This window comes from Cornus florida, unplaced genomic scaffold, assembly GCF_030987335.1.
Source record: "Cornus florida cultivar Cherokee Brave unplaced genomic scaffold, ASM3098733v1 CherokeeBrave_3.0.0_Hap2_Chr01, whole genome shotgun sequence".
Lineage (NCBI taxonomy): Eukaryota > Viridiplantae > Streptophyta > Magnoliopsida > Cornales > Cornaceae > Cornus > Cornus florida.
The window spans coordinates 100,201,019-100,273,107 of record NW_026775571.1 but is presented as its reverse complement, the minus strand read 5'-3'; the positions used below and the strand labels follow the sequence as shown (position 1 = coordinate 100,273,107).

At 34.1% G+C, this 72,089-nt stretch overlaps 6 protein-coding genes across 7 annotated transcripts; all 6 read left to right on the top strand.

The window, feature by feature from the left end:
• Positions 1-9,029: 9,029 nt before the first annotated feature.
• Positions 9,030-10,271, top strand: LOC132278798 (uncharacterized). Its single transcript, XM_059780689.1, has 2 exons — positions 9,030-9,745; positions 9,887-10,271. The coding sequence occupies exons 1-2, from the start codon at positions 9,030-9,032 to the stop codon at positions 10,269-10,271; spliced, it is 1,101 nt and encodes a 366-aa protein (XP_059636672.1).
• Positions 10,272-19,917: 9,646 nt separating this feature from the next.
• On the top strand, positions 19,918-20,310 carry LOC132278788 (cysteine proteinase inhibitor 1-like). The gene has a single exon (XM_059780677.1). It carries the CDS (start codon positions 19,918-19,920, stop codon positions 20,308-20,310), a length of 393 nt encoding a protein of 130 aa, XP_059636660.1.
• Positions 20,311-21,420: 1,110 nt separating this feature from the next.
• On the top strand, positions 21,421-21,987 carry LOC132310400 (cysteine proteinase inhibitor 1-like). The gene has a single exon (XM_059808602.1). The coding sequence runs from the start codon at positions 21,467-21,469 to the stop codon at positions 21,821-21,823; it is 357 nt and encodes a 118-aa protein (XP_059664585.1). The 5' UTR covers positions 21,421-21,466; the 3' UTR covers positions 21,824-21,987.
• A 13,633-nt stretch (positions 21,988-35,620) lies between these two features.
• On the top strand, positions 35,621-40,419 carry LOC132309049 (inositol-phosphate phosphatase-like). Its single transcript, XM_059807405.1, has 12 exons — positions 35,621-35,724; positions 35,962-36,026; positions 36,125-36,175; positions 37,119-37,199; positions 37,341-37,444; positions 37,543-37,627; positions 38,158-38,212; positions 38,318-38,361; positions 39,280-39,348; positions 39,441-39,541; positions 39,619-39,675; positions 40,051-40,419. Exons 1-12 carry the CDS (start codon positions 35,712-35,714, stop codon positions 40,145-40,147), a joined length of 822 nt encoding a protein of 273 aa, XP_059663388.1. The 5' UTR covers positions 35,621-35,711; the 3' UTR covers positions 40,148-40,419.
• A 4,570-nt stretch (positions 40,420-44,989) lies between these two features.
• Positions 44,990-49,739, top strand: LOC132309037 (inositol-phosphate phosphatase-like). 2 transcript variants are annotated; one of them, XM_059807394.1, is made up of 12 exons: positions 44,990-45,172; positions 45,320-45,375; positions 45,474-45,524; positions 46,502-46,582; positions 46,704-46,807; positions 46,913-46,997; positions 47,484-47,538; positions 47,641-47,684; positions 48,556-48,624; positions 48,717-48,817; positions 48,904-48,949; positions 49,319-49,739. In XM_059807394.1, exons 1-11 carry the CDS (start codon positions 45,160-45,162, stop codon positions 48,920-48,922), a joined length of 678 nt encoding a protein of 225 aa, XP_059663377.1. In that variant the 5' UTR covers positions 44,990-45,159; the 3' UTR covers positions 48,923-48,949; positions 49,319-49,739. The 2 variants fall into 2 exon arrangements, with proteins under 2 accessions (XP_059663377.1, XP_059663373.1); XM_059807390.1 differs by having other exon boundaries at positions 45,029-45,172; positions 48,893-48,949.
• Positions 49,740-54,173: 4,434 nt separating this feature from the next.
• On the top strand, positions 54,174-70,350 carry LOC132309027 (inositol-phosphate phosphatase-like). Its single transcript, XM_059807383.1, has 12 exons — positions 54,174-54,323; positions 54,473-54,528; positions 54,627-54,677; positions 61,792-61,872; positions 61,994-62,097; positions 62,203-62,287; positions 68,090-68,144; positions 68,247-68,290; positions 69,202-69,270; positions 69,363-69,463; positions 69,540-69,596; positions 69,982-70,350. Exons 1-12 carry the CDS (start codon positions 54,311-54,313, stop codon positions 70,076-70,078), a joined length of 813 nt encoding a protein of 270 aa, XP_059663366.1. The 5' UTR covers positions 54,174-54,310; the 3' UTR covers positions 70,079-70,350.
• The last annotated feature ends 1,739 nt before the right edge of the window (positions 70,351-72,089 follow it).

Below are 72,089 nucleotides of genomic sequence, written 5' to 3'. Positions count from 1 at the left end.
GTTATATATCTCCTTAAAAAATTATAAAACCAAAGATGAACAACTAATAAATGACGTAAGTAGTATAATCTTTCTTACCTAGCATTTGATTCAGACCTGTTTGAGAAAACCATTGCCAAGAAGCAATAAGTTTGTCTTTTAAAAAACTTGCTATTATTAAGATAGATTTAGAGTGGCATTAAATTCTAGTGTTTCATTTAAATTTAAATTTTTTAAATTCAGTCCTCAATTATGTCTGAACCTTATTTGATTCACATGCAATCTTCTTCATGTATTGTTAAAGAACCTCACTAAATAATGATACACGTCTAAAAATATGTAGCTTACAATCCCAAACAAAAGCTTAAATACACCATATTTTAATTGGAGTGGACCACCAAATAAAGATCTTTGATTAGAGTGAACCACCAAATAACAGATCTTTGACTGTTTAATACTTATCACGTTAAGGTCCTTACTAACTTGTTGCCACTTGTACATCCTAATCTGACAACCAAGCATCCTCGTCTCACTAATGGGAAAAAAATTATCTCTCACAACATTAAGCGAGTATCTAATGGTAGTAATTAACCCATCTTTTTAACATAGTTTTGTCATCTCAAATCTATGTCACCCACCTTTCGCTCTAGTTGGCAAATTCTTCCTTCTAAACCAAATTTACCATATTGAGTTTATACAAGTTCTTTTATAAACTCCTTGGTAATCATCCTATCCCAACCCAATGTAGTGAATAATCAAGCATATTAACATAAAGATGCAAAAATCAACTAAAGAGAATTGTGAGATAAAATTAAAACAAACATAAACATCATTTCTTTCTAAGAAGTTAAGAAAAAGTCCTGAGACTGTATAAGTAACAATGCAACTTCAATGAGATTACTCCAGTGCAATGCAGCATCCTGAACATACGTATCTATATTGAATACAGCACGCCGGAAACTCAATTGTGAGGCATGTAACCTGATTTACCTTGACCATGACTCAATTGCTTTGAATTGATGACCCTAATGAATGGATATCTTTGGCATTGATCTCTAAGACACCAATGTGACCCTCAATGAGGTCACGGAACCCAAAAGAAAACAAATGCGGAAGTGTCGTTTCAAAAACGGACAAAAAAGAACCTAGGGGCAAAATGGTCATTTTGCTTTGTCATCTCAAGTCTATGTCACCCACCTTTCCAACATAACTTTGTCATCCCAAGCCAAAAATTTACTCATTATATTTAGGAAAAATTAGAATTACTGTAATTTTAAAACCCGTTGAGGATAATTAACAAATCCTCAAGAAATGAATAATAACACCAATACTAAGAAAATCATCTATTAAAAGTTCAATTCTAACAAAAATCACTCATGCCCAAGGCCGGCCCTGATCAAGGCGACCAAGGCAGTCGCCTAGGGCCTCCAAATTGGAGTGCCTCGAATTTTGGCCCATCTCAGACTACAAGTGGACAACAAAATGCTGAAATGGACCTCAAATTTAAAATAGATAAGACCTAAAGATCTAAAAATAAATGGGACAACTACAAGCCTAATTAAGGCCCACACACAGTTAATACAATGAATATAACAAAGATCCCTTGTGTTGAGTGATGATGGAATTGATCATTTTCCACTTATTTTAAGTATACATTGTTTTGTATATTGAATTTCATTATTTTAAATGTTGAATAGTAAAAGGTACCATTTTAATTGTAAAATTTTATCACAGTAGTTAAATTTCATAGCGAAGTGATCCTTGAAAAAATGTGTATGGGACCATTTCGACATGGTAATTCCAGGAGAAAATGATTATGAACATTATTACAAGTAACAAAACGGGGACTAAAACACTAAAAGCATTGGATCAAACTGCCATGGACAGGTTGAATGCCTCCACATTTATACAAGTGAGTTTTGGAAGTGGTAGATGCACATATATTTAAGTTTAAATTCATAAACTCTTGTTGCTACATTTCATACTTGGTGTGTTGTTGAGGATACCAAAACGACCCGGGCTTGGAGTGATCCACATCGCATAAGATGGGTCGGATGTGGATAAACGGGATCAAGCCAGTTCGCGCCGTATGGGCCCAGGTCCATTGGGCCCAGGTCCATAAAGCCATTTCAGAAGCCCATGATGAAATGAGAGGAATCGAGTCCAGCCAAAGGAGAATAGGATAGGATCAGCTTAGTGGGGGTTGTAACTGTCTATAAATAGAAGGGATTGAGAGGGAAAAGGTGTTGAGAAATCATTGGGAGTGTAAAGTTTCTCTCTCTACAATTAGGGAAAAATTCTTTGTACTTTCAATTGGCGCCGTCTGTGGGAAGAACAAGAAGGATTGATTGATATCATTCTAGATCGGATCGATTTAACGCATTCTGTGAGGAAGACGACTACTCTGCGAAAGCTGAACCAACATTGATGATGATACGATCTGTCTTGACGAGTCAAGGCTCCGGTTGATTTCGGAAAATTGGCGTCCGATCCAAGCAGATCAGATCCGTGCTTGATCCGACGAACTGTGCAATTGCGATCTGTTATGATTACTGAATCCGGCCAGTAGCGGACTGAATTCAGCAAGTGTAGGTTCAGATCTGGTGTACGCGCGTTAGCGAAGCTCCGATTTGGTCAAGAAGTCTGCAGTTGATGACTTTGTTCCGATCTGGAATGATGATCGGAGAGGCGAACTCTAATCCTTTGGAGAACGGCCAGCAGACAAAGCTCGACGAGCTGATGAACATGATCGATGCTTTGAGGAAAGAAAATGCAGAGCTACGAGCTGGAATGGAGCATCGTGAGGCTCTTGTAATTCCAAGGCCACCTCCTGAAGGAGAGGGAGCTTTACCGTCCGCAGCTGATCGTCAAAGTGATCCAGAAGACGTCAATCGTGGTGGTCTACGTCGTGATGAAGATATAATCGGTAATCTGCCTCCGAATGCCGGCAGAGTAGAAGATCGGGAAGGATCTGTTCGTCTGGAACCGCATCACAAACAGATTATGAGGGAGAAAGCACCAGCGTATGAACATCGGGTTGCGTCACCATGGCGGAGTGAATTTGCGGAGGATAGGTCGTTCAATTCGCCATACCGACCTTCATCAGCGATGGTTGATTACAATAGCTCAGAAAGGAGATCTGTCGATCGAGGATTTATGTCACGATTTTCAAGAGAAAACGAAGCATTGCGTTCCTCAGCAAGGACGGTCGCATCGCCGTTCACTGATGAAATTCTGAACGCACCGAATCCGAAGAAGTTTTCCATGCCGATCTTCATTCTGTTCGACGGAACAACTGATCCGGTCAATCACATATACCATATTCAGTTAAAAATGGCTTTGAATACTAAAAATGATCCTTTGATGTGCAAGTGTTTCCCTATAAGCCTGGCTGGACCAGCTCTCAATTGGTTCAAGAATCTGGCTCAAGGCTCAATCGCCAGTTTCCAGGACTTATGCGATAAGTTCATAAGCCAGTATTATGGGAATAAGCGTCCGGCTAAGGATGTATCGAGCCTTTTTACAATGAAGCAGCATGAGGATGAGCGGCTCCAAGCTTTTCTCACCTGGTTCAACCTCGTTAAGAGCATGGTAATGGAGTGCCACTCGTCCACAGCAGTCCAAGCATTTAAACTCGCAATGAACCGGGGGACGCCGTTCCACACCAGTTTGATGGTTAATACGCCAAAGACAATGGACGAGCTGAACGAGAGAGCTGACGGTTTTGTTCGCCTTGAGGAGGAAGAAGCAGCTAATTCAAGGAAGACGTCAATTATTTCGACGGAGGAGAAGTCCAAAGCCAAGATCCGGCAAAAACAAGCTCAACCACAACGTCACTGTAATACCCCTAATTTTAAAAAGGATATTCCTAGTATTTAATAGTATTTAATTTATTATTTAAGTGTATTTTATTTGATTATGTGTCATTATTTTTTTTTATTAGGTGCTTAATTGTTTTCTTTTGTGGTGATTTAATTTATTTAAATGATATTTATTTTTAGTTATTTGATTGGAATTACTTGTTAGTGTTTTAATTATTTAATTGGCATTAATGGTTTAAGTGTAATTGGTTTAGTTATTTGATTGGAATTACTTGTTAGTGTTTTAATTATTTAATTGGCATTAATGGTTTAAGTGTAATTGGTTTAATTATTCTATGTGTGTCTTATTTTATGTGTGTCTTATTTTGTTTAATTGGGTTTACTAATTATTATTTTGTTCAATTAGATTATTTGTTAAATATTTAATGGTGAATAGGGTAATTAGGTAAATACATCTAATTAGGGTTTTAATTACAGTATAAATTAGGGTTTTATATTATAGCCGTCGTAGGTTTCTACGTTAATTGGATGGGCCGGTTAGGATTGTGAGTTGGAATTAAATGAACCTAGGGTTGAGGAAAACTCTAGAAGTATAAGGTAGACGTCTGTGTAGGGTTTTTTTAAACAAAGCACACGTTTTGTGGAAGTGGAGAAGGAAAAACGCAGTTTTTCACATTCTGCCAAGGTTTGATCAAAGCTCCGATCCTGCTTCGTCCGTAGTCCGATCGAGCTGAATTTTGGAGGAGAGGTTCATGACTCAGTGACGCAAAATCTGAACGGTGGAGATCAGAGTTTGACCTCGGGAACAGTGATTCGTACTCGTGAACAGTAACTGGGTCGCGCAGGTTTTTTTCCATTCTGCCCAAATTTCATCAAACATCCGATCCCACTTCGTCCGTGGTCCGATCGAGCTGAAATTTTGAGGATAGGTTCATGACTCAGTGTAGCACAATCTGAATGGTGGAGATCAGATTTTGAGTTCGGGAATAGTGTTTCGTACCCATGAACAGTAACCGGGTTTTGGAACTCCCCGGGATTTTTTAAGAAGACGACGTTGAAACTTTGAACAAAAGTTTCTGAGGCAAGATTCTATCCTTACTCGTTCCCTTAGGCTTCATACTCTTTGCACTCTTAAATGATTCCAGGATTAATGAAGATTAAACCAAACTAAAATGATATCTGTTTTGCTATGAAACTGGTAGTTACAGTAGTGTTGTATGCTCGTTCAACCTAGACTAAGCATGTTTGTGGATGCATTGTGGTTCTGTGGTTCACGTTTTTTCTTACCACTGCTAGTATAAATTATTAGAAGGATGGGTCTAGATGATAGCTATCTTAACTTCTGTAATAGCAACTGTTAGAACTTAAATACTAGGAGGATTTGAGTTTAACACTAGATCGGTTTTGTGGAACACTATAATTTGAGCATGTTTACATACATACTGTGAATATTGTTTTGATGCTTACATTATCACAATTAGTATCAACTGTGGAGGTTAGGATTTTGTGATACATACCCTACATATCTGTATGTCATTTGTAAGGTGTTAAATGGAAGTTTTAATTAATTCTGTCTTTATATCAGACTAAAGGGAACAACTTAAATTGGGCATGTATATGTTGTTGTTGTGACCCTGTTTATCAATGCTTATTTTATCACTGCTAATATTGAATGTTGGATGTTGGAATTTAGTTGATATATACTTGATTTATTGGTATTATTGACTACTGGAGGATTGGAAAGTAGGCACCGGTATGGGACGGTGGCATACTAAGGATGGGTTTGGTTTTTAAAACAATACCATTACCCACCTACTTGGAATAAGGATGGGATTAACTAAAAGTTAAGTCCCGTGGATTTGTATTGTCATGGCAACTACTTGTTGAGCGGCAATACCAGGGATTTTAGATGGATTTTATATATGTACTGTTATGGTGCCTCGGTATGAGCTTGAGCCTCAAGACCGATGGCTAAGGAGCGTATATGCATCGGGATGTGTAGCTGGCTACGATGGTTGGAGGTGTACCCTGTTTAGGTATAGGTACATATGCCCACTTCGTGTGCGTTTTAGCATGTTACCTCTATTCAGGTTGAGACCGGCCTGTAGTCCAGTGAGAGTCCTTTAGTGTAACTATATATATATTTACGGACTATCAGCTATTGTTGAATTGTTTATGATGGACATGCGTATCGGGCCTCTGTTTGGATTGTAGTAGTATAGAACTTGCGCGTGGGCCAGACCCACTTCTATTTTTTTCAGGTACACGACAGTTCCAGGCTTAGACGTGTTCGTGCTGAGCAGAGGTCTCTATTCACTCTTCCGACGATGTAGGGCTCTCTCTATAGTTTTATTTCTGGACGTTTATTACAGTTGTTACATCTTCCGTTTGGATGTTTAATAGGGGTCCACTAGAGATGGATTCCCAAGTTGTAAACTGATGGAGTTTTGGAGTTTGGGTTTGATGGATTTTAATAATTATAATATTTTGCGGATTCTATTTTTAGTTCCTTCCAGCTTTAATTTCATTTCTTAATTTATTTTATATTCCGTGTTCATTATAAAATATTAATTGTTTGATATTCCCTCGGGTTTGGGCCTGGGCCTGATCAACCCGTGTCTCGGATCCGAGGGGTATCACAGTCACCCCTCATGGAAGGCGGAAAAGAGGCCCAGGGAGGAGGAATCAGTCACTCCACTCAGAGTCGCTTTAGCAAGGCTATACCAGGAGAACAAAGATAAGTTTCGTCCTCCTCTGCCAATCAGGCAACCTCTTGAACAGAGAGATCAGACTAAACATTGTGCTTTCCATAGTGATTTTGGGCACCAGACTAACGAATGCAGGAACCTAAGGAGGCAGGTAGAGATGCTGATCGCAAAGGGGGAGTTTGCAAGCTATGTCTAGCGTCCGGCGCAAGAGCATAATCGCCCGGCTGAGCAAATTAAGCGAAACCAGAGGCCAAACCAACACAACTCCCAACCCGTCAGGATTATAAACGCAATTCATGGCCGACCTGAGCAAACGACGGAGTCAGAGGAGTTGCTCAGGACAAGGTTACGCCAGGCCCAAATGAAAAGAATAATTGGCAGTGTGCATGCTTTACACCACCAGAACGCGTCCACATCGATAAAGTTTGATAAAACAGACCTGCTACGCGTTCAGATTCCTCATGAAGATCCACTAGTCGTCAGTCTGACGATTGCAGAATGCCTGGTTCGGAGAGTCCTGATTGATCCAGGAAGTAGTGCGAATGTCATGCCCTGGGTGACGTTCGACCGACTGGAGATCGCACCCGAAAAGCTCAAACCCATAGGGAATCCGCTGCTCAGATTTGATGGGAAGCGAGTGGAACCCATTGGAATAGTAGAATTGACAGTACAAGCCGCTGAGCGAGTTCTGACTGAAAGTTTCGTGGTAGTGAAAATTTATCCATCATACAACCTCTTGATGGGCAGAGAATGGATTCACAGAATTCAGGGCGTTCCGTTAACCTTACATCAAGTGATGCGATGTTTAGGTCCGGATGGGACCAAGGTGATAGATATACATGGGGACCAGGTTGCGGCTAAAGAGTGTTATTCGGTAACTTTAAAATCTGCTGGAAAAGGAAAAAATCACATCCGTTCTGCCATTCCAAAATAGCAATTACAGAACCCTCCTCCCAGCAAGGATGGGGGGGAGGAGCCGCCAGTTCTGACCACAGAACCCCTTCATGAAGCAAAGATTGATCGTGGAAAACCAGACCGAACAACAAGGGTGGGCACCAAACTCACTGATGAAGAGAGACTAGAGTTGACTAATTTCCTGATTCAGAATGCGGATGTATTCGCATGGAGCCATTCAGATATGCCAGGGATAGATCCTGCTGTATCCTGCCATTCCCTCAATGTGGATCCGAATGCAAAGCCAGTAAAGCAGAAGCAGAGAAGATTTGATCCAGAACGAAACCAGATTATAGCTGAGGAGGTTGATCGGCTGCTTGAAGCCGGATTCATCAGAGAAGTTCAGTACCCGACCTGGCTCTCTAACGTTGTTGTGGTGCAGAAGAAGAATGAAAAATGGAGAGTGTGTATCGACTTCACCAACCTAAACAAAGCCTGCCCAAAGGATAGTTTCCCATTGCCCAGGATTGATCAAATGGTAGATGCCACCACAGGATATGAGCGGTTAACTTTCCTGGATGCTTATTCCGGTTATAACCAAATTCTTATGGATCCAGTTGATGAAAAGAAGACTTCATTTATTACTGAACGAGGGACTTATTGCTATAAAGTCATGCCATTCAGATTGAAAAACGCTGGAGCCACTTATCAAAGGCAAATCAGCAAGATTTTTAAGGACCAGATGGGCAGCACTGTCGAGGCTTATATTGATGATATGGTGGTCAAGAGTAAGAAGAAGAGCGATCATTTAGCGCACCTGTAAGATGTGTTCAATGTGTTGCGCCAGTATGGGATGAAGCTTAATCCGGCCAAGTGCTCATTCGGTGTAAGCTCCGGTCAATTCCTGGGACATGTGGTCAATCATAGAGGAATTGAGGTCAGCCTAGCATAGGCAGAAGCCTTGATCAGGAATGCAGAGCCGAAGACAATTAAAGAGGTGCAGGCACTCACAGGCAGGATAGCCGCACTTAGCCGATTTATTTCCAAGCTTTCGGACCGCTGTAAACCTTTCTTTGATACAATACGAGGGCATGGAAGGCAAACCTAGGGGGATGAACAACGGCTGGCACTAACCAGTCTAAAGGAGTACATGTGTAATCCCCTGGTTCTGTCTGCTCCAGAACCGAATGAGAGACTTTTTCTATATCTTGGGGTGTCCAGCATAGCAACCAGTGCCGTTCTGATCCGTTGCAAAGAAGGCAAGCAGTTCCCGGTGTTTTATGTTAGCAAGACAATGTCTGAACCAGAGAGAAGATACTCTAGGGCTGAACGAATGATCTTGTCGCTGGTCAACGCGAAAAGGAAGCTTAGACACTATTTTGAATCTCACCCAATCGTCGTTTTAACAACTTTCCCTTTGAGAATGATCCTGCACAAACCGGACCTATCGGGGAGAATGACCAAGTGGGCCATTGAATTGAGTTCATTTGATATCACATACGAGGCAAGGACAGCAATCAAAGGTCAAGCGGTGGCGGATTTCCTACTTGACTGTGATGATGAAGATACGATAGAGGATTGTAATTGTTCTTGGTAGAAGCTTTTCGTGGATGGCTCCTCGAATCAAATGGGGGCCGGGATTGGAATTCAATTGCAAACACTAGAAGGAACTACACTGAGCCAAGCAATAAGACTAGAGTTCAGCGCGACCAACAATGAGGTAGAATACGAGGCGCTGATAGCCGGGTTGAAGTTGGCTAAGGAATTGAAGATCAAGAATCTGATGGCTTATAGTGACTCGCAACTAGTCATTCAACAAGTCAATGGGGACTATGGAGCCAAGGATGAGACTATGGAAGTATACCGTACTGCGGTTCTGCGTAAGGCGAAAGCCTTTAATCAGATCAGGTTTATCCAGTTGCCGAGAGAGTATAACGAAGATGCCATTCGCTTGGCTTGTAGCGCATCTAGTTCTGGAGATACTTTAGCTAGGGTCATCCCGGTCGACATACTGATCCAACCTTCCATTTTTGAGGAACTGCCTGATCCGAGCACTCAACATGTTAATGTCATACCATATGAGCCAAGCTGGATTGATCCAGTCATGGACTACATACGCAGTGATACTCTCCCCGAGAGTAAGGACGAGGCAAGACGAATCAGGTCCAGCGCAGCAAAGTATGCCATTGTGCGCGGTCAGTTATATAGACGCTCCTTCTCGGGTCCATATTTGAAGTGTGCTACCCCTACAAAAGCTAGACAGATTATACGAACCATTCACGAGGGAGTATGCGGAAATCACTCCGGAGGAAGATCTTTAGCACACAAAGCAATGACACAGGGGTACTTCTGGCCAAACATGGCACGAGATGCAGAAGAATTCTCTAGAAGATGCGATAAATGCCAGAGGTTCGGGCCATTGATACATCAACCACCTGAAGACCTGCACGTAATGGCCACACCATGGCCTTTCGCGCAGTGAAGGATGGACGTGGTTGGCCCTTTGCCGACTGCAAGATCGCAGAATAAGTACGTTCTGCTAGCTACTGATTACTTCACCAAATGGGTAGAAGCGGAGCCATACCCTAGTGTCACCCAAACTCAAGTAAGACGCTTCATCTGGAATAATATTATCTGCCGTTTTGGCATACCAAGGTCAATCGTGATGGACAATGGAACCGACCTCGATAGCAAGCAAGTGAGAGAGCTGCTAGAGGAATATGGAATCAATCAAAAGTTAGCAGCAGTCAGTCATCCTCAGGCTAATGGTCAAGCCGAAATCACAAATAGGACAATATTTGCTTGTATCAAGAAGAAGCTGGAGAATGAAAAAGGCAAATGGTTGGATGAGCTACCGAACGTCTTGTAGGCTTACAGAACAACCCCAAGATGGCCAACTGGAGAGAGCCCATTCGCTATGGCCTATGGCACCGAGGCGGTGATACTAGTCGAGCATTTGTTCCAACTGTAAGGAGCCTGGCATGGGATCAAGAGCAGAATGATAGAATGCTGAGGTTCAATCTTGATTTATTGGAAAAAAAAAAAGGGATGCGGCTGCAGTGAGGCTCTCCTCTTATCAACAGACTCTCGTGAATAGCCATAACAAGAAGGTGAGGCACAGGGGTTTCGCTCCTGGCGATCTGAAAAGGAAGGTGGGAATAGTCAAAAAGATGTTCTCCCCATGGGAAGGTCCGTACAGAATAGCAGAGGTCATTGGGAAGGGGGCGTACGTCCTAGAAACTATGACAGGAAGGGTAGTCAATAAGCCATGGAATGCTATGTCTCTGAAAAGGTACTACCAGTAAAAGTAGAGTTTAATTCCAAGCATATTGTACGTTCTGAATTGCATGCTTGAAAATGTACGAAATTTCCATGCTTTATAAAAAGCCTCTTCTTTGTTAAAAATCTACACCCTTCCCATTCAGCAAGTTAGTGGCAGCTGACACTTAAAGCCGAACGCCAAACACTTGCTCAGAAAATGAAAAAGCCAAGTGGCAAGAGGCGTTCAGGCCGAGCGCTAGGTTTTCAGCAAGTTAGTGGCAGCTGGCACTTAAAGCCGAACGCCAAACACTTGCTCAGAAAATGAAAAAGCCAAGTGGCAAGAGGCGTTCAGGCCGAGCGCTAGGTTTTCAGCAAGTTAGTGGCAGCTGGCACTTAAAGCCGAACGCCAAACACTTGCTCAGAAAATGAAAAAGCCAAGTGGCAAGAGGCGTTCAGGCCGAGCGTCAGGTTTTCAGCAAGTTAGTGGCAGCTGGCACTTAAAGCCGAACGCCAAACACTTGCTCAGAAAATGAAAAAGCCAAGTGGCAAGAGGCGTTCAAGCCGAGAGCCACGTTTTCAGCAAGTTTGTGGCAGCTGGCACTTAAAGCCGAACGCCAAACACTTGCTCAGAAAATGAAAAACCAAGTGGCAAGAGGCGTTCAGGTCGAGCGCCAGGTTTTCAGCAAGTTAGTGGCAGCTGGCACTTAAAGCCGAACGCCAAACACTTGTAAAAAAAAAAACAACACTGTAAAGCTGAAAATAGAAAACTCAATGGAGGAAAGTGATACTGAACAAAGATTAATATCATTCATAGCCAAAAAGGCCCCAAGGTATATAGTACTATACATACAGATTCAAAAATAAAATAAAATAAAATAAAATAAATACTATTGGCTCTCAATTCTGATCTTCTCCAGACTGTGGCTTGTCGCCACCATCTCCCTCTGGACCATCGAGATCTCCATCTGCCCTATCATCCTTAGAAGGGGAGTCGAGATGAATCACCCACTCAGCAGGCATAGGTCTTTCGGCAGTGACGGAGGAAGATGGCGCGATGGTAGAAAGGGGAACAATGTTCAGAGGGTGAAAGGGTGAGATAATTCCTGAAGATGTGACCTCTATGCATTCAATAAAAATGTTCTCGGCTGGGTCGCATGGTGGGTCTTGATAGTTGTTTGGGGGGTGGATGTCCAGAGAAGCGTCCAGTTCATCAGGACCAGCACAAGAGCTTGATTCACCTTCGGGGGGAGAACGGTCAACAAAACCGTCTCTATACCCTTCAGCATACCGGATGGCACTGGTCCTGGTAAAGCGAGCAAGGAGAGCCCTCATTCCCCCTTCGACTCTGCTGACCATGTTCATCAGGGAAGACCGTTCATTCAGAAGTTTTTCTTTGGAATTCGAATATGATAACCGTTCAGCAATGAATAAACGCTGAAGGTCCCCCTTTTCGGTTTGAGAGAGTCCCTTTCTGTCAGAGCTACACTCTTCTCGGTTTTTAAGACATCAACCTCATCATGAAGAGAGTCCCGTTCGGTCTTAAAGGAATCCCGTTCAGCTCTGAGGGAATCCCTCTCGTTGGCCAGACCGTCTTTCTCTGCCCTTAGGTCAGCAACTTCCTTTTCAGAGTCCCTAAGCTTTGACTCCAGCTCAGCAACTCTAGCCTCAAGAAGAGTCTCTGCTTCAACAGACCTTTTAATGCCCACAGAGAGACTTAAGTTTTTTATTCAGTGTTTCAACTATTTTCTGAAAGGTGAACATCCCGAACAGAGTCTGCATGAAGAAAACGAAATTCAGATCAGACTAAGTACAAAGGAAATATAACTGAAAAGGAACACACTTCAGTAGAAGAAGGGTCACCTCCATAGCAGCGGCCGGAAACCGTTGGAACATCTCACCAAAGGACAGTTTGTTCTGGATTTCAAGGTCTTTGGAGGTCTAGAGGCCCTTGTAGAAAGCAAACGAGGTTAGGGGGTCTTTGTATATTGAGTCAATGGGGCAAATGGTTGATCCATCTTCACGGCTGAGCAAAGGTCGCCATGGAAGAACGGATGGAATTGAACCAGAGGTTCTGGCCGACTCACCTTCAGGAATAAAGAACCTGGCAGGGGGCGATGGTTCAGTAACCCTGAAGGAAGCCGTCCTTATCCTTCGGGTCGGGGGGATGTCACTCTGATCATGACCGCCCTCAGGCATTGGCCTTTTTCCCAAACTCTTCTCCAACAGAGCAGCATTAGCTGGCCCCCCATTGTCCTCAGAATTTCCAGCATCCTGAGTGCTCTCTGAAGAAGTGTCGGACAAAATGTTTGATGGCATAATGACGGGGGCAGCAGGACGGACTTCAGCAGCATGGCCCGCGACAGGGTTCTCAACATGGGTGAGTTCTAAAGGCGCATCAGCAGAACGGGTTGAGACTTGAGTTGCAGCTGGGGCAACCACAACTTGCTCTGGGGCAGAGACAACAGGAAGAGAGGATGTGGAAGCAGGTGTAGGTGATGGAATAACGGCAGGAGCGTTAGAAGGGGTGGGAGCAAGACGCCTCCTCCTGCTGAACGATGGGATCTGAATATTCTCCATTGTAGACCCTAAAAGAGAGATGTCAGAAAGATTATCAGATGTAAGCAAATCAGTAGCTGAAGGAACATCGTTCAGCACGTTTTCTTGCAAGGTATCTAGCCTAGCCCTGCAGACGCTATAAACTAGTTCATCATGGGGAATTTCAAGGCATCTACAAAGAAAAGTGCAAAAGTGGGGAAGACAACTTTCACAGTGGCATTCAGAAGGATGTTTTTTCAGCTTCTTGTAGCCAGAGACAGAACAAGTTCCAAAGGAAGAGGGGATAGGGAAGGAACGGCCGAGCGGAGTCCGCCAATTCCCACCAACCACAATTAAATTCCGCCTCCAACCTTTTTCAAATGAGCTTTTATCAGTGTAGATTGACCGTTTGTCAATAGGAAAGAAGTGATAGTACAAGTCGTTTTGTGAGATCTTGTTAATCCGATAGCAGAGGAGAAGGTCAATAATGTCAAGATTGAGACTCCTGTCACGATTCAAGAGCAGGAGAACTGAAATGACCCTAAGAAAGTTTGGGTTAACTTGCAGGGGGCAGAGCCCCAATTTGTAGAAAATGTAGCAAAAGAATGGGTGTACGGGGAACCTAATGACGTTCAGGTGAATGGCAGAAAACAAAACTTCCCTAGGAAGAAAACCCTCACCGGATCTCTCGTCTAAGTTCGTTGGGTAGATTCTAAGAGAAACGTCGCGAGGGATACAGTTCTTGGATCGAATGGTGTTCAAGTTAGGGGAAGCCATGAAAAGGGAAAGAGTCCTAGGCAATAAAGGCGCCTTTAAGAAGAGGATGTTTAAAAAAGAAAAGAGAAACTAACCTCGAAGGTTTGAGATGAACTCAGCAACGGCACAGTAGCTAAAAATCGAAAAGGAAGGACTCGCCGGAAGAACTTGCCGGAGAAAGTAAAAAGGATCGCCGGAATGTGCAGGAAAGCAACAGGGAGTAAAAGCAAAAGGGTAAGAGAGAGGACGAAGGAGAGAAAGATCAGAATTTATAAAGAGGAGAAGTAAAAGCGACATGGAACTCTAAAGGTCAAGGCAAAAAGTGGCGCTGTAGATCTTGAAACCTGGGTTCTTGTACCAACCGTTCGATTCCTCGAGTTATTGCTCCAAGCCGTCAGACCAAGATCGTGTCCTTTCAATAATCTCATCCTCATTAATGAGGAAAGAGATTATTGGGGGCAAATGATGATACCAAAACGACCCGGGTTTGGAGTGATCCACATCGCATAAGATGGGTCGGATGTGGATAAACGGGATGAAGCTAGTTCGCGCCATATGGGCCCAGGTCCATAAAGCCATTTCAGAAGCCCATGATGAAATGAGAGGAATCGAGTCCAGCCAAAGGAGAATAGGATAGGATCAGCTCAGTGGGGGTTATAACTGTCTATAAATAGAAGGGATTGATAGGGAAAAGGTGTTGAGAAATTATTGGGAGTGTAAAGTTTCTCTCTCTACAATTAGGGAAAAATTCTTTGTACTTTCAGTTGTTGATGACCTTGAATTGGTGTCAGGACTAAGAGGCTGCCATAAGCACCTTGGACTTGTGGCAAGTTTGAAAGAAAGAAAAAAATTAACAAATATAAAATATAGTAATAATGAAACAAAAAATCAAAACAAAATGAGTTTTGAAGGGTACCAAGACAAGCATGGTAAAAATTAGACCAGGCTTGTTTAAAACATGTTTAAGGTGGATAATCTTCTCGAGCTCAAATCTTTAGTAGCGCCTTTGGTAATGTAGTTGTTGCGTTTTTCAACGTCACTACAACTCGTTTTCAACACGTCTCATCTACATTTCCATACAGTTGAAAATAGTTTCAACACAGTTATATCTATTTTTAACATACTATTTTGTGTTTTTACTCAAATTTGTGTGTGTGTGTTAAACTGTAGAAAAAACTTGTTAAAAACAAGTGAAATGATGTTGAAAAATGAGTACCAGAAGCACTACAATAGAGGATCCAAGTTCAATCTTCTCAGTATCTTACAACCGTAACAACCCTACTGGAATATGGTATCGCATCACAAGTTTTTTTTACTTGTTTTTAAAGTATGAGGAACAACATTAGATTAACCCTTAACAAATCAAGAATTGCCAAAACTAACAGATGTGGTTCGCAACTGAAACTAGGCCAAATCAAGTCTCCGGTGGCGCAATAGAAGCTCCATTAGAGTTTGTTTTGGTGCTCTGTTTAGGCCAAATTTTAGGACATGAGCCAATTCGGAAAAGCCTCAAAATTAGGTCACTCATCAGCTACTCTCTCTGCTTTTCTCTCTCTTCGTTCCTTCCACAATATTGGGGCTAAATTTACAAACCCTAGCTTTCTCTACTCGATCAATTGGTTTCACAATGCTTCCAGGCTTTGAAGTTGGTATGTCATTCAGCATGTATCGTTGGCGTCAATTTTATCTTCGATTCAAGGGTTTAAGCTTCACAAAGGTTTCAAAAACTTTCTCAGGTAAAGATCTCACAAAGGTTTCAAAAACTTTCTCAGGTAAAGATCTATTGCTAACCCTATTAATTTTTCTTTTGCATGTTATGTATTTATTTGAAAATTCGCCTAGCGCCTCTCAAAAATTTGGAAGGACCTCGCATTTGAAAGTTCGCCTAGAACCTCTCAAAATTTTTGGAATCTCAAGATCGGCCCTGTTCATGGCTATTATTAATTGATTACGTTCTACTCATAGCTCTGAGTCAAAATTTCATTCCACGGAAATGAGACATAAGATTATGATTTTGTTTCTAGGTTTAATTTGTCCTTGTTAGAGGGTTGTGCACAAAGTTTTATTTTATGCAGTTCACTGTGTTTTCTTATACTGAAATTTGTTTTAACTTAAAAATAAAATAAAAACTGTATACAATAAAATCCAAACAAACATAGGTCACAACAAATAAACATAATAGGAGATAATCATCACACTTTCAATCATTTGAAGATAATATGCAAATATATATATATATGCACACACACCCCTTTTATACATATGCTAAGTATTGTATAATTAGAAAATTTCACAAACCCTGATTCTATGTTCAAAATTCACAAACCCTGATTCTATGTTCAAACTAAGACGTCATTGGTCCATTTGAAGGTGAAATTGTGAGAAGGGTAATTTAGGAAATAAATCACAACGATCATTTCTGTACAATTAAGTTTTAAGTTTAGTCACTATTCATCTTTTCTTTACTCTATGGTAATTTTACATCAATTTTATTTATGGCTGGTCAATAAAATCTATTTTTTCCTATATAATATTAGAATAATAATATTCTATCCGATCAAATAGGCCTAGTCCTAGTCCGAATTTTACGTATAATTGCTATATAATTACCTACATCGTTAATATTTATTTGCACGCTAAAGATACCAAAAATAAATAAATAAATAAAAATGGAAAGAAGCTGAAGAGGCTTTAACGATCCCTCTTTGATTTCTCCAAAGTGGTATCTTCGTTTTCATTTTTTCTCTTTCCGACTCACTATTCTCTTTTCCACTTTGCAAAATTGAAGGGAAAATAAAGAATTGAGACGTCTCTATTGGTTCATAAAATCAAAGGGGAAAGATATATATTGGTAAATACTATGTATAATGGAAATAGAATTAATGAATGATTCGGGAATGTTAACAATTATATCCTCTGATAAATGTGAGTTGTGTTAATCTATGTGATTCTATTTCAACATTACTTTTTGCTTATATATGATCTGCTAAAAGAGTAGTGCATATATGATACAATATACTGTAGCCAAAATATATATTGAAAAAAAAAAAAAAAAAAACATGAATACATACTTCCAATCTTATTAGGATTTATTTTTTTTCTCTTCAAGCAAACATATACGTTTATATGTATTTTTCCCTTTTATTTTATGAACCAATAAAGATTTCTTAATCCTTTGTTTTCTCTTCAACTTTGCAAAGTGGAAAAGAAAATCGTGAGTCAGAAAGAGAAAGAATAAAAACGAAAATATCACTGTGGAGAAATCAAAGAGGGATCGTCAAAACCTCTTCAACTTTTTTCCATTTTTATTTTTTTAATTTATTTTTAATATCTTTAGCGTGCAAAGAAATATTAACGATTTAGGTACTTATGTGGCAATTACACGTAAGATTCGGACTAAAAATAGGCCTATTTGATGAGTATCATTACTCATCTTATTATATACTATATGGAAGGTGTATGTATAAATTGAAAACTTAATAAATTCGAATTTAACTCAACTGTTAAATCAGTTTTTTTATCCCTTCACTAGACCAATTCAGTGAGAGGGTAATTGTAGGATATTTTTTCCCTCAACCATATAATCTAAATTCACAAGGATCATTTAATAATTCCTTAGGTCACTAACCAAAAATACTTTATATTTAAATGGCATGAAATGTGAAACATAATATAACCCATAAATGAAATTATGTTAGAAACTGTTTTAAAAACCCTTTTATATTAATTAATATTTTTTGACTAATAAATTTATATTATAAATAATATTAATTAAGAAAATAAAAAAAAAACTCAAAATAATTAGGTAATTAAAAGAGCTTTAAAAAAAAGGGCATTGTAGGGTTGAAAAAAATTCAAAAGATGGAGGCTATTTAAATTTTTTATATTCTCTTATATATTAAAAAAAACGCTTAATGAAAACACTTTAATAAACTTTTAATGAAAGGATAACCTTATTACTTTCATTTTGTTTACAAAAAAATGTATTTAAATTCTCAATAGTGTGAAAATGATTCATAACTTAAGTAACATAATTCTTTTCAATAGGTGTCGCTCTCATGTTTCGAACATATTTTCGCTTTCACGTCTCGTGCGCGCCTTCTCACTGTTTATGACTTTATTCTTCTGCTCTCATTATCGTTCTCAAATTCTCTCTTGCTCTTATTCCCGCTTTATATGATTTAGTTGGTAACTATTGAAAAATCCAAAAGAAAAATTCAAAAAATGCAAACTATTTATTTTTTTATTAAATATTTAAAATATTAATTGGTAAAATATATAAACATCCCTAAATTCGAAGGGGAAAGATGTACTTACTATTATTTTATTTGTCGATTTAGACCATTTTATTAGCTACTCACTAGATCCACACTTCACTCACCTTTTATAGAGCCCATGCTTGGAGACAATATTAAATATTTAAAACTTTAATGAATAAAATATATAAATATCAAACAATATTATAGAAGTAGTTGTAACTGTTCGGAATTTTCAAAACGAAAATTCAGTGCAAGTTATTTAAACTCTTAATATTATGAAAATGTTACATAACTTTTGAAATTTTTCAAAAGGAAAATTCTAAAGAAAGAAGATATTTAAATTCTTCTATTAAATACTTAAAATGTTATTTGATTAAAAAAAAAAATCAACCAATATTATAAAAGTGGTTTGCAACATTTGAAAAAATTCAAAACGTGTAAGCTATATAAATTCTCATTATTGCCCATAAAATAAATATAAGAAATAACAAATTTTATAAAAACATTTTTATGACTTTATTTTGTATTTAAAACAATGTTAGAAATAATAAAAATAATATTGCACTTTTAAAAGAAGTCCATATATAGATATATATTTAAATATTAAAAAGTAAACAATAATAAATATCAGCTTTACTTGGTTATGAAGTCCACCTAATAAATATGATTGTACACTACATTTATTTCATGCAAGAGTACATGTACAATAAATAGATCCATATTAATTATTTATTTATTTATTGTCAAATATAGATGTCTCGTATTTAAAAATTATTTATTTTTGTATTTAGAAAAAGTATAGAAATAAAAAAAAAATCCTTACACTTTTAAAAACAGTATAAATATATATAAATATCAATATAGATATATTATAAGATAGAATAATAAAATGTGATTTTATTAAACTTGCTTACCAAAAAAAATGTAATTTTATTTATTGCCAAGACAACAAAAAAATTTCAAAGTAGATGCATCCAACAATTAAAAGTTGTTCCAATGTGGAACCCAATCTTACAACCAAACACTATTGGCCTCACTTATGATCTGACATGTCACTTGTCTGCAGCATACATCTAAAAACACCTTCCAAATCCAACATTTCTATAACTAATTAAAAATACCAAATGGATAAATTAATAAATTATAATGAAAAAAATCATCTGTTCAATCTAATAATTTCTCATTTTTTCTTATTTATTGAAATACTATCATGACAGAGTGTTTATAATTTAAAAAATTAAGAAATTAATGATCAAATAAATAATTTTTACTTGATGGTCCACTTTAATAAAAATCATTGGATTCTAATAATTTCCATAAATATTTCTTTCAAATTTATCTTCTTTTATATATTAAAATATTAGTAGTAATGATTTTTAAAAACTTAAAAATTAAGAAATTAACAATCCAATATTAGAAGTAATGTTTTATTCGGTGAGAAAGTTGAAACATAAAAGTTATGTTATGAAGGGCCACCTAATAAATATGATTATTTTCAAGACGCATAACAAAATAACAGAGCCCAATAAATGCTTATTGTTACATGTTCATGCAGCAAATGTAATGAAATAGGAAGGGTATTTTCATAATTTTACTACACCCGAGTGGACAGGTCTCCGCGTGCTACTCTGCTATAAATTCAAACCAACCCTCCCTCTCTTTTCACGAATCACCGGCCTATACAAAATCAAATACCTTCCAAAGATGGCTTTGAAATCTGTATCCCTTTTCCTTTCTCTCTTGCTTACCTTCCTTTTATCAAATGTCTCCGCCGTGTCAGGCCGGGTGGCGCAGGTCGATGTCTGGCATATTAAGGACCCAAAATTCTCGGCCGGTCCTTGGCAGCCGATTAAGGACCCAAAATCCTCACAAGTGCAAGAGATTGGAGCGTTCGCGGTCACTGAACACAACAAACAGACCAAAGAGGACTTGAAGTTCGAGAGCGTTGATTCGGGCGAGACCGAAGTAGTTGACGGTATAAATTACCGGCTGATTCTCTCGGCCAATGACGGTGACGCTTCCAACGAGTATGAGGCAGTTGTTTGGGATAAGCCTTGGGCGCATTTTAGGAACCTAACGTCCTTCAAACTTATTTGAAAGGCTAAAATGTGAGAATGCCGGTGGGTTAAGAGTTGCAATATTAAATCTGTTACTGATGTTCTCTGCCTACTTGAAATTAATAATATTATTATTATAAAAAGAGTATTGTTTTCTTCTCTTTTTTCTGTTTATACTAGGTTTTAAATATGTGATTTAACTTTAAAATTTTCTTTTGGGAATTGGGATTTATCCCGATTAATCCATAAGACACCTTGAACTAACCTTTAAATTGGCTTCAAATGATCTTAAGATAAAATAGGTGTCCTATGGGATTTAGGTCTTTTATTTCATTTCTAATATTATTATCAGAGTAGAAAACCACTATCAATAATAACTTCTTCTTTTTTCCCCTTTTTCAAATCAACCTTAATTTAAAATGATTACATATTTTAATTTTTAAAAATTGAAATTTGTGATGGGATAAAATTTTATAATATTATTCTTATTGGTACATACATATTGAGGAAAATACAACCCAAAGAATAAGAAATAGTCAACCAAAATAAGTACTGATGAAAATTGACATGAATGAGGGAAAAAATAGAGAAAACGAAGAAACAAGTTAATGGTAAAAAGAGAAGCAAGAAAAAATATTATTAAGAAATTAAATTTTATTCAACAATTGTTTAATTTTTTCAGCAATTCCATTTTTTTTAAATAAAAAATTAATTAGTAATTGATTACTCTGATTCCACTTTGAAAAAGTATGTCATTATTGTCTTCAAGAAAGATTAAAATTAGAAATTATACTATTTTAAATTTTCAAATCCAATTATGAATCATCACATTCTATGTTATTTCTGTATATATAGTTAAAGAACCTCATTATATATATATATATATATACATATATATATATAGTAATGAGCTTTTATATTTATATTTAAATATAAATGTATTTTAAGGAATATATATTTATATATTTAGTTAGGTAAATAAACACACACAAAAATAATAATAATAATAACAATTAATAATGCTTATCGTTACTGGTTCACGGAGCAAATATAATGAAATAGGAAGGCTATTTACATAATTTACTTCGACACGAGTGACAGGTCTCCGCGTGCTACTACTGCTATAAATAGTCAAACTAAGCATCTCTCACTCTTCACGAATCCCCATCTCTCTCTACTCTATATACCCTTCCAACATGACTTTAAAATCTCTACCCCTTTTCCTTTCTCTCTTCGTTACCTTCCTGTTGTTAGATGTCTCCGCCGTTTACGGCCGGGTTGGGGTGGTCGGCGGTTGGGAGCCGATTAAGGATCCAAAAGCCCCTGAAGTGCAAGAGATCGGAGAGTTCGCGGTGACCCAACACAACAAACAGGCCAAAACCGACTTGAAATTCGAGAGCGTGGATTCGGGCGAGACCCAAGTAGTGTCGGGTATGAATTACCGGCTGGTTCTGTCGGCCAAAGACGGCGCCGGTTCGAACAAGTATGAGGCAGTTATTTGGGATAAGCCTTGGGCCCATTTCAGGAACCTCACGTCCTTCAAACGTATCTGATCCAAGGGCTAAATTGTGAGACTGGTGATGGATGAAGAAGCTTTTAATGTCAAATCTGTGTTATTAATTATGTCTGCCTATTTGAAACTAATATAATAATATTATGAAAAGAGTTTCGTTTGATATGTGATTATTGATTAATGTCAATGTGTTTCTTTAGTTTATATGTTTATGATAGATCTTTAATCTTGATGATTAGCTCCTAAGATATCATAGTTGCCCTTTGAATTTAGGCATTTTATTTCACTCGTAATATCAATTATCGAGTAGGAAATCTCTTGACGATAAATCATAAACTCTTTTTTTGCTTGAATCAATCATAATTTAAAAAGATAACATCTCATTTGTCACCTAGTGAGAGTACAGTTGGATTGTGTTTATGGTGGTCCACTTAATGAGGGTGCAAGCTGTTATTCATTAAAGAAAAGTACTTTTCTTTTAATTTTGTAAATTTAGAGTGACATTAAATTCGGTTTACATCGGTTTTAAATTTAGAGTGACATTAAAATTTTCTGTTTAATTTAAATTTTAAATTTTCAGATTCAGTCCTTAATCTTATGTGTACGGTTGCAAATGAACCGAGTCACGCTTAGTGTTAGGTTGTTTGGGTTCGGGTTCAATGGTTTATAGTTTGGCTTTGTTCGTAATGAGCTCAAAAAATTGAACTCAAATTCATTATGGTGTTAAAAAGTTCGGGCTTGGCTCGGGTACATTTAAGAAAATAAATTGAATTTTTAGTCAAATTTTGTTTGGGCTCGTTTTCGAACTTGCCAACTCGTTTAGTAAATTATTGTATATTTATCTTATAATTTCAAAAATTAAAAATAAATGTAAATGAGCCCTGTAACGAGCCTACGTTTAACGAACATAAATGACCTTAGGTTGTTCGATTTCGAGCTCGTTTGTTTATAGTTTGGCTCAAGCTCGTGATGAGCTCAAAAAATTAAACTCGGGCTCGTCATGGTGTTAAAAAGTTCGAGGACGGCTCATTTAAGAAAACAAATTGAATTCATAGTCAAAATTTCTTTAGGCTCGTTTTCGAGCTCACCAGTTCGTTTAGTAAATTATTATATATTTATTTTATAATTTCAAAAATTAAAGAATTTCATTAAAAATAAAAAAAAAAATGTAAATGAGCCCTATAACGAGCCTACATTTAACGAACATAAATGAACTTACACGAGCTCATGTTTATGAACATAAATAAACCTATACGAGCCTAGAAATTAAGTTCAAGCTTGACTAATTTGTTTAATGAAAACGAACCCGAACCGAGTTCTTAACGAGTCAAGCCCGAACTATTCATGAATAACTCGAGTCATTTGCAGCCCTACTTTTGTGTGACCGTATTTGATTCACATTCTATCATTTTTGTATTGTTAAAGAACCTTGTAGGTGCAAGAAACTGTACTAAGAACTTTGTTACTTAGACAAAAGCGTTCAGAGCTCAAAAATTCATGGTACAAAATGTATTTTCCTCTCCATTTTTCTTGTCTTTCTACTTCTTTATATAGAAGGCTTGTGGGCGGTTGTAATTGGGCTGCTGCTGGTTATTGCTCGTAGATTAACATTAATTTTATGGGGACTTGCATTTTGCCGGTATGCTGATTTGGTTTTACCGCCAATGTTCCATTCTTTTACTGGGATGGACCATGCCCCATGTCAAGTTACTTATTCAGGTGTATCGTCAAGTTACTTATTCAGGTGTATCGTCAAGTTACTTATTCAGGTGTATGTTTTTATTGGCGGGGATTTTTTTTCTCCACAAACCTAATTATAAATGTTAACAAGACGTCAAATATGTACATATTTGACGTCTTGTTGACATACATATTTGACGTCTTGTTGACATATTAGTTCAAGTTCAGCGGACTTCATATTTGATGTCTTATTGACATATTGGTCCAGGTTCAGCGGACTTGTGATATTTAGAAATAAAGATATTATGTTATATGTGTGTAATTTGGAGTAATTCTACTTCTAACTAGCTTCAATGGAATTCAATATGAGGCGACCAACAGATAAGAAATAAAACGCCGATCTTATAGAATTCAGATAATGGGGACCTAATAAATCAAGCATTATACGACAATAATACACCAAAATTGAGTGGCCCATACTTCTTCATAATTGGACTCCACATTCATTCATATGCCCATTTCTTATATGAACTAACAGAGTAATGGTACACATTCATATATATTTGTATAAACGAAAGCAATCAAGATTAGTTTCCATTATTTAGATTATGATAGACAAACATTAAATTATAACTTGTAATTGTGTGTGTGTGTGTGTGTGTGTGTGTGGGGGGGGGGGGGGGGGGGGGGGTGGGGAATCCAAATAATCTTAATAGTAGTAATGTACAAAGCATATATTGATAATAAATAATCTATGCAGAAAAGAACATTGGACTAGCCCACGTCACCGAGTTCTAGAAGTGTATTGGACTAGCCCAAACACAAAGCTGGACTCAATTTGAAAAAAAAAAATTATTTATTTGAGAAGCCCAAGACCAGGACTAGAACTGGCCGAGCTGAGCGGGTGGCCCACATGTGTGTCAGATGGTGCAAGCCCAACCTTCACTGGTATAAGAGTATTTACTATGGATCCAATTTCTCATTCATCCATAAACGAATTTGAAAGACAAACACATTTCAACATAAATCCACCCGGAGGTAAGTGTAATTGGGCGAGAATACTGTTAGGATGAGTGACACCTTCTAGAGTTTTTGTCTCACTACTTTTGATGTTGAGAGGTCTTTCAATTCAATACGAAAAATTATTATATGGTTCCTTAATAATTTCTTATTTAATACCTCCTGTTGTAATCAAATAAAAATACAAATAAAAGTAATTATTGAAGTGTGAATAATGCATTACTCGAAATTGATCATTCACAAAAACTTATAGTGTGATGTCATCCATAGCTAAAAGCAAAAGTGATTAAATAAAAGGGTTATTTTTGTCATATTCACTTATGCATATATATTTATAAAACTAAAAGGCAAAATTATATCAAACTGTTATTATAAAATGTATACCAAAGTTTATGAAAGGGTAATTAGATCTGTCGTACTTAAGGTTGTAAATGAATCAAACGGTTTATGAACAGTTCGGATTCGTTCGTTTAGTAAATGAGTCCAGTCTGAGCCTAATTTTCAGGCTCATTTAACAAATGAGCCGAGCACAAACAATATTGGGCTCGGCTCGTATAGGCTTGACTACATGGGCTTCTTAAGGCTCAGGCTCGTTATGCCTTATTTGGACTGAAAGCATCACTGGGGTGCCTTATTTGGGCTGTATCATCTAATTTTGGCTTGTCTATGTTATGAGCTTGATGTACATTATTCTTATATTTATAATATAAGTTTACCTTCCAAATTTTTTATTTTTATATTTTTTTGTGAAATACTAATTAATTTTGAGAACAAGTTTTTATTATTTATAAAATATATATATATATTACTCGTATTTTTATTAAACGAGTCGAACCCGAGCTTTGAAAATCAAGACGAGCTTGAGGCCAATCTCAAATTTTTGAGCTTGTCACGAGTTGAGGCCGAACCTAAGCAGAGTCAGTAAATAAATGAGTCAAGCTTGAGAAGCCCAAGCTCGACTTGACTAGATTATTTTGTAGTCTTAGTCGTACTTTATGAAGTAGAATAATTGTATAGCATTGCGAAGAAACAATATCTTCATAAATTGAGTAGTCCCCACGTGTCTTGTCATTTCTTGAACAATTGAAGTAGCGCCCAATGAACAAACATATCATGGAAGAAATCTGAATAAATGGACCATAAGAATGACATATTCAAAATTTCGTAAAAACTAGAATTAAAATCATCTGGGCAATAATAATTGGGGTTAGACCTTGTTGATGAGTTGGATAGTGTTTTAACACCGGATGCTAGTCATCTTATGACCAAATATTTTGAGAACGTAGAAGATGAGTTAATTAATTTATTAGTACATAATTTATTGATGGATTTCCTGCTTTTGCAGAAGTTAGCAAAAGCATTTACAAAAGAACCATTTCATGCTTTTTAGGGTACCTTTTCTAAGTTTTGACCCTCATTCCTACAATATATATCCTTATTCTTATTTTTATTTATTTTTTATAACATTGATCTTTTATGAGATTTTGTTAATATACACGGATCTTTCATTTTATTTGTCAAATTACACTGTATTTCATTGTAAGACTTGTCGAATTTGTAATTATATGTGTATATATATATATATATATATATATAAAGGTAGAATTAAAATTTGAAAGTTACAAAATCAATATTTTTTTTTGTTGTTGTTGAGCCTTAACGGATGAAAGAATGTGTTATTTAAATACATTTATTAAAGAAGATAAGTGTAATTTAGTAAATAAAAGAAATGTCAATGTATATCAATAAAATTTTTAGAAAACCCAGTATAATTTACCTTATTTATTTTGACAAATTACCTGCTGAGTCTACAGTGTCTAGTCATTACTCATTAGGAAGATGGTTGAAATGTGTGTGTGTGTGAGAGAGAGAGAGGAATTTCACTTTGATTTGGGTTGGCTTAAGCACGTGCAGAATTTGTCCTCGACTTGTAGAATGGAAATTGATGTTGAAGTTGGAAAGTTCCGGGAAGGTGAAGCACCGCAAATATAGGGCTCGCGACAGGCAAACTGGCAAAGTGCATGTTCCACTTCCCCTGCTAAGTGGACCCCATACAAGTTATTATTAACCTCTGAACTATTCCTATTCAGCCAACAGCCAATGTTGTCCTTATACTAGTATACAGTAAGAGACATTTGTCAAACAAACAGTAGAAAAAAAAAAAAAAAAAAAGGACTTTTATAATAAAGTAGTCTTAGTGTAGGTATATTACCCATAGCCAAACGTAATTTACATATTTACAAGTACATAAATTAATTTCTATTTTATCTCTTTATTAAACAAAATTTATATTTTCACCCCTAGGAGTTTAATCTATGCACAATTTACCCAAAGAACAACTTATTCAAGTATTAGAATTTTGTCAAACAGCACTTAGGAACTGCCACATATCTCTAGAATTAAGAGACACAACACGTAGTTTACAAAGAAGAATTGAAGAACTTAGATATAGAATTATATTAATACAAAATATTTTAGAAACTAGACGACAACGATTTTAGTTTATGAATAGACTTGACTTTAATAATTTAGATACTTCTATAAAACGATTAGGAGAAAATTTAGATTATATTAAAGAACAAGTAGTATAGAATTCTAGTCCAAATAATTTAGATAACAAGATAATATTAGTCGCAATTAAAGATATCAATAGTGATATTAAGAATATTGCTGAAAATCAGAAAATAATCCTAGACTCTTTAAAATCCCTTAAAACCAATATCCAAAAATTATTACAATAGTTTTATGAGCACCACTAATCCTGAATATTTAACCGCGTTAGCTGAACTTTACAAAATTGATAAAGAACCTATAGGATTTACTAGCTTTAAAACAGACGTGCAGTCAACTAATATACATATTAGACAAAATAACTTTTTAATTCAGTTATTATTTCAATTATCTGATAAAGTTAATAAACTTGAAGAGAAATTAGAAGTAATACAAGAAAGTATTCCCAAAGAATCTTCAAAAGAATTATCTGAATTATTAGATAAAATAAAAGAAATAAAATTGTCAGTCAATAACCAGTCCTTTCCTACAACAGCCAAGCGTGTAAATTTATTACAACTTCAACCTCATAAGCAAATACCACAATGGCCATTATCCTTAGAAAAGCCAAAGAAATAATGAGAGTAGAAGATTTATATGATAATGAACATAATGCTAAAAAATATATAGAACAAGGAATGAAGAAGGTAAAAAATAAAATTAATCTTTATTCTAATAATTTATTAAATTTTCAGAGCAAGATGTATAATCATTTTAGTCAAAGAAAAATAAGTGCAGTTAACAATCAACTAATTTTAGACCTTATAACACTCGAAGCATGCCAAGAACTAAATAATAATAATTTTGAACTTATGCATTTAGGCATCATAATGATAGGATTAGTAAGATTAAACAGAGCAGAAATCGGAACTAGAGCACATGCTTATATTTATGATGACTGATGGAATAACCATCAACAAGCACAAATAGCCAGCGTCGAAATAGACTTAGCCGACAATGCTGCAATAGTAGGATGTATTCTCAATTATACGATGACTACTAGAGAATTCAGTAAACATATTAAGATAGCTATATCTACAAAAGGATATAATATGACAGGATAATTTGAAAATTTATTAGTTAATACCTTATTTATGGGAAAGGCAGTTAATCAGTATAACTTAAAGTTTAAAGCCCAATTTAGTAAAATAGTTAAACCTTTTAGTAGCAAATATGTCTAGATGATAGAAGCCAGAAAAATAAGCAGTATTACCCATGAAGGAACAGAATGGAAATTACCTAAACTTACTACTACACCTAAAAAGATTTCCGAAAATAATATGATATATATTTCAAATAGCGGAGATGCTAGCATACAGTTTAGTAATTATAAAAGACAAGACAATTTAGTTGATGATACTCAAGAAGACTTTTTAACCACACTAATAGAGATTGAATCTCCAGAAGAAATAAATGTCCTTTATAATAGATTAGAAGATGAAATTCTAGATAAAATAATGTACGATTTTGATAATTTAGAATTAGAAGCATTGTAAGACAAGTATCCAGAACCTAAATACCAACTTATCGAGAGTATTTATTTAGGATAAGGAAATAATGATGATATTAAGAAAAATATTATAAGTGTCGGATTTGAATCCTTCTATACAGCATTAGAATTAAACACAGTAAAAGAAGAGTTAAATGTAATAGAGCATAGAGAAGGAAAAGCACCAGAAGTATCAGAATCTCACTCAATCAACCAAGAAATGAGTGACCAAAGAAAGATTAACACCTCAGGTAGTAATACCTTAAGTGATGACTTTACTACTGGACAATTAAATCCCTTACGAAAAACTTATGTAGAAAATAGAAATATATCAGATATGTACACCTTAACACAATATTGTAGACAATATGAAAATATACTAGCGCAATCATCAAGAACAATATTAGACATAGCAAGGCACGATCCCCAAGACTGGGCAAAGGTAATTGAAAACTGTGAACAAGATTGTATTAGGCAAATCTATTTTGACCAATTTTGACAATAGAACTCAAGCCTTAACCTATTGTGAAACCTTATTAAGAGGAACCATTCATGACTGGTGGCAAGCTTATAAAGTAATTTATCCAAATGATAATGCCATCTTACGTGATAAGTTTACCATTCAAGGCTTTACAAGCCTCATTAAAAAAGTATTAATTGGTGAAGACAGATTATTAGATAACACCTTAATAAAACAAAACGAAGCTTTACGTAATTTAGAATTACTACAGATTTGTGATTTTAGATACATAAAAAACTATACCAATAAGTTTTTTGAGTATTTTGCAGCCACTGATAAAACAGGTGATAAAACATTACTTGATCGATATCTTCAGAAGTTACCTGGAAGCGTATGAACTAAAATATGAGAAAAATGGTTAGAAAACCCTAGACGCGATACGCTAACCATAGGAGATAGAGTTAATCATGTGTATAACATGTTAAAAGCAGAATGTCGACAACGTAAAGAGTCTAAACAAATCAAAAAATAATTTTATTATACGTGTAGACAAATAGATTTTCCACCCTAGTATGGGTGTTTGCCTCAGAAGAATTACAATTATAAGCATAATAAACCTAAAAAATATAATCTGTGAAAAAGCAAGACCTATAAGAATTTTTGTAATAAAAATCATATGTCAGAACTAACCCTAGGCAATTCAGAAAGCGACCTTGGTATAAAAAGTAAAAGATAAATAAAGATAAAAAGGACAACAAAGACAAGGATAATAAGGTAAATACTTTACCCACAAAAGAAAGACATTGTAAATGTTTTATTTGTGGAGATCCAGCACACATTAGACCAAATTGCCCTCATAGATACAAACAGAATCCTATTAAAAGGATACAAGAAAATATCAACATACTTGAAGATATTGAAGAGCAGATAGAGGAATTATATGAACTAGAAAGTATTTATGACTCTGACGATGATAATGAAAGTATATATAGTATCGAGAACTTAGATATCAACTTTAATAATGATGAAGACTTTGAACAAGGGCTTCATTCAATAGAAGAGTTCGTTCACACTATAAGTAATCCCTCATGTCAGTATAACTTAGTTAGTTTTCAATTTTTTTCTTATAATTGTAAACAGTACAATACATCTATTAAAAAAGGTTATTACTGTGAAAACCATTATAAAACCTTATTATGTCATAATTTTTATACAAAATATGAAGATAAATAAGAAAATATTTTAGTCGAATCTATAAATTCAATATATAAACCATCTAATCTAATTTAATTCCTAGTAACATTAGAATTTAGAGAAAATTAGTTCAAACCTCAGCTATGCTTGATACTGGAGTATCGAAAAGTATAATTCAAAAACATTTAGTCCTAGACGAAGTCTTAGTAAAGTTAAATTATAATGTTAACATGAGCCTGTATAATAATGAAAAACTTCCAACAACCCATTGTGTTCAAAACATTCCTATATTAATTAATAATGAAAAATTTGTTTTACCCCAGACTTACGTAGTTAATAATATTCCTAGCACCTATAATTTTATCTTAGGATTAAATTTTATAAACTCATTTATTGGAGGATTTATGTATACTCCTACAGGTTTACAATTTTTTAAGAAATGAACCTTTATTCCATCTAGAGATCCTTATATTTTTCAAAAAGATAAAAGAGCCATTACATATGTTAATACCTTATCTATGACAGAAGAAACAACAGAAAATTTATTTGATGTATCCGAATTTTTAGAAGACGTTTCTGAAGCTTTGATATTTCTTAGTCATCTTGAAGAACCAAAGATTTTCCTTAATAATAAAGCTATATTAAAAAACCCCAAACTAAACATTGATAATCTTATACGATTAGCTGAAACCACAGAAATTTTAGGTGAAGACCCCCAGAAACACTGGTATAAAAATAAAATTGAAGCAAAATTAAATATAATAATCCTTTTATAACTATAAAGACACAAGATAATCTTTATACATTAGACGATCAAGAAGAATTCCAAAAACAAATTAAGGAACTGTTATCACTAAAAGTAATAGTCGACATAGGAGTCCAGCTTTTATAGTCCGAAATCATGCTGAAATAAAAAGAGGAAAGGCTCGTATGGTTATAAATTATAAAAGATTAAATAATAATACCTATGATGATAGTTATAAAATCCCTAATAAAGATGTTTTAATAAATCGAATCCAAGATAGAAAATGGTTTTCTAAATTTGACTGTAAATCAGGATTTTGGCAAATCCGAATGGCCGATGAATCCATTGAATGGACAGCGTTCACATGTCCTCAAAGACATTATGAGTGGTTTGTTATTCCTTTTGGATTAAAAAATGCGCCACAAGAATTTCAGCGTAAAATGGATACTATATTTAATAAACACTCAAAATTCTGTTGTGTTTACATCAACGATATCTTAGTCTTCAGTCAAACTAAAGAAGAACATAGAAAATATCTTGAACTTATATTCAACGAGTTTATAACACAAGGACTCATTACAAGTAGTAAAAAGATGATATTAGAAAAATAAGATATTGAATTCTTAGGTTTATACATAAAAGATGGAAAAATAGAATTGCAATCCCATATTGTCAAAAAGATTATAGACTTTCCTGATAAATTAGAAGAAACTAAGTTGTTACAAGTATTTTTAGGATTATTAAACTATGGTCGCAATTTTATTCCAAAATTAGGACAACTAGTAGGACCTTTATATTCAAAACTAGGAAAATATGGTCAAAAATATTTCAATACCCAAGATATAGAGTTAATTAAGAAAATTAAATCTTTAGTCTCTTAGTTAGAACCTTTACAACTCCCACTTGAAAACAGTTATAAAATTATTCAAACAGATGCATCAGCTCAAGGATGGGCAGGATTACTTCTTCAAAAACCAACAAAAGAATCTTCTCGAGATGAAGAACAAATTTGTCACCATGCTAGTGTAACTTTTAATAAAGCACAATCTATTTGACCCTCAACAGATCTAGAAATTCTAAGGGTAACCAACTCTATTGAAAAATTTCAGATATTCCTTGATATAGAATTTCCTATACGAACAGATTGTGATAATATAGTTAAATTTGCAAATAAAGTAAAACAACAGCGGACGTCTGCTAAGAGATGGATTTCCTTTATTGACTGTATTACTGTAAGAGGTTTTAAACCTATATTTGAACATATCAGTGGAAAAGATAATTATTTAGCGGATATTCTATCTCGTTTACTAATCGATTGTTAAATTTTGTAGGAATGGAGATCAAGAGTAACAATAGTTATAGTCTTATACCAGGCACTTCTAATCCTCTTTTAATTATCCAAAACCCAGCTCAACAGTTCCGCGCTAGACATAATCTTTTTTTTTACCAAAAACTTATTTTAGATAATATTTAGTTTTCTAGAAACAACCCCGATAGAACCCTCGTTAGAAATCTAAACACTTTAAGTGAATATTTCGTATCATATAATAAAGCTTATCAGAATTTACAACAAGAACATGAGACGTTTATATCTCATTATAAAAAGTTAAATTTAGCTTATCAAAAGACGACAGCAAATCCCACAGAACTAACTATTTATGAGCAACGGACTGATGAAGATGAAAATCTTCAGAAGGTTCAATTTCTGCAGGTACAAACCAAGTATGCCAAGTTACTACCCATGTTTTCTCCCACCTACAGAGAAATCCTGAGACAACAAGTTGAGCTCTTTCCAAACGACATCAAATAACTTATTCTTGAAGAAATTAAGTCAGATGGGCTCAAGGAATGGGTTGATATCCAAAATTACCTCAGAACCAACAGTCCACCCAAAGGCACCCGTTATAACTATACTTTCATACGATTAATACAAACAGGCACCGACATACCAATAGCCATTATCTTGTTAGATATAGACTCTATTTTCTTTATTCTTTTTGAAGTACCCAGAAAAACCCTTTTCTCTACCAAATCAACTATTTGTTATTTAAGCAAGCTATTAGAACTAGGAATGATCTATAGTATCATCATACCCAAGGATATTCCCTTAGAATATCTAAATTCTTTATGTAATTTTCCCAACCGTTTAAACCAAGCCATTGCCTTCGAACAAAAACTAACTCAAAATTTTATGCCAGAAAGTCCAATTCTCCTTCAAATCCACAATACTCCCCCAGAATGGGTAAAGGATGGAGCTATAATTTTGGGATAACATCAAATTTACATTCATTCTGATCCAACTGAAGTCAAAATTCTTACCCAACATGTTGATTTTGTAAATAACTTTCGTAATGAGATAGAACCAGCTACCTTTAACCATTTGGTGTACTATAAAGCCTATCGGCAAATTAATCCAAGTTACAATCCTGGTTTCAGACTCTATGATCATAATATCAACATGGAAATATTTGTTAAAGTAAGAATTCCTCATGTCATTAAGTCCCTCCAGAAATTGAAATATCCCCAGAAGTTAAAGAAATAATAAATGAAGAAAAGATGTTGTTAGAACAGTTTTATCTTGCCTATAGAAATGAAGAAACTAGCTCACCAGACAGTACTGATGAATACCTGGCCCGCAGGCATGCCAGAGCAAGAATTGACAGTCCAACAGATAGCACTACCGACAGAAATTTGTCCAATATGCAAAAATTTTAGCAAAAAGCAGATTCTCAACAGTGTACGGTTAAAAGCAGATCCATATAAAGCAGATTCTCAACAGCAAAAGTAGATATAATTCTCCAGAATAAGACATCAACAGTTCAGCAATAATTCATGTCATCTTATCTCTAAAGCATCTTGAATCTCAACCATCCATGCAGCATTTTCAAGCTCGACCGCCAATTTATCACTCTCTTCTGCTATAAAAGGAGCCTCTCTGCTCAAATAAAGATCATCGAGTTTTAGAGCAAACAAGTCTCGAACCATCAAGCATCCCAGTCTTCAGTTTCCAGTGTGTTTTCTTTTGTGACTTCCTTTAGTATATTTGCTTTGTAACATATAATGTGAGAGTGTATTCATGTATAAACAGTGTGTATCTATGTATATATTTTTCATGAAATAAATCATCCAGTTTGCTCCTGTTCAACAAATTTCTTTTCCTTATTTAGTATTTTCAGTACTTTTGGGCAAAAGACTTCTGTCGACAAATAGATCAAATATATAGATTTTATTTAGCCAGACAGTGTAGATCCTAGAATTTTCTTGAATCCAACCAGTACAAGTAGCCTTAGTTTTAATTTATCAATTTCTTCTGTGAGTTGACTCAAACTGTTGGCTTGTTGGCCTGTTCTTTGTCGGTGTTCAGGCGTTTCTACAGGGCGTTATCAGAACGTTATCAGGTTCGGTAGTCATTTCTGTGATTTAATTGTTAAATTGATTCTATGTTATTTTGCATGCTTCTATCCGATTAGATCCATCTCAATTTTGGTATCAGAGCTATACTGTTTCGTTAAATTTAATTTATATATGCGATCTTTTGTCTAAAGAAGTCTACAAGTAAAAAAAAAAAAAAAGAAAAAAAAAAGAAAAGGAAAAATATTAAATATTTTGAAGACATTGCTGTAATTTTACGATCTAAGGCTTTTTGTTATATTAAAATATTACTTTGGGCTATTTTAGTAATATAAGTTCTTTTGTGGTATAAGTATAAAGTAAAATTCATTTTAGAGAAATATTCTCTAAGTCAATCTTTTTAGTGAAAATTAAGACTTTATTTCTATTTTAGAGTAACAATTGGGCCCTAGGGCCACGTATTAGTAATAATTCGAAAAAAAAAAACAAAGACCACAATAATGCCCTCTCTAACTTATTCGAGGGTCTTCATCAGAATAAATTAGGCATGTCATCATAAATCCATGTGATACGTACCTATATCTATAATTCCGACTCACAAGTGTCGGAGTGTGTAGAAGCGAATAATGAAAATAGCATATTGGCATATTCCTTGCATCTCTTATTCCCGCTGACTGGACCAATATGCCCTCAACTATATGAATCGTGTTCTTATTTGATACCACTTCAGCCCAGAAATATCCTATTCAAAACAGCATCTCATTCCGCTTTTATTTATTATTATATTTTTACCAGAGGGTTAATGTACAACCGTACAAGTATAGTTCTTAACAAACCGCTGGCTGCAATTTGGTAGGGTTGAACTTGAACCCAACCAAATCAAAACCCGAGTCTAGCTCTGTTGCATTATTAATTAAAATGTCTAATCAAAATTAAAATTTCATGTTGTCTTGTAAAAATTTATAATTGCACTCAACTTATGAGTTTACACTACAATTATTTTAAAAAATATAAGTGCACTCAATTTACGAGTTTAATGGGATAATTTTTGTCATTTCAGTTACCGAATAATTCCAAGTTTTAAAAAATATAAATTTTAAAAAATAGAGTATGAATATTAACTCCTCCATTCTCATTCTTATGTAAAAATTTTATAATCTATTTTTAAAACTCCAGAATTTTTTCATATAATGATTATTTAGGCTACAACCTTATGGTCAATAATTGGATGTGAATTGGTGATTTTATTTTATTTTTTTTCTGAAGAAAAATATAGGACCTTTGTGATTCTGAGTAAATCTAGGGGTATTTTGGTAACATAACTTTGCCTATAAATACTTGTTTGGCCATTCTATTGTTCCATCGTGTTGCGACCTCAGCAACCAGCAAAATCAGTCTATACATCATCCCCTTCCTCTTCCCATCGCGCAACTAAAAAAATGGCAGAAAATGGTAGGACCCATTAATCTATCACCCTAATAATATATATATATATATATATATATATATGTATGTATCTACATATATATTGTGCTTGTGTGTGTATGCGTGTGCGTGAGAGATTATATATATATATATATTATAATTTTTTTTTTTTTTGGGCAAAGAAAAGATTTTTATTAATCATATAGCTGATTATATGATATAAATTCTTATAATTGAATAAATGGTTGTGTGATTCAATTCTAGGGATTTCAGATTCACTCCCACAGTTCCTCACCATTGCAGTCGATGCTGCAAAGCAAGCTGGAGAGGTATAATCAAATTCAATACTTCAATTTTCTTCGTGAATTTTGCTCAATTTCAATCTCATTTCGAAATTTTAATTAATTTTTAACACTCTGGTTTGCAGATAATTCGAAAAGGATTCTACCAGACCAAGCACGTTGAGCATAAAGGCCTGGTAGTACTAATTTTTCTTTTTCTACAAATAGTTATATGAGTTTATAAATATGTATGTATATGTATTATGTATAGCTATTTGTTTCTGTTAAAATGTCTATGTACTCTCTGCTTTCGGTTTGCAAATTAAAATTGAGTTTAAAAGGAAATTGTTGTGTAATGTAATGTGAGAAGTCAAATTGGTTCGGGAGGCCAATACGGTGGAGATTTTGTTATAAGCATGCACATGAATGAATTGTTGGCTTCATTGATAATTGGAGAATTTGTAGGTGGTCAATTTTGTTTTTCGGACTAATTAGAATGTTCTCATGAAGGCTGTGATTGATGAGAACTGGGTAAAGTTAGATCTTGCTGGATGAAATGGAATTGCTCATAAGAAGTTTTATAGTTCATGTTAAATACTTATTCTAGCAGAATTCAGAGGTGAAAAATGTCCTAATAATCAGTAAGGTTAATCATTAGTTATCATGCATCATGATGATCAATCAAATGATGAAATGTTCAAAATCTAAACCACTTATTCGAGTATGTTCAAGTTGAGAGTGGCTGAATTTCGAGAACTTGTAGTGATAATCTGCTGGTGGGGGAAAGGGTGAGATGGATTGGAATACGAGTATATAAAGAAAAAAATGACAAATTTGACAGAGAGAAATGGGTGAAAGAAAATATTGGAGGAACACCTGTAGTAGATTTAATACATGAAGTGTTAAGGAAGATTGTTTGCTTTTTCAAAGATAAGGCATGAGGGCAGACCTAAGTACAGTAAAAAGGTTTCTAAAGGCTAAAGACAGAGAACAAGCAAGGAACATATATGAACAAAGTGATGTATGAAAAAAAATATATCAAGATGTTGAGCTAACTGCAACAATTTTTTTAAAATGTGAATAATACAATATTTAACATATTTTTACTTCTTCTGTTCTATCTCTATTTCTACAATACAGGTGGATTTAGTCACGGAAACTGATAAGGCGTGTGAAGATCTCATATTCAATTTTCTCAAACAGCATTTCCCAAACCATAAGGTTGGACCTCATTTTATCTAAATTACTCTCTACTACTTGAGTTGAAATTTTGAAGCCAGTACTCGGTGTGCTATTGCTTACTATTGTCAAAGGCTTGTTTCCTATTACTTGTTTGAAACTTTGATTATCCATTTATTGTAGTTAATTGGAGAGGAAACCACTGCTGCTTATGGTGTTACAGAGCTGACTGATGAACCAACATGGATAGTTGATCCTCTAGATGGTACAACTAACTTTGTGCATGGGTAATAATCACCAAATTCTGGCTTCAGATTTGCATTCTGTGGAGATTTCTTAATGATTTTACAGTAGACACTTCAATTGTTTTATTGATGATTTGCAGATTCCCCTTTGTGTGTGTTTCTATTGGTCTTACAATTGGGAAGGTTCCCGTAGTTGGTGTCGTTTACAATCCAATTATGGATGAGGTAAGGATATTCATGCTCCAAGTATGCATACTAAATATTTTATCCTTAAAACCTACTGCAGGTTTTGTGTAAATTATAAATGGAAAGAAAGTAAAATAGATCATTTATGGATTATCATCTCATATCGATTGATAGTTTGTGTGGGTGGTCTCCAGGTATACTTTGAGTCTGATCCCTATCTCCTTGTTATGCATATATGATTACTATGTCCGGCCAGCTTAATTGTACTGGGAGCATTCTCATGCATAGAACAGAGTTCCTTGATCTATATTTTTCATTGATGAAGTGATTAATTCCATTGTCTTATGTACTTCTGATCCATGTGGTTTAGGTGTTCGGTTGTTCCTCGCCTTTGTGTACTTCCATTGTCATTCATCAAACGATTATTTGTTTTCTCCCTCTTCTGTACTTCTTCCCAATGTCTGGAACAGACATTAGTTTGTTGGAAGCTAGAGTTTCCTTAAGATCATTATGTTGAAAATGAAATCTGAAATTGTCTTTTAGTAAGTATCACTGCTCATTTAACGCAGCTTTTCACTGGCATTCATGGGAAAGGTGCTTTTCTGAATGGGAATCCCATCAAAGGTGAGATAATTTTCTTGATCAGTTAAGTCTTCCTTATCTTTGATTGTGCTTTAATGCCAGCCCAGGAATTTCTTACGGCAAATGCTGTGTTTTGAAATTTTGCAGTATCTGCTCAATCTGAGCTTGTGAAGTCTCTTCTTGCTACTGAGGTACTTGAACATCTTATATAGTCAATAGTACTGTGGTTAAATTTGTGTTGGAACTGTTAAAAAGCTCTCTTTCACAAATTTTGTAATATACCATCTGTTTCTATGTTTCTGGTTCAGCAGCTAGTATTGCTTTAGTGAACTGTATAAGAAAGAACTTGTAAACCGAAGAGATAAAATTAGATGAAACCACAAAAAGAAAACAGAAGCTTTAGTCTTTGGCATCGGCTACTATGTGTTCTAGCAAGCATGTCCAAGTGAACTTCCAAAAACAAATAAAATTGCATATTATTGGCAAACTGTGTGCAATGGTTCATCTGATGAAGAACATTATTCATACGAACAAGTGGAACTGATACTGGTTTCCATAATCTTTCTTACCACAAAATCAAATTTTTACCCATTGCTTCAATTTAGAGAGCTGTGGTATTATCTACATGAAAAAAGTATTTCATTGCAGTTACTGTTATCTGGCCACTGCAATCACGAGCTAAAAGTTTGTACTTCTAATGGCATATTTCTTGCAAATTGCATGTTGTAATTCAACTTTTCAAATAAGTCATCTTTACACATGCCAATAGGAACCTATACTAATGTCAATTTCTGGCTACTTAATTCGTTTTCTGATTTCGCATCTCAAAGTTGCACAAGTTTAAAATATCTTAAATAATGGAAGTATTTTCTGCATCCAATAATATCTGTTCGAAGAAAAAAATCTGTGTAGAATTTGCAGATTATGAACCTTGCTAACACCCATTATATCTATAGGTCATATGAACCTTTTAACACCTGAAAAACTAGCTTCAAGCAGCTGATGAATGTGTTGCAGTTTCATATGTTGCATTTTTTAAAAATTACTTCACATATGTTAGTGTTGCATCTGATAAAGCTAAGTAGGTTTTTATCTGACTGAGAGAGCAGGCTGGAACGAAACGTGATAAGTCAACTGTGGATGCTACTACAAATAGAATTAATAGCTTGCTTTTCAAGGTAACACCAGGAATAGCTGCAGAAACTATTGAGTTTTAGTACAGAAAAGTTGGCAACCCATGCCTAAATAGTATCAATTCTCATGTTATTAGGTGAGATCCCTTCGGATGAGTGGCTCCTGTGCATTGAATCTCTGTGGGATTGCATGCGGAAGGCTTGACCTGTTTTACGAACTTGGATTTGGAGGACCCTGGTATAGCGTTGTTTTTTTAATTTATTGAGAGAAGTCTGATGTGATATGTGATTGACACAGTTTTCTCATCTGCTCAGGGATGTGGCAGGAGGCGCTGTGATTGTTAAAGAGGCCGGAGGAGTTGTGTTCGATCCGTAAGTATCAAATTCACTAAGTAATGAATTTTTAGGAGTAAAAAACCTTTTTATTTCGCTCCAAATTTGCCAAAAGGGTCATGAAGAATACCAGAGTATAGAACTCATCTAATATACCCTGTGACACATTCATTTAGTCTTTACCTTAGAAAGGAGCCAAGTTTAATAGATTTTCGTTTCTGAAAGTCAGCTTGATTTTTGAACTGCAAAACTGTTGGCTGCAGCATCAGCATTTCATTTAACAAAGAAAATATATGAACACAGATTATGTCTTAGTTATATCCAAATTGGGACTCACGTTTCTTTTTTGTCAGGTGTAGTAAATTGTTTATAAGATTTTACTTATCAAAATTGTGATTTATGTGCTTTTTTCAGGTCTGGTAAAGATTTTGACATTACGTCTCAGCGAGTAGCAGCATCAAACCCTAATCTCAAGGATGCATTCATTGAGGCATTGCGGCAATCAGAATAAGAAAACTATCCACAAGAGAAGATGAGTATGAGAGGATAGTCTTAGTATGATTTAAATTTTCTCCCATTGTTGAATGTACTTTTCCGTCTATTTATGAGCAGCATTTGAAGAATTTTAAAAAATATTTATATGAAGTAAGAAAGAAAATATGTAGTGAGATGGACTTTTTATTGGCGGGGCCTTAGGCGACGGCCTCATCTGAGTCTGTAATTACCATAGCTGAATTGTAATGAAAATTTATCCCTGTAGGCTCCTATTTGTTGCTCCCACCATCTTTGAGTATCCTTTGAAGCCATTTTCCTTGAATTCTATAACTTACAACTTCTGCAAATAATAGTGCTAAATGTAAAGAGTACTCCATAGTGAAGTGTAAAAGCATATATTGAAGTGTTTTTCATATAATCAATCAATGCAGTCCAATTAATCATGAATATAAATCCATATCATACCTCATACTTCATTATTTCTTGCAAGTATTTAAGCAGTCTCAATATTAGACTCTCTTTATATTGATAGAATTCATTGGCTGTGCTGTCTAAAACTACCACATGATATTCAAGCAAGTACTTATGAATGGAAATGCCTTCAAGCTATGTGATCAAAATTCTCTCCGCTGTAATATTCTTTGGTGTAAATTGAATATCCGCACAAAATGTTTCACGTTACCCACTTATCAAAACGAGGAATTTCAGGTCTCTCATTTTTATTTCGAAGTAATGGTGGTGAAATTCGAATTAATTGTGATAAAACTGTAATTGTCGTATTAGATATTGTTGGTGAGTAGCTGTCAAGGCACATATATGATACGACGGACCTGCTAATAAATAACAATAATAATAATAATAATAAAAGACTAGCTTGAAGAAATTGATAGTAAAGCTTGCAGAACATTTTACAAACAAAAAAAAAAAGGGGAAAAAGAAAGAAAAGAAAGAAAGTAAAAAAATTTCACAATGACAAACATAGTAGCAGCAAATCGCAAAAGCCAGGTCTAGTCGCTGTTAAGGCACAGATATGATACAACAGACCTGCTAAGTAATAAAAAAGACTTGCTTTAAGAAATTGATAGTTAAGCTTGCAGAATATTTTACAAAAAAGAAAAAAGAAGAAAAAAAAAAAGTGCTCACAATGACAAACATAATAGCAGCAAATCGCAAAAGCCACGTCTTGTATGCATCATGGACAAGTCCACATGGGTTGCATAATGCAAAAGAAAATAATTTTTATTCAGTTACAAAGGTTAACCTTGTAATTTTTAATAATTTTTATTTAGTTACAAAGGTTAACTTTGTAATTTTTATTTTAATTTTTTTTAAATGATAGTGGTGACGGACTTCTTAAAATGCCTGATAATCCACCAAAACGGTTAACGGGTCTGCATAAATAACCAACATATACACAGAAAATTTTATTGTCGAAGAGCAAAAACTATTTGATTCTAGGCACCCATATGTAATAGCTGGCAGAATAATCACAATTTATTTTTAGTCCCCTGGGCTTCCTATTTTTGCTTGCCCAATGATCAGACTTCATTGGGCCTATTGTATGTTTTGGGCTATCCTTTTTGTGATGTAATTTTTATACATATATGTGACTAGCAATAGATCCGAAAAAAAAAATGGGTTGATTGAAATACATGAAGACATAGAGAATAGACCGAATAAGTTCATTTTTATCTATTGTGATCGCTAAAGTACTTAGCTACCCTAAATTGTGCAGGTTAGCATGAGGCTATGGGCTTTCTCAGTAAGTGTGTTTATTTCGGTAGTAATTCTTACCAATCAATGACAAAAAGTCTATACGAGGAATGTTTGTTAAAGTCACCTAACATAATTTGGTGAGATTCACGGTCCTACTTACACAAAAATCATTTGGTCTCCTTTGAACCGATTTCTGAAAATGTGACTCAAGTCTATATGTGATTGTGTTATGTAGCCACTGTTCTTATTGGATGCCGACTTCTCTTCTTTTTAAAGTTATTGCAAGTTAGTTATTTGTACTCTCCGATGGGTTATTTTTGTTAAATTAAAGTTAAAGTAATACTCTTATGAAAGACCTATCATGACAAGATATACGAGTTCTTTTTATTTAATCATTAGATTGAGACTGTCTTTTGAGATGTATGAAAAGTCAAACGAGTTATTTAATAAAATTTTCAATTCATTGATTAAAGATGAAGAGCATATCATGACTCTATTCACAGTAGAACTTTTAAATTCAATGATGTTACCTTAATCATATTTTGTTGCTAAACAAAATCCACACAAATCTGAATGTTGAGGGTTGACTCTAACTCATTTCACTTCAATATTTTTTACTAACTCTAAATCTGATTATTTACTCTACTTTTTTTTTTTTTTTTCCTAAATGTGTAAAATTTTATATAAAATAAAACAATAAAGTACGTCAAGGCTGAGAGTAACAGAACTCTCAAAAGCTAAACAAAGAAGGAAAAAAAAAAAAAACCATTAATATGAAAGCAAATGAAAGGGAACCAAAAATAAAAGAGAAAAAAATCAACTAAAAAAATTGACAACTCAACTAAAAATTGACTCTAAATCATTAATATTCAAACTCAAGCATGGAAGAGTATCTAAACAGATGAAGCTAAATCAGCATCATTTCTTCTTCTATCTTCGTGAATTTTTCTGATTCTTTCACCCCAAAATGCACAGCGAATTAAAATTAAAAATAGTTCAAACAATTTTTAACCTCGTTACGAAAGTGGAATGAAAGTTAATAAATCATTCGTTGTGAGTGTCGTTCCACAATCTATAAGACATATTTCATTGGAGTCTTGCTTATTTTATTATTATTATTATTTGCAACAAACAAACCATAACAGAGTTGCTTATGAAATGTAAAGAAATATTATGCAACTTCCGAAAAAAAATAAATAAATAAAAAATTGACGGCTCAAGTTTACTGTCAGGTTTGATTTCGGTGCGTGCCTCGATTCTTTATTCTTTCCATTCATCTGGGCAAAGTTTCTAATAGGAGTAATCATAAGTGAACCTTTTTTCTACAGAACTCTCAAAAAAAAAAAAACAGAGAGAAAAATCAACTAAAAAAATTGACAACTCAACTAAAAATTGACTCTAAATCATTAATATTCAAACTCAAGCATGGAAGAGTATCTAAACAGATGAAGCTAAATCAGCATCATTTCTTCTTCTATCTTCATGAATTTTTCTGATTCTTTCACCCCCCAAATGCATAGCGGAATATATTTGAAAATAGTTCAAATAATTTTTAACCTCGTTACGAAAGTAGAATGAAAGTTAATAAATCATTCATTGTAAGTGTCGTTCCACAATCTACAAAACATATATCTTTACAATTCATCTTGGAATTAGTCATTGTATTAGTGTAATCCATGCTTATTCACATATGTAAAATTCATAGTTAGAGTTTATTAAAAAAATAAAGAAAGTAGTATACTGAAAATAACATATTAAAGATAATATGATAAAAAGAAAATAAAATTAATCGGTGTGACTATTTTCATCGCCAATTAAGCGATCAATTTTGCCATTAGGCTCCACAAAAAAATCAAAGACATCAATATAAGTTTTGTCCATTAGTTCATTATAATCAGTAAAATAAATAGAAAAGAAAGATTTATGTTCTTCTCAATGTTGCATATTCGTCTCACCTTTACTGGTGTGTGTGTATATATATTAAAATGATTTACATCATAATAGAAAAGAGTATTTTGGGGCTTGATTTATTTCATTATGTAGTTTCCATAATTTGGATATTTATCCATCTTTTTTCTTTTTCTTTTTTCCTTCATTAAGGCTCGGTAAATATCAACTTTAAGCACATGACAAACATGTAGCGAATGTCTTTTCCCACACCAATAATAAGTATTTTCATGTGTTTTGGGGGGACAAACCCTTTCCTTTTACTTATTTTATCTCTTTTTTGTTTCACTTCTGAGGGTATGATTTGAAATTCTTATTTTGAAAATTTGAGTAACTATTACTATGGTGATGATAGTTATTTCTACCACATCCATGCACGCAACAATGTCCACGTCCAAGATCACGAAATGAGGCAGCATTTGCTTCATGTAATGGTAGCGATCTGGTTGAATAGGATTGGCGATTCCTCAACAAAAGTTTGTTATTTTACTCCCCACATGTAAATATGATAAATTTTTTGAATATTTTATAAATTTACGCTCTCGGTATTGCTACTGTAAAAACATATTTGAGACTTAAGAAGTGGAGTACTTTTATTTTTTTTATTTTTTTCTTTCTCCAACATGTCATCATCACTAATTCTCTGGTAATTTCAAATGAGAGTTGATTTTAAATAAGATTGAATTATATTGGCCATGAGCTTTTGGGAACATTACAATTTTTCAATGACTAAATCTCTAATTCAAAATTTACTACAAAATAAATGAGTCTTTGGCCGTGAGATATTTAATTTTTAATTCTTTATAAATATGATGGCGAAGATTGATTTTACATTGATGTTTCACTTCCTTCTTCAAGAATCCATAATAAATAATTTTTACCCCAAATGTGAATCGCAACAAATACAAGGGCAACATTGGAAAAAAAATAAAATTGAAAATATAATTTTCTTTTCACTTGGAGTCTTGCTTATTATTATTATTATTATTATTTGCGACAAACAAACCATAACAGACTCGTGCTTATGAAATGTAAAGAAATATTCTGATAAAAAAAAAAAAAAAAAAAAAAAAAAAAATTGACGGCTCAAGTTTACTGTCAGGTTTGATTTCGGTGCGTGCTACGATCCTTTATTATTTCCATTGAATTTATATGTCATATGGGCAAAGTTTCTAATAGGAGTAATCATGAGTGAACCTTTTTTCTATTGATTAAAAACCCCACCTGTATATATATATATATATATACATATACAACAATGTTATATATATAACATTGGTTAACATTTTATATTGTGTTTCATGTGCAGTGTAATCAGTATATATATTATCTTTCGCTCTCTCTTCTCATCGCAGAACTAAAAGAATGGCAGAAAATGGTAGGACCCCATTAATCTCTCACCCTGATAATATATATATATACGCACATATATTGTGTTTGTGTGTATTTGTGTGCCTGAGAGATTATATGATATAAATTCTTTAATTGAATAATTTGTTGTCCGTTTCAATTCTTGTGATTTTAGATTCAATCCCACACTTCCTCGCCATTGCTATAGATGCTGCAAAGCAAGCCGGAGAGGTAAAATCAAATTCAATACTTCAATTTTCTTCTTCAATTTGATCAATTTCAGTCTCATTTCGAAATTTTGATTAGTTTTCAAAACTCTGGTATTGCAGATAATTCGAAAAGGATTCTACCAAACCAAGCACGTTGAGCATAAAGGGCAGGTAGGACTAATTTTTCTATTTTTCTACGAAAAGTTATATAAATTTATATCAGTAAATAATAAAAAAAATGCATGTTTATGTAAAGGTATTTGTTTCAGTTAAATTTTTATGTTCTATCTGATTTCGGTTTGCAAAGTAAAATGGACTTTAAAGGGAAATTGTTGTGATATGTGGTATGAGATGTTAAATTTGTTCGGAGGCTGAAACAGTGGAGATTTTGTTATAAACATCCACATGAAAATTGGTTCGGAGGCCGATACAGTGGTGATTTTGTTATAAAAATCCACATGAGTGAAGTATTGGCTTCATTGATAATTGGAGAATCTGTAGATGGTCAATTTAGGTTTTCGAACTTACTAGAATATTCACACAGGGGATACTAGAATCTGAGAGGATGAAATTGAATTGCTCGCAAGGAGTTTTATAGATCATGTGCTTATTCTAGCAGAAATTAGAAGTGAAAAATGTGCTATTAATCAGCAAGGTTAATCCTTAGCTATTTTGCATCATGATGGTAAATCAAATGATGAAATGTTCAGAAATTAAACCACTTTTTTGAGAATGTTTAAGTTGAGAGTGGGTGAAATTTTAGAACTTGGAGTGGAAAAGGGGGAGATGAATTGGCATACGAGAATACAAGAAAAAAAATGTTAAATTTGACAGAAATAAATTGGTGAAAGAAAATATTGGAGGAACGCCCATAGTAGATATAATACATGAAGAGTTGAGAAAGATTGTTTGCTTATTCAAAGATAACACATGAGTGCTTCAGACCTAATTACAGTACAAAAGTTTCTAAAGGCCGAAGAAAGAGAACTCGCAAAGAACATTTATGAACATAGTGACGTATGGAAAAATATATATATTAATAATTCAAGAAGTGGAGCTAAATGTAAGAATTATTATCATTATTTTTTATGTGCATAATACAATTTGTAACATATAATACTTTTTCTGGTCTATCTCTATTTCTACAGGTGGATTTAGTCACGGAAACTGATAAGGCGTGTGAAGATCTCATATTCAATTATCTCAAGCAGCATTTCCCAAACCATAAGGTTGGACCTCATTTGATCTAAATTACTCTAAACTTGAGTTGAAATTTTGAAGTCAGTGCTCCGTGTGCTATTTCTTATTATTGTCAAAAGCTTGTTTCGTTTCAATATCCGTTTATTGTAGTTCATTGGAGAAGAAACCACCGCTGCTTGTGGAGTTACAGAGCTGACTGATGAACCGACATGGATAGTTGATCCTCTTGATGGCACAACTAACTTTGTGCATGGGTAATTACCAAATTCTGACTTCAGATTTGTATTATGTGGAGATTCGTTAATGATTATACATTAGTCTCTTCAATTGATTTTAGTGCCACAACATGATGATTTCAGATTCCCCTTTGTGTGTGTCTCTGTTGGTCTTACAATTGGGAAGGTTCCAACAGTTGGTGTTGTTTACAATCCAATTATGGATGAGGTAAGAATATTCAATCCTTAAAATCTCCAAGTATGCACACTGGATATTCAATCCTTAAAATCTACTGCTGCTTTGTGTAAATTTAAATGGAAAGAAAGTAAAATAGATCATTTATGGATTATCATCTCATATTGATTGATAGTTTGTGTTCGTAGTCTCCAGGTATACTTTGAGTTTGATCCCTATCTTCTTGTTATGCCTAAATGATTACTTTGTCCTGCTAGCTTAATTGTACTGGGAGCATTCTGATAATGCACAGAACAGGGTTCCTTGATCTATATTCCTGATTTGATGAAGTGCTTAATCAGTCTCATTGTGTACTTCCATTCTCATTCATCAAATGATTACTTGTTTTTTCTCTTCTGTACTTCCCCATATCCGGAACAGACATTAGTTCGTTGGAGGCTAAGGATTCTGTAAGATCATTATGTTGAAAATGAAATCTGTTATTGTTATTTAGTAAGTATGACTGCTCATTTAATGTAGCTTTTCACTGGCATTCATGGGAAAGGTGCTTTTCTGAATGGGACACCCATCAAAGGTGCGTTAATTTTCTTGATCAGTTAGTCTCCCTGATCTTTGATTGGGCTTTAATGCCGGCCCATGAATTTCTTATGGCCATGCTGTGTTTGAAATTTTGCAGTATCTTCTCAATCTGAGCTTGTGAAGTCCCTCCTTGTTACTGAGGTACTTGGACATCTTATATAATTGATGGCACTGTGGTTAAATTTTTGTTGTAATTGCTAAATACCTCTCTTTCACTATTTTTTTTTTTTTAATATACCAGTTGTATCTAGGTTTCTTTTTCAGCAGTTACTGTTGCATTGAAGGTGATCTGTAATTAAAAAAAAAAATTAATAAAAGAAAAGGACCTAAACTAAAAGGAAAAAATTAGATGAAACCACAAAAAGAAAACAGAAGCTTTATAGTCTTCGGCATCAGCTCCTATGTTTACTAGCAAGTATGTCCATGTGAACTTCCAAAAATGTATAAAATTGCATATTATTGGCAAACTGTTGCAATGGTTCAACTTGTGAAACACTTCATTCAAACGAACAAGTGGAACCGATACTGGTTTCCATAATATGGCTACTTTGATTCTTAGCACAAAATCAAAATTTTATCGGTTGCTTCAATATAGAAAACTGTAGTAGTATCTATATGAAAAAATATATATATATATATTCGTTGCAGTTACTGTTATCTGGCCACTGTGATCAATGAACAAAGTGAACTTCTAATGGCATATTTCTTGCAAAATGCATGTTGTAATTCAACTTTCCAAATACATCATCTTTACACATGCCAATAGGAACCTATACTAATGTCAATTTCTTTCTACTTCATTCATTTTCCGATTTCCCATCTGTTAGTAGAAAAACTAGCTTCAAGCATTATATCTATATGTCATATGAACCTTTTAACACCTGAAAAATAGCTTCAAGCAGCTGATGACTGTATTGCAGTTTCATATGCTGCAGTTCTTCAAAATTACTTCACACATTTTAGTATTGCATTTGACAAAGCTAATTAGGTTTTTATCTGATTGAGAGAGCAGGCTGGAACAAAGCGTGATAAGTCAACTGTGGATGCTATTACCAATAGAATTAATAGCTTGCTTTTCAAGGTAATACCAGGACTAGCTGCAAAAGCCATTGAGTTTCAGTACAGAAGTTTTGGCAACCCATGACTAATAGTATCAAATTTTTATGTTATCAGGTGAGATCCCTTCGGATGAGTGGCTCCTGTGCATTGGATCTCTGTGGGATTGCATGTGGAAGGGTTGACCTGTTCTACCTATTTGGATTTGGGGGACCCTGGTATAGAGTTGTTTTTTCTTAATTCAGTGAAGTTTGATGTGATGTGTGATAGACACAATTTTCTCATCTGCTCAGGGATGTGGCAGGGGGCGCTGTGATTGTTAAAGAAGCTGGAGGAGTTGTGTTCGATCCGTAAGTGTTCACTAAGTAATGAATTTTTACGGGTAAAACACCTTTTTATGTCGCTCCAAGTTCGCCAAAAGGGACATGAAGATTACCAGAAAATAGAACCTATCTAATATACCCTGTGGCACAGTCAATTAGTCTTTACCTTAGAAAGGAGCCAAGTTAAATGGATTTTCAGTTATGGAAGTCAACTTGATCGTTGAACTGCAAAACTGTTGGCTGCAGCATCAGTGTTCCATTTAACAATAAAAGTATATGAACACAGATTATGTCTTTGTTATGTCTAAATTGGGACTTGCGTTTCTTTTTTGTCAGGTCTAGTAAATTGTTTGTTAGATATTTGTTATCAAAATTGTGATTTATGTTTTTTTTCAGGTCTGGTAAAGATTTTGACATTACGTCTCAGCGAGTAGCAGCATCAAACCCTAATCTCAAGGATGCATTCATTGAGGCATTGCGGCAATCAGAATAAGAAAACTATCTACAAGAGAAGATAAGTATGAAAGGATAGTCTTTGTATGATTTAAATTTTCTCCCATTGTTGAATGTACTTTTCCGATATGTCTATTTATGAGCAGCATTTGAAGAATTTTAAAAAATATTTATATGAAGAAAGAAAGAAAATATGTAGTGAGATGGACTTTTTATTGGCGGGGCCTTAGGCGACGGCTCCTATTGTTGCTCCCACCATCTTTGAGTATCCTTTGAAGTCATTTTCCTTGAATTCTGTAACTTACAACTTCTGCAAATAATAGTGCTAAATGTAAAGAGTACTCCATAGTGAAGTGTAAAAGCATATATTGAAGTGTTTTTCATATAATCAATCAAAGCAGTCCAATTAATCATGAATATAAATCCATATCATACCTCATACTTCATTATTTCTTGCAAGTATTTAAGCAGTCTCAATATTAGACTCTCTTTATATGAATAGAATTCATTGGTTGTGCTGTCTAAAACTACCACATGGTATTTAAGCAAGTACTTATGAATGGAAATGCCTTCAAGCTATGTGATCAAAATTCTCTCGAGTGTAATATTCTAATGTGTAGATTGAATATTCGCACAAAATGTGGCACATTACGCACTTATCAAAACGATGACGTTTTGCATTTCAATTTTCACAGTGATGATAAGTTTCAGGTCTCTCATTTTTATTTTGAAGTAATGGTGGTGAAATTCGAATTAATTGTGATAAATTGTTAGTGAATTGTCGTATTAGATATTGTTGGTGAGTCGCTGTCAAGGCATACAATGGACCTGCTAATAAATAATAATAATAATAATAATAATAATAATAAAGACTAGCTTGAAGAAATTGATAGTTAAGTTTGCAGAATATATTACAAAAAAAAAAAATAAAGGAAAGAAAAAAAAAAAAATTCACAATGACAAACATGGTAGCAGCAAATCGCAAAAGCCAGGTCTTGTATGCATCCTAGACATGTCCGCATGGATTGCATAATGCAAAAGAAAATAATTTTTATTCAGTTACAAAGGTTAAGCTTGTAATTTTATTTTTTTTATTATTATTTTTTATGATAGTAGCGTCAAGCCTCTTAAAATGCCTTATAATTCGCCAAAACAATTATCGGGTCTGCATAAATTACGAACATATAGACGGAAAGTTTGATACTCAAAAAGCAAAAACTATTTAATAAAGACAATTATTTTTAGTCCCCATGCGCTTCCTATTAAATAGTAGCAGCAAATCGCAATGACAAACATAGTAGCAGCAAATCGCAAAAGCCACGTCTTGTATGCATCATAGACATGTCCACATGGATTGCATAATGCAAAAGAAAATAATAATTTTTATTCAGTTACAAAGGTTAAGCTTGTAATTTTATTTTAATATATATATATATATATATATATTTATAATAATAGTGCAGCCTCTTAAAATGTCTCATAATTCACCAAAACAATTAAATGTCTGCATAAATTACCAACATATAGACGGAAAGTTTGATACGCAAAGAGCGAAAACTATTTAATAAAGACAATTATTTTTAGTCCCCTGGGCTTCCTATTTTTTCTAGCCCAATAATCAGACTTCATTAGGCCTGTTGTAAGTTTTGGGCTACTTTAGTCCCCTGGGCTTCTTATTTCTTTTGGTGACCTAATTTTTATAAATATGTGTGACTAGCATAGTCATTCTTATATCTTGATTCGCAAAAAAATGGATTGATTGGAATACTTGAAAATATAAAGAATAGACCGAATAATTTCATTTTATCTATTGTGATCGCTAATGCACTTAGTTAGCTGCTAAATTGTGCAGGGGTAGTATGAGGCCATGGGCTTTCTTAGTAATTGTGGACAGCTGTTTTTAGTGGCTAGTTTCAAACAGGTGTCACCTAACATTATGTAGTGAGACCCACTATCTTATTTACACAATAATTATTTAATCTCCTCTTAATCGAATTCTGAAAATGTATCGTTACCCAAGTCTATATGCGATTGTGCAAATGCAGTTGCTATTCTTATTAGATGCTAACTTCTCTTCTTTTTAAAGTTATTGCAAGTAGGTTGTTTGCACTCTCTGATGAGTTATTTTTGTTAAATTTAAGATAAAGTAATGATATTACGAGAGCCATATCATGACAAGATATACGAGCTCTCTTTATTTAATCACCAGATTGAGATAGTCTTTTGAGATATATGAAAAGTCAAACGAGTTATTTAATAAAATTTTCAATTTATTGGTTAGACATGAAGAACATGTGAGGACTTTCACAATAGCATTACTCTTAAATTCAATGATGCTACCTGGGTCATATTTTGTTGCTAAACAAAAATCGCACAAATTTGAATGTTGAGTGTTGACTCTAACTCATTTACTTCATTTTTTTTTTACTAACTCTAAGTCTGATTATTTACTCCACTTTTTGCTGATAATTGACTCAACTAAAAATTGACTCTAAATCATTAATATTCAAACTCGAGCATGGAAGAGTATCTAAACAGATGAAGCTAAATCAGTAGCATTTCTTCTTCTATCTTCATGATTTTTTCTTATTCTTTCACCCCCATATGCACAGCAGAATAAAATTGAAAATAGCTCAAATAATTTTTAATCTTGTTATGAAAGTGGAATGAAAGTTAATAAACTATTTCATTGTGTGTGTCATTTCACAATCTACAAGACATATATCTTTACAATTCATCTTGAAATTAGTAATTGCATTAGTTATATCCATGTCTATTCACATATATAAAATTCATAGTTAGTTTATTAAAAATACAAAGAGATTAAAGTATGCTGAAAATAACATATTAGAGATAATATGATAAAAAGAAAATAAAATTAATTGGTATGGCTATTTTCATCACCAATTAAGCGAACAATTTTGCCATTAGATTCCACAAAAAAATCTAAGACATCAGTATAAGTATTGTCCATTGGTTCATTTTAATCATTTTAAAATCATTTTAATCCGCTTTTCTTCTTCTTCTTCTTCTTCTTCTTCTTCTTTTAGTTTTCTTTTTCTTTTTATATTAAGGCTCGGTAAATATCATCCTTAGGCGCATGACAAACATGTAGCGAATGTCCTTTTATTCCACACCAATAATAAACATTTTCATGTGTTTTGGGAGACAAATCTTTCCCCTTTGCTTATTTTTGTTTCACTTGGGGTGGTCCATGCACACGACAATGTCCATGTTCAAGATCGTGGAATGAGGCAGCATTTGCTTCATGTAATGGTGACGATCCGGTTGAATAGGATTGATGGTTTCTCAACAAAAACTCGTTTTTTTGCTCCCACAAGTAAACATGATATAACCTCTGAATATTTTATAAATTTACGCTTTCGATATTGCTGTTGTAAAAACATATTTAAGGCATGAAATGTGGATTATGTTTTTTTTTTTTCTCCAACATGACTTCATTACTAATTTTCTCTCCGCATAATTTCAAGTGAGGGATGATTTTAAATAAGATTGAATTATATAATTATATTGGCCCGAGCTTTTGGGAACATTACAATCTTTCAATGACTAAATCCCTAATTCAAAATTTACTACAAAATAAGTGAGTCTTTTAGATATTCAATTTTTAATTCTTTATAAATATGATGGCGAAGACTGATTTTACATATAGATGTTTCACTTCTTTCTTTAATTGTGTCTTCAAAATTTATTGCATCTTGACATCAAGAATTTATAATAAATAATTTTTACCCGAAATGTGAACCGCAACAATTATAAGAGCAACAGGAAGAAAAATAAAATAGAAAATAAAATTTTCTTTTCACTTGAGTCTTGCTTATGAAATGTAAAGAAATATTATGCAACTTCTGAAAAAAAAAAAAAAAAAAAAAAAATTATAACGAAATATTATTCTAAACACAACTTACTCTGTTTTTTTTTTTTTTTTGACGGCTCAAGTTTACTTAGGGCTGCAACTCAGTCGGGTTGAGCGAGTTTGAAGTATAACTTGAGCTCAATCCACCGTATGAAATGCCAAACCCAAGCCCAATCCAACCCTACCTTCAACCCTAATTATTCAACCTGAACCTAACCCATTCTTCAACCCTAATTATTCAACCCGAACCCAACCCATCCTTCTACTTTTAAATTCGGGCTTATAACTCGGGTTCAAATTTTATGTTAAAAATTAGGATAAATTCAAGTTACTTATATAACTAATATTTAAACAAAAAATTTAATATGATCTTGAATTAGTTTTAGATTAAATTACTCTTAAACAAAAAAAAAAAAAAAAGTTTAAATACATTTTATAAATTTTGAATAAATTACAAAAAAAAAAAAATTAGAAAAATTAATTGTCTTAAATGTTAACATATAATAAGCTAAGATTTAGCCATGTTTGGTGGATGTTATGTTCTGTTCTGTTTTGTTCCCAATAGTGCTACAGTAACACTATTGAGCACTATTGAAGCCCAAAACATATTTGGCATAGACTCTGTTGGTTTAAACAGTGTCAGAACACTTTCAAAATTTGGGCCAAATGTTGGAACAAAAAAAAAAAGTGCTCTAAAGTGTTCCACAGAATGACCGGCCCACTTTGCACTGTAACGGGGGCAAAAACAAAATTGGTTAGGGCAAATCATTTCAGCCTCCCAATCGCCTCCATCTCTATTTTCGTGGCACCATCATCTTTCCCGTTAAAGAAAAAAAACAAAAAAGATTCGTGGCACGATTCTTTCCATGGAAAGAAAAAAAACACAAAAAAGATTGGCGGCTCAAGTTTACTTTCGTGGCACGATTCTTTCCATTGAATTTTTATGTCAACTGGGCAAAGCTTCTAATAGGTGTAATGATGAGTGAACCTTTTTGTGGCAAGCAAAACCAGTATATATATTATCTCTCACTCTCTCTTCTCATAGCAGAACTAAAAGAATGGCAGAAAATGGTAGGATGACCCCATTAATCTCTCACCCTGAGAATATATATATACGCACATATATTGTGTTGTGTGTGTATTTGTGTGCCTGAGAGATTATATGATATTAATTCTTTAATTGAATAATTTGTTGTCCGATTCAATTCTTGTGATTTTAGATTCACTCCAACAGTTCCTCGCCATTGCTGTAGATGCTGCAAAGCAAGCTGGAGAGGTAAAATCAAATTCAATACTTCAATTTTCTTCTTCAATTTGATCAATTTCAGTCTCATTTCGAAATTTTGATTAGTTTTCAATACTCTGGTATTGCAGATAATTCGAAAAGGATTCTACCAAACCAAGCACGTTGAGTATAAAGGCCAGGTAGTACTAATTTTTCTTTTTTTTCTACAAAAAGTTATATAAATTTATATCAGTAATTAATAAAATATGGATGTTTATGTATAGGTATTTGTTTCAGTTAAATTGCTATGTTCTTTCTGATTTTTCGGTTTGCAAAGTAAAATGGAGTTTAAAGGGGAAATTGTAGTGCAATGTGGTATGAGATGTCAAATTGGTTTGGAGGCCAATACAGTGGAGATTTTGTTATCAAAGTCCACATGAATGAAGTATTGGCTTCGTTGATAATTGGAGAATCTGTAGGTGGTCAATTTAGTTTTTTGAATACTAGAATCTGGGTGGATGAAGATCATGTGCTTATTCTAGCAGAAATTAGAAATGAAAAATGTGCTATTAATCAGTAAGGTTAATCCTTAGCTATTTTGCATCATGATGGTCAATCAAATGATGAAACATTCAGAAATTAAACCACTTCTTTGAGAATGTTTAAGTTGAGAGTGGCTGAAATTTTAGAACTTGAAGTGATGGTCAGGGAAAGGGGGACATGAATTGGAATACGAGAATACAAGAAAAAAATGTTAAATTTGACTGAAAGAAAATATTGGAGGAACACCCATAATAGATATAATACATGAAGAGTTGAGGAAGATATAAACTATAATTATTCGTGTTAAATCATTCATCACAAATAAACATGAATCCCATAATCTTAGAACTTCATGATTTTCACATATCTATAATGCATAAATAAATAGTTAGATATAAATATCTCGATTCATGATGTCAAACCTTGCTGCAACTCTGATCAACAGGCAAAGGTGGAAACTGATTTCTCTCTCTTGACGTTTTGTACCCATAAAATTTTTACGTGTTGTATCATTAATTGTACATAATTGATGGTGTTGTATCATTAATTGTACATAATTGATGGAGTATAAGCACTTTTATAAAGGCAGAGAGAGAACTAGTTTTCCTTATAGTAACATAATTATATTTTCCATCAAAGTAAGGAATAAGAAAGGAAAATACTTCTCCAATAAGTAATTACCAAAAAGGTAATTATAAGTTGACAAAAAATAAATAATATTAATTGATATCTATTTACTTACCTACCAAGTAATATGTCACATGTCCAAATCATGTGGGCTACAATTAAATAAATAATCTTACATTCTCCCACTTGGCACATATGATAATTTCTGTAGTGGTTTAGTAAAATAGTCATTAATGTGCACCATAAATCAGATTAACTCATTAAATTGGTCATCAGAAATACCATGGTAAATAAATTACCAATGCGAGTTATGGCGGTTATATATCCTTAAATGACACAGTTCCTTCTATGTATCACAACACTAGTAATCTATTCAACATAGTCTATAAATGAGAAGTATCAATAATGATCTAATAATAATGTCTTTTTCAAGACTATTCTTATTACCACTTATTAAAACAATACGTACATGTACATTAATTAATAGGAAATATCAAAAACACATTTAATCAGCGCAAAATGTCAAATATATATAAGCAATATTTAAGCAATCCACAATTAAAAAATAATCATCATTGACTACATTTAAGACCCATTCTTTCAACATGTTCCATAAATGTCTTGGATGGTAGTCCATTCATTAATGGATTGCAATCATAAGTTGTGTGCTTATAATTTTAATAGACATTCGTTGTTTCTAAATATCTTCTTTAATGATAAAGTATTTCAATTTTAGAATACTTATCATTTTTCATACAAGAAGATCAACAATTGCAGCATAAATTTTCAACAATCTGAAAATGGTACCCATAACTCCAAGTCCTGAAATAAATTCTGCAACCATAAATTATAACCTCAAAGCATGCTACAAATTAAAATTTCATAATAGACAAAGTAATCATAAATTACTTTGCACTTTTTCATATTATTGTTCCTCCAACCAAATCTTCTAGAACTTTTTTAATATATGCTTTATGAGACAATTCTAAAAAACAAATCAATGTGATCTATAATGAAATATTTCTATTCCTATCACATAGGATGCCTCATCCATATATTTCATTTCAAAGTTCTTAAAGATAACATTTAGTTTCATATAATAAACTAAGATCACTACTAACAAATAAAATATCATCAATATATAGAATCAGAAATATAAACTTACTCTCACTAACCTTCTAGTATACACACTGATCAACAGTGTTTTTCTTAAAACCAAAAGAAATAATGGTATCATTAAACTTAATATACCATTGTTAGGAAGCTTGTTTAAATCCATATATTGACATCTTAAGTTTACGGACCATGAATTCTTTACCCTCTAATATGAAGTCTTCAAGTTGTTCCATATGGACTTCCTCTTATAAACTCCTATTCATAAAAATTGTATTCACATCCATTTGATGTAACTCTAAATCATAATAAGCTACTAATGCCATGATATTTTAAAAGATTCCTTCTTAAATACTAGAGAGAAGGTTTTTTTATAATCTCTTCATTCATGACACTAATTCATTTAGTAAAATCATTACTGTTAATGGCTTGTGAATATGTAACCGAATCCGTATATATCTCACTATATATCAAAATCAGATTCTTGCAGATATATCACATAGTCATCCGGAATAGCATATCTCCTTTCTCTTTGAGATCGTCTTAATGTTATTCCTTATGATTTTTCTACAATCTATTCATTGGTGACAATCTCATTATAGAGTTGTTGATCATTTAATTGTTCTTCGTCGTTATATGGTTCAACAACTGAAGGAACAATTATTTCCTTATAAGTTATGGGTAAAGATATTTGTACCCTAACTTCTGAAATGATCAAATTCTTATTTTTATCACTCCCACTGATTTCACCATTCTTAATGAATCTGACATTACCGGTTTCAATAATTATCGTACTATGTTTCGGATAGTAAAACTTGTACCCTTTAGATTACTTAATATCCACAACATTATGGGTAACGAGGAATTACTTAACATACTCCTAACCAATTCCATAAGAGTACGATTTCGTCTTACAGCTACACGCTTCTGTTATGGCATGTATAGCAAAGTGTATTGAACACAAATGGCATACATTTCAAGGAGTTTAACAAACGGTTAGAGTATTAACCTGTTTTATCATACTTTACATAATATTCACCACCTCTATATGACTTTATGATTTTCACTTTCTATCTAGTTGTTTTTCAACCTCATTTATGTATACTTCAAAAGTACCCACTGTTTGAGATTTTTCATACAACAAATAGATATATCCATAACGTGAAAAATCAACTATAAAGGCGATAAAATACTTTTCTCCTCCAAAAGATGGAACATCAGAAGGTCTACAAATAATTTCATGAAGCTATGTACTTATGTGGCTCATTTATTTGTGCATTTAGTTTGTCTACCCTTAATACAATCTACACACATATCAAAATCGGTAAAGTTTAGATTCAAAAGAATCACATCCTTTACTAATTTTCCTAACCATTCACTAGATATTGACCTAGTCTTTTATGCCAAAGATAAATTTTCTATTAATTGAACTACGCTTAATTCTAACATTATGATACAAGATCAAAAGGATTTTAATAAATAAACCATCAAATTTGAATTTACAGAAATCATCAACAATAATCCCATAACTCACAAATTATAATTTCTTAAATAAATATCATTACCAAATTTAAATGAAAAACCATTAACATAAAGTTTTTGAAATAAAATCAAATTATGGGAAATTGAATAAACATAAATTTTTTTAAATAATTTAAATAAAATTCATTGTCTAACATTAAACATAGTGTCACAATGGTTTCAACAAAACTTTTTCCCAATTATCATAAATAAGAAATTCTTATTTGAATTTTTGGTTTAGGTCATAAAAAATTCTTGCATCTATTAGAAATATAAATATTAGTACTTAAGTCAACCTATCATGTATTAAAAAGAATTTCAACAAGTAATTCGCAATATACAAAAGCCAAAAGCGTACTTTTCTTTTTCGAATCATTCTTTCTATGTCATGTAATCTTTCTAAAAGTGTTCAATACATTAATGACACTTTTTCATTATTACATTACTTTCTTTTAGTAGATTGATCTAAATCTTTTAATTTTGGGTATTGCTCACTTATTGCCTTTTCTGACTTATTTCCAAATTTCTTTCTAACTTCTTGAGTCATCAGATGAACATAATGATTACCTTGCTACTTAAGTTTTGTCTGCTCATAAATTAACATAATGGTCAATTAAATCACTTTCCACTTGTCTTAATAGTGTTAATTCGAAATGACCCATACTGAATAGACAAGAAATTGAGAATAAATTGAATAAGAAAATTCCCATTCACAATCATCCATAAGGTTCTCAATTTTACAGCAACATTAGTCATCTAAAAATACGACCATACATGGTACGAGTACCAACAAAAAATCCATAGTAGTTATATCAATTAATAATTTTCGTTTTAGATATTTATCTACAACACGAAAACATTCTTATAATCAAATATTCCTTAGCACTATCACTATGATGAACAATTATTCGCATAACCATAATGCTTAATCTGTTCGATCTCTCCCAAGCTTTGTGGAGAATCTTTTCTTCTTCACTATTTTTATCAGTAATAACAGTAAGTTTCTCAATTTAAAATGTTAAATTAAGATTTAACACATCTAAATTTTGAACTCAACTTACTCATTTCATTATGAGAAGTTAGTCATATTGAGAATCAGAACAGATGTAGCATGCGCATTAAGGGATGTAATAAAACAAATATAATAAGATAAAATTTTAGCAACAATAATGCTTTGAGTTAACAACACATATGTATAACTTAAAAATATAAATACAATGTATAACTATAGTACCCCTTTGGGTGGCAACTATAAAATACTAATAATGATGCTTACATGTATTTATATGTATACCTTTATTGGTGATTCATTATTTAATTAAACAAATAAGTTACCTTTGAATATCCTATATTTACCTAATTAAAAAAAAAATACATATGACCCTTTAATTTTTATTTAATCACTTGAAAATCAATTCCCTTTGGGGAATTATTTCTCATAATTAAATAAAATCAATATTCATGAATATCACAAAAAATTATAAGCATCATAATTCATGAAATATTGTAATTATGTTTACTACTAAAATTAATATTCATCAACTATTATGGTTAGGCCACTTTGGTAGTTACCAACCTTTACATAATATGAATATTAAATTAGGTAGTAACTAATTTATGATTAATTATGTCTATTACAAAAATTAATATTCATCAATCATTATGATTGGGCCACTTTAGTAGCTATCAATCTTCACACAATATGAATATTAAATTAGACAGTAATTAATTCATCATTAAGTTATATTTACTACTAAAATTAATATTCATCGACCATTATGGTTAGGCCACTTTGGTAGCTACTAACCCACACATAATATGAATATTAAATTAACTAGTAATTAATTAATTATTAATTTACCCATTTAACATTATACACACATACTCATAATTGTCGATTAAAGTTTAAGCAACTTCGATCTCAAAAACTTAATAGTCCGAAATTTCATAGAAAATATCTTTTTATTTTATATACATAATAAAATATATTATTTTATTTTCGGACTTAAAGATCATAATTGAATCAATTTAAAATTGATTCTACAATATGTATGTATGTTTGGGTACGAAACAACAAGTTATTTGCATGTCTAATTTATTAGATTAAATTTCTAAACTCACAAATTATTCTAGAAATTCAAATTCCTAAAATAAATAAATCAATACATATATTTTATGTATTCAATAACTTTAACTTTAATTTTAATTTATTTTAAATTAAAATCAGAATCTTCAAATAATTGGACAAATACTTATAACAATAATTTAAACCTCTTTAATAAAATAAATAAATACACAAACTTTATGTATTTATTAATTTTTAAATAATAATAATAATGAGTCTTTGTAATCCTTTCACAACTGACTGTTTCTATAAAACAATAGCAAGACAAATGCTATTATTATTATTATTATAATTCAATGTTCTTTATTAGTCATGCACGAAAATCAGTAACCTAAAGCATTGAAGTTGTTTGTCTTACACACATTATGCATACGTTTGTACTATTACACATATGTAAACTATGTATCAGTAATCAACTTTCATAATTCAATTTTGGCTCAGAAATTGAGGTACCCAAACCCAAAAACCACACGGACTGATCTAAACATACGATTCTAAAAGAATGGATTATACAATCATTTAATTTTAAAATTATACATATTATTTATGCAACTTTAATGAAAAATAATGAGTTCCTAAACCGTTAGCTCTGATACCACATGTAAACTATAATTATTCGTGTTAAACCATTCATCACAAATAAACATGAATCCCATAATCTTAAAACTTCATGATTTTCACATATCTATAATTCATGAATAAATAGTTAGATATAAATACCTCGATTCATGATATCAAACCTTGTTGAGATTAAATCCAACTTCTAAATCCTTTAACCACGAAATAATCTGCAACTCTGATCAACAGGCAAAGGTGGAAACTGATTTCTCTCTCTTGGCGTTTTGTACACATAAAATTTTTACGTGTTGTATCATTAATTGTACATAATTGATGGAGTATATGCACTTTTATAAAGGCAGAGAGAGGACCAGTTTTCCTTATAGTAACATAATTATACTTTCCATCAAAGTAAGGAATAAGAAAGGAAAACACTTCTCTAATAAGTAATTACCAAAAAGGTAATTATAAGTTGACAAAAAATAAATAATATTAATTGATATCTATTTACTTACCTACCAAGTAATATGTCACATGCCCAAATCATGTGGGCCACGATTAAATAAATAATCTTACAGAAGATTGTTTGCTTATTCAAAGATAACGCATGAGTCCTTCAGACCTAATTACAGTACAAAAGCTTCTAAAGGCCGAAGACAGAGAACTTGCAAAGAACATTTATGAACATAGTGACGTATGGGGAAAAAATTATAATAATTCAAAAAGTGGAGCTAAATGTAAGAATTATTATTATTATTTTTTATGTGCATAATACAATTTGTAACACATAATATTTTTTCTGGTCTATCTCTATTTCTACAATGCAGGTGGATTTAGTCACGGAAACTGATAAGGCATGTGAAGATCTCATATTCAATTATCTCAAGCAGCATTTCCCAAACCATAAGGTTGGACCTCATTTGATCTAAATTACTCTAAACTTTAGTTGAAATTTTGAAGTCAGTGCCCCGTGTGCTATTGCTTATTATTGTCAAAAGCTTGTTTCGTTTCAACATCCGTTTATTGTAGTTCATTGGAGAAGAAACGACAGCTGCTTATGGCGTTACAGAGTTGACTGATGAACCGACATGGATAGTTGATCCTCTTGATGGTACAACTAACTTTGTGCACGGGTAATTACCAAATTCTGACTTCAGATTTGTATTATGTGGAGATTCGTTAATGATTACACATTAGTCACTTCAATTAATTTTAGTGCCACAACATGATGATTTCAGATTCCCCTTTGTGTGTGTCTCTATTGGTCTTACAATTGGGAAGGTTCCAACAGTTGGTGTTGTTTACAATCCAATTATGGATGAGGTAAGAATATTCATGCTCCAAGTATGCACACTGTATATTCAATCCTTAAAATCTACTGTTGCGTTGTGTAAATTTAAATAGAAAGAGTAGAAATGCAATATAGAAGAAAAAGGAGAAAATGGTGTAAAGGTTGGAATGAGATGAATCACTCATTCACAGCTTTAGTATTTATAAATAAAAAAAGCACATACTCATATTACAAGAAAGGAAACTAAATCAAATCAAAATCAAATCACAACATATTCTATAGCATATTCTATAGCATAATCAAATCTCTGCTAATATGGTAAGTCATTTCATAAACCGTGGCTATCATATATGCTAACATATGCATAGTTAAATCTTTGCTATTATGGTAAGTCATTTCATAAATCGTGGATATCATCTATGCTGTGCTAACACTCTCCCTCAAGTTGGTGCGTGGATATTTGAAACTCCCAACTTGGACAATGCATTTTCGAACACAATCTTGCCGACGCCCTTTGTAAGAATGTCTGCAAGCTGCTGAGAGCTTGTGACAAATGGAGTGCAAATTTGACCAAAAATGATCTTCTCTCGAATAAAGTGATGATCCTCCTCTATATGCTTAGTCCTGTAATATTGAATGGGATTTGCTGCTTTGCTAATGGCAGACTTGTTGTTGCAGTAGAGTGAGAATGGAAACGACACTAGAAGGCACAAGTTCGTCATCAAGGTTTTCAGCCATAGCAACTCACATACCCCAAGAGCCAGAGCCCTATACTCTGCCTCTGCACTAGATCGAGAGACAACATCCTACTTCTTAGTGCGCCAAGTAACCAAGTTACTACCAATAGTGGTAAAATAACCTGAAGTTGACCTCCTATCTGAAATTGATCCTGCATAATCAGCATCTGTCCAAGCCTCAACACGTAAGTGACCATGATTGGCAAATAAAATACCACTTCCCGGACACCCTTTTAAGTAGCAAAGGATTCGAATAGCTACATCAAGGTGAGGGGTACGAGGAGAGTGCATGAATTGACTCACGACATAAGCAATGTCAGGTTGAGTCATGGATAAATAGATGAGCTTCCCCACAAGTCATTGATCCTCAGAATCAGCGAACTGATGATTCTGCTCAATTAGAGTATCAGCAGGACAAGCGCCAAGCTCACCAGAAGCAGAAATCAAGTCAAGAACATACTTATGTTGAGAGATGAAAATGCCAGCCTTGGAGCGAGCTACCTCAATGCCCAAGAAGTACTGTTAGGGACCAAGATCCTTAATCTCAAACTGACGGCCAAGATAGCTCTTAAGCTTAGCAATTCCGATAGTATCATCACCGGTAAGAACAATATCACCGACATACACAATGAGAACAACTGTCTTACCACCCGAATGACGTAAAAACAAGGTATGATTAGTTGCACTTTGATGGAAACCAAACTTGAGCATGGTAGTGCCAAAACGGTCAGACCAAGCTCGCGGAGACTACTTGAGGCCATACAGAGAATGACGAAGACGACATACCATATTAGAATGAGCAGGAGAACGAAAGCCCGGAAGAGGAACCATGTACACCTCCTCCTGCAAATCACCATTGAGAAAGGCATTCTTAACATCTAACTGAAATAGAGGCCAAGATCAAATCGCAGCAACAGAAAATAATACACGGATGGTATTCATCTTGGCAACAGGGGCAAAAGTTTCCTAATAATCTATGCCATAAGTCTGAGCATAACCCTTGGCAACCAATTGGGCCTTGTAACAAGCAACTAACCCATCTGGATTATGCTTAACTGTAAACACTCAACGACAACCCACAGCCTTTTGTCCAATAAGAAGTGGAACCATGTCCCAAGTCTGATTTTTCTCAAGTGCTTGTAGTTCTTTTGTCATAGCATCACGCCATTGAGGTTGTGCTAGTGCATCTGCAACACTAGAAGGAAGAGGAACCGAGGCAATAGAAACAAGAAAACTTCGATAGGAGGGTGAGAAAGCATAATCAAAAATAAAATTAGAAATAAGGTATGTACAAGAACGTTTACCCTTTCGAAGAGCAATTAGGCGATCATCAAGCGAAACAATACCTTGAGAAGGCGAAGCTGGTGTCGAAGGAACAGGGCAGTCGATCGTGGGAGTAGAAGCTTGTACCTATTGTCTCCGACTATAAACCTGTGAAAATGGAATAATTCCCCCTGTTGGAAGGTTATCACGAGGAGGAATCGTAGAAGACGAAATAGGTAATGGTAGAGGAGTTGAAGATGGAAGAAGGTAATCATCCATTATATTCAATGGGAACCATTCACTTTGAGAACCAATTGAACCACTATAGTATGGTGTATGCTCAAAGAAAGAAACATTTATGGATATAGACCACTGACGATTAGGAGGATGGTAACACCTATAACCTTTTTGAGAATGAGAATAGCCAAAAAATACACTCTTCAAAGCCTTGGGGTCAAGCTTTGTATGAGTCTGCCCCAATTGCTAAACAAAGCACACACACCCAAAGACTCGCGGATGAATCAAAAAAAGAGATAAATTAGGATGTAAGATTGAGAGTGGGGCTGCAAAGTTAAGAACTCTAGAAGGAGTCATATTAATGATGTAAACAGCTGTAAGAACTGCATCTCCCCAAAATGATTGGGGAACATTCAAGGATGTGGCGATTCTTTCTCTCAAAACGGCCATTCTGTTGAGGAGTTTTAACATTAGCCATTTGATGTTCAATTCCAAATTCTGTACATAACCGCTATACTTCCCCATAAGTGTACTCTTTACCCTGGTCAGATCTGAATTTTTTAATGGTACGACCATATTGAGTCTGAACCATTGGCATAAATTTTTTTTAAATGGTGTATACCTCGTTTTTGGTTTTCGTAAGATAAACCCATATAACACGACTATGATTATTAATGAACAATACGAAATATTGAAATCCAAGACTAGAAGTAACTAGGCAAGGACCCTACATATCTGAATGAACAAGATCAAAAGGTGTTAAAGCAGATTTATTACTACTAACAGGATAATTGGAACGAACATGTTTAGCCATATGATATGTCTCACATGATAAATCTGACACTGCCACGTTACAAAATAAGGAAGGAAATAAATGTTTTAAATAACCGAAAGAAATATGTGCATGTGCCAACGCATAAGCTGGGTTTTGTTAGATGAAACAAAATTAGAAAATGAAGCTGAATGTGCTTGAGGTGACAAAGGAGAATCCAACAGGTATAGACTGTCCACTTCACGCCCACTGCCAATCGTTCGTTTCGACACCAGATCCTAAAAAATACAAGGAGAGGGAAAGAACGTTATACTACAATTTAATTGTTTGGTAATGCTACTAACAGAAATAAGATTTGTAGTCAACTGCGGAACATAAAGTGTATTTGAAAAAGTTAATAAAGGAGTAACTGATATGTGACCCTTCCCATCAATGGAAGATGGAGAGCCATCCGCAAGGCGTACCTTGCGATGGCCAGAGCAGATACTATAAGATTGGAAGAATGGGGACATACCAGTCCTATTGCCTGAAGCACCAGAATCAATGATCCATGTTATCGAAGATGTAGATATGCTATATGCAGATGCAATAGTACCTGAATGGGCATAAGTGGAGGTTGGCTGAGATGATGCCTCCATTTGGTTGAAGAATTGTTTGAATTTGTCCAAATCAACTTAAGTCAAGGTAACTGTGGAGGCAGAATTGTCAGGAGTTGACAACGAGACTGACTATGTAACAGAATGTGCAGAGGATCGAGTTTGTTGTTTTTGTTGCGGTGGGCGTCAATGTAAAGAATAAAAACGAGATTTGATGTGACCAATTTTTTTGTAATGGTCACACCGCTCGCATTGTCGTCTCAAGGGAGGACCGGTGGTAGAACTCTGAACTGACTAGGATGGTACAGTTCCTAAAAGGTTAGGAACCCGAATTGCCATAGCAAAATGATCAACAGAAGCAACACCTAATGGATGAGTCCGACGGCTCTCATCTGACAACACATTGGAGTATGCATCCTCAAGAGTAGGGAATGAAGATAAGCCTAATAAATGAACACGAGCATATTCAAACTCGTCATTCAACCCGGTAAGAAACTGAAACACTCGATTCTTCTCCACAATCCTTGCATATAAAACTACATCATCTGGATCCTTCCAAGAGTGGAAGGAATCATAATATGACATCTCCTCCCATATAACACGAAGCTTGGCGATGTAACTTGAAATTGTCAAGTCACCCTGAGAAATCATGGTGATATCTCGCCCCAATTGGAAAATCCGTGCATTATTCTCTGAGAATAAATGTGTTGAACTGAATCCTAAATCTACTTAGCAGTTTTCATAAACATATAGCCAACAGCTATGTTTGGTTGTATTGAATTGACTAGCCAAGACATAACCATAGCATTATCTGCAAACCACTGTGGATATGTCTTCTTTGACTCAGCTGGCTCTTTCTCAGAACCAGTAATATAGCCAATCTTGCCTTTGCCACCACTGAACATCTTGGCAGACTGTGCCCAAATCAAATAGTTGGAACCATCCAACTTCACTGCAGTGATTTGAAGTCCTGGATTTTCTAATGAGTTGGTGGGGAAAATGGCACCACCATCCACAGAACTTGAGCCAAGAGAATTAACAGTCGAGGATCCTAAATCTGCCATAATCTGTCACACGATAATAAAAAAACTCCAGAAACACCACAAATTATGTTAATAAATCAAAGGGTCTCCTTAGACTATAAACAATAACAATGTCTCCTCAAACTATTCCCGAAAAATCCAAATAAATACTTTTTTTAAGGAGCGCTGCCCGTTTACATATAGCCAGACAACCTCCTTCTTAATATCTGGAACCTCTTTGTAGACTATTTTTTTTTTTTAACCCAAACCCTTCTAGGTGTTGGAGACCAACTATCCCAATTTACCCAACCCTAGAAGAGTAAAAAATAAATTGTAAAACTTAAAAATACCTATTTTCGATCACAAAAAAGTAACACAGAAAACACGTGTAGGCAACATCACACGATGTAACAAACAGCCTAAGGTGGTTGTCGCACAAGTAACAAGGCTGCTGAAAGGTGTGGAAAGGTGTTGGCTTTGATACCAAGTAGAAATACAATATAGAAGAAAAAGGAGAGAATGGTGTAAAGACTTGAATGAGATGAATCACTCATCCATAGCTCTAGTATGTATAGATAAAAAGAGCACATGCTCATATGACAAGAAAGGAAACTAAATCAAATCTAAATCAAATCACAACATATTTTGAAGCATATTCTATGGCATATTCTAAGCATAATCAAATCTCTGATAATATGGTAAGTCATTCCATAAATCGTGGCTATCATATATGCTAATATATGCATAGTCAAATCTCTGCTATTATGGTAAGTCATTCCATAAATCGTGGATATCATATATGCTAACAGAAAGAAAGTAAAATAGATCATTTATGGATTATCAACTCATATTGATTGATAGTTTGCGTTTGTAGTCTCCAAGTATACTTTGAGTCTGATCCCTATCTTCTTGTTATGCCTAAATGATTACTATGTCCTGCTAGCTTAATTGTACTGGGAGCATGCTGATCAGGCACAGAACAGAGTTCCTTGGTCTATATTCCTGATTTGATAAAGTGCTTAATGTGTCTCTTTTTGTACTTCCATTGTCATTCATCAAATAGTTACTTGTTTTCTCACTCTTCTGTACTTCCCCATGTCTGGAACAGATATTAGTTCGTTGGAGGCTATGGATTCTGTAAGATCATTATGTTGAAAATGAAATCTGTTATTGTTATTTATTAAGTATGACTGCTCATTTAATGTAGCTTTTCACTGGCATTCATGGGAAAGGTGCTTTTCTGAATGGGACTCCCATCAAAGGTGCGTTATTTTTCTTGATCAGTTAGTCTCCCTGATCTTTGATTGGGCTTTAATGCCAGCCCATGAATTTCTTATGGCCATGCTGTGTTTGACATTTTGCAGTATCTTCTCAATCTGAGCTTGTGAAGTCCCTCCTTGTTACTGGGGTACTTGGACATCTTATATAATTGATGGCACTGTGGTTAAATTTTTGTTGTAATTGCTAAATACCTCTCTTTCACTATTTTTTTGTTATATACCAGTTGTATCTAGGTTTCTGGTTCAGCAGTTACTGTTGCCTGGAAAGTGATCTGTAATTAAAAAAAAAAGATTAATAAAAGAAAAGGACATAAACCAGAAGGAAAAAATTAGATGAAACCACAAAAAGAAAACAGAAGCTTTATAGTATTCGGCATCAGCTACTATGTATACTAGCAAGTATGTCCATGTGAACTTCCAAAAACGTATAAAGTTGCATATTATTGGCAAACTGTGTGCAATGGTTGTCAAACTGTGTGCAATGGTTCAACTTGTGAAACACTACATTCAAACGAACAAGTGGAACTGATGCTGGTTTCCATAATATGCCTACTTTGTTTCTTAGCACAAAATCAAAATTTTATCCATTGCTTCAATATAGAAAACTGTTGTAGTATCTATATGAAAAAAAAAAACAAAAAAAAAAAAAAAAAAAATTTCATTGCAGTTACTGTTATCTGGCCACTGCGATCAATGAGCAAAAAGTTTGAAGTGTACTTCTAATGGCATATTTCTTGCAAAATGCATGTTGTGATTCAACTTTTCAAATACACCATCTTTACACATGCCAATAGGAACCTATATTAATGTTAATTTCTTGCTACTTCATTCATTTTCCGATTTCCCATCTGTTAGTAGAAAAACTAGCTTCAGGCATTATATCTATATGTCATATGAACCTTTTAACACCTGAAAATAGCTTCAAGCAGCTGATGACTGTATTGCAGTTTCATATGTTGCAGTTCTTCATAATTACTTCACACATTTTAGTAATGTATCTGACAAAGCTAATTAATTTTTTATCTGATTGAGAGAGCAGGCTGGAACAAAGCGTGATAAGTCAACTGTGGATGCTATTTCCAATAGAATTAATAGCTTGCTTTTCAAGGTAATACCAGGAATAGCTGCAACAGCCATTGAGTTTCAGTACAGAAGTTTTGGCAACCTATGACTAATAGTATCAAAATTTTATGTTATCAGGTAAGATCCTTTCGGATGAGTGGCTCCTGTGCATTGGATCTCTGTGGGATTGCATGTGGAAGGGTTGACCTGCACTACTTACTTGGATTTGGGGGACCCTGGTATTGAGTTGTTTTTTTCTTAATTGAGTGAAGTTTGATGTGATGTGTGAATGACACAGTTTTCTCATCTGCTCAGGGATGTGGCAGGGGGCGCTGTGATCGTTAAAGAAGCTGGAGGAGTTGTGTTCGATCCGTAAGTATTCACCAAGTACTGAATTTTTAGGGGTAAAAAAACCTTTTTATGTCGTTCCAAGTTCGCCAAAAGGGACATGAAGATTACCAGAGAATAGAACCTATCTAATATACCCTGTGGCACGGTCAATTAGTCTTTACCTTAGAAAGGAGCCAAGTTGAATAGATTTTCAGTTATGGAAGTCAACTTGATTGTTGAACTGCAAAACTGTTTGCTGCCGCGTCAGTATTTCATTTAACAGTGAAAATATATGAACACAGATTATGCGTGTATAAGATTTTTAGTTATATCCAAATTGGGATTTATATTTTTTTTTTGTCAGGTCTTGTAAATTGTTTATATGATCTTACTTTTATCAAAATTGAGAGTTATGTTTTTTTGTCAGGTCTGGTAATGATTTTGACATTATGTCTGAGCGAGTAGCAGCTTCGAACCCTCTTCTCAAGGATGCATTTATCGAAGCATTGCGGCAATCAAAATAAGAAATTTATCTACAAGAGAAATAAGTACGAGAGTATAGTCTTAGTGTGATTTTTATTTTCTCACATTGTTGAATGTACTTTTCCAATATGTCTATTTATGAGCAACATTTGAAGAATTTAAAAATATTTATGTTAAGTAAGAAAGAAATTATATAGTGAGAGGGGCTTTTTATTGGTGAGGCCTCAGGCGAGTGCCTCATCCACTGTTCCTGGTTTTCTGTAATTGCTATAGCTGAGAATATATCCCTGTAGGCTGGTTTTTTTGCTCCCAACATCTTTGAGTACCCTTTGTAGTCATTTTCCTTGACATGCAAAACCAATTGCTGTAACTTACAAATTCTGCAGATAATTGTGCAACGATATCTTGCTTCTTAATTTGTTGTTCATAATAGTACTCCATGATGAAGTGTAAAAGCATAGAGTGTGGCATTTTTTACATGATGGAAGGTTTGTCGTGAAATCTGCATATCGAGTGGCATTGGAGTGGTTGGAAAGAGCTAGTGGGTCTTAGGGGTATGAGAGAAGATTAGAAGGTTGTGAAATGGTTAATGGTTTCTTGGCTAAATTGTGAAAGATTAAGTTGAACGAAAAGTTGATTCACTTTGTGTGGAGCTGTGTGTGTACTGTGTGGTGTTGTCCCAGTTTTTGACTGGGCTGAAAAGAGGTGTTGTTGAAGATGATACTTGCTTGAGGTGTGGGTTGGATTTAAAAACCATTGATCATGTGTTATTTAAATGCCCCTATTCTGTCACAGTATGGAAACTTTGCCCGATTAGATGGGATTTTAATTCTTTTATTCTTCTTCTTGGGTCCGAAGGTTTTGTGGTTGATGATCTTTTGCAAACAAGCAGAGGATAGAGATATGTTTTTGGGCTTAGCTGCCTATGTATGTTGGCATTTATGGAAGAGTAGAAATCAACTTTATTTTGAGCAAAAGGAGATTGATGAGAGAGTTGTGGTTCAGGAAGCAGGTAAGGGAGTTGTTGAAACTGGAGTAGGTGTATCTTCATAGCCTGAAATTGCGAGATGGAAAGCTCCTACAAATGGTAATTTGAAGTTGAATTTTGATGCTACATTTCAAGCTCAATCAAAGAATGTTGTCGCGGGTCTTGTGGTAAGAGATGCTTCAGGTAAGGTGTTGAAGGCTGCCATTCACTTCTTCCCAATGGTGGCTTCGACATTAGTGGCTGAGGCCATGGGTGCAAGGGTAGCTCTAAAGTGGGCTCAAAGCATGGGAGTTATCAGAAGTGGCGATTGAAGGTGATTGCAGTATGGTGATTAGTCCGAATGTAATTTCAGTTAATATTGATGCTATTTGGGAGGACATTCAATTGTTTCTTCAGGTTTGTGGTGAATGGAGATAGCTTGGGTGAACAGGCAAGCAAATGGTCTTGCCCGTGGCCTTTCCCAGTATGCCATGCAGAGAAAAGCGACAGTTCGCTTTTATGATGTTTCCTCTACTTGCATAGAGGAAAGGGTTTGAATGGATTTTGCTCTGTGATTTGTTCTAATGAAAGTTTTCTTGTCATGAGAAAAAAAAAAAAAAAAAAAAAAAAAAAAAAAAAAAAAAAAAAAAAAAAAATGATGTTGAATCCAGTTAATCATGAGTATGGATCCATATATCATACCTCATACTTCATCATTCCTTGTAAGTATTCAAGTAGTCTCAAGATTAGACTGTTTATATTGATAGAATTCATTGGTTGTGCTGTCTAAAACAACCACATGATAGCCAAGCACTTGTGAATGGAAGTTTCTTCAAGCTATGTGATAAATAGGCTTCTTGTTCCTTTTTTGGTTGTAAAGTTTCATTCAAGTTATTATATGTAGTCAGACTTGGGCTTTGCTTAAATTATACAGGATCAATTAACCCATCCACATTGTACATAACTACGTATTACTCTATTTATAGAATTGCTTTAAATTCCCAAAAAAATAAAAATAAATGTCAGAGACTTTCTATCAGCTAGATTAGAATTGATAATATTATTGGTAAGTCCTCTTTTCTTTG

What these genes read in the sequence shown, in the direction of transcription:
- LOC132278798 (XM_059780689.1), top strand. Translation starts at nt 9,030, where the DNA reads ATGGGGGCCGGGATTGGAATTCAATTGCAAACACTAGAAGGAACTACA. An exon ending in CACAAAGCAATGACACAGGG is followed by an intron (nt 9,746 to 9,886) that starts GTACTTCTGGCC and finishes CGCGCAGTGAAG; the next exon opens with GATGGACGTGGTTGGCCCTT.
- LOC132278788 (XM_059780677.1), top strand. Translation starts at nt 19,918, where the DNA reads ATGGCTTTGAAATCTGTATCCCTTTTCCTTTCTCTCTTGCTTACCTTC.
- LOC132310400 (XM_059808602.1), top strand. Translation starts at nt 21,467, where the DNA reads ATGACTTTAAAATCTCTACCCCTTTTCCTTTCTCTCTTCGTTACCTTC.
- LOC132309049 (XM_059807405.1), top strand. An exon ending in CTGCAAAGCAAGCTGGAGAG is followed by an intron (nt 36,027 to 36,124) that starts GTATAATCAAAT and finishes TCTGGTTTGCAG; the next exon opens with ATAATTCGAAAAGGATTCTA. An exon ending in ACGTTGAGCATAAAGGCCTG is followed by an intron (nt 36,176 to 37,118) that starts GTAGTACTAATT and finishes TCTACAATACAG; the next exon opens with GTGGATTTAGTCACGGAAAC.
- LOC132309037 (XM_059807390.1), top strand. An exon ending in ACAATCCAATTATGGATGAG is followed by an intron (nt 46,998 to 47,483) that starts GTAAGAATATTC and finishes CATTTAATGTAG; the next exon opens with CTTTTCACTGGCATTCATGG. An exon ending in GGAGGAGTTGTGTTCGATCC is followed by an intron (nt 48,950 to 49,318) that starts GTAAGTGTTCAC and finishes GTTTTTTTTCAG; the next exon opens with GTCTGGTAAAGATTTTGACA.
- LOC132309027 (XM_059807383.1), top strand. An exon ending in AGTCCCTCCTTGTTACTGGG is followed by an intron (nt 68,291 to 69,201) that starts GTACTTGGACAT and finishes TTGAGAGAGCAG; the next exon opens with GCTGGAACAAAGCGTGATAA. An exon ending in TTAATAGCTTGCTTTTCAAG is followed by an intron (nt 69,271 to 69,362) that starts GTAATACCAGGA and finishes TTATGTTATCAG; the next exon opens with GTAAGATCCTTTCGGATGAG.